We start from the raw sequence: 65,940 nt of genomic DNA, 5'->3' as shown, positions 1-65,940 counted from the left end.
CAAGTTATGTTCTACTGCTGGGACTCATCTTGGGATCGCTGTTTGTGGTGGTACTGACTCTTGTGGGCGTCTCGTTGTGGAAAAGGAAGAGGAGAGGGATGAGGAGGATGTAGGGCACCTTGCAGACACAGATTCCATCCCCCACCTGAGTACCCCTGCCCACCCCCCAACAGGGGGCTCATCCCCCAACTCAGTGCCTATTCTACCTTGACACACATTCCCTACCTGGGTTTCCACCCCCCATGTGGAATAGCCAGGCATCCACCCTCATCCTGAGCATCCAGCCCTGATTTGGTTGTCTGTTCCTCACATGTTAGTCCACTCCCAGGCTGCTGTCATTCACCAATCCCAAAGTGGCTTTTATCCCCAAGACTGTCCTGCAAGAGGGAGCTGGACTCTTTCTAAACCTATCCCCCACTAGAAGAGGCAGGGCACCTCTTTCTGTCTCAAGGATGCAATGCTTGGCTGGGGGTGGACAGTAGGGAGGCCCCAGATGAGGGGGGAGCTGGGAGTGGGCCCCCCTTCCCTTGCCAGCCTCTGCTATTAGAAATATTCCTCGTGGGAGGACCTGGAATGGCGGGGCTCCACAATCTCAGGAGAGCCATGATTCCATTCATTGATTTTTTTTTTAAATAAAGATGTTCCACAGACACCATTTTGAGTCTTTTCCTTCTATTTTTGTTTAGAATACAATTTGTTTGGTCATTCCCCAAATGATGGGCATCCCCTCAATTTCCAATTCTTTGTCACCAGAAAAGAGCTGCTATAAACCTTTTTGTACTGATAGGTTCTTTAACTTTTTGGTTTATACCTCTTCATTTTTAGGGAATTATTTTCTTCAGAGAGCTTTTGTGCCTCCTTTTCCATTTGGCCAATTCAGCTTTTCAAGGCATTCTTTTCCTCATTGGCTTTTTCTCCCTCTTTTACTATTTGGCCCAGTCTGGTTTTTAAAGTGTTATTTTCTTCAGTATTTGTCACCTCTACCAAGCTGACTTTTTTCCCAAGATTTTCTTGCATCACTCTCATTTCTCTTCCCATTTTCCCCTCTATTTTCAAAGTCTTTTTTGAGAGCTTTCGTGGGCTGAGACCAATTCATATTTTTATTGGAAGCTTTAGATGTTGGAGCTTTGACTTTGTTACCTTCTTAGGGTGTATTTTGATCTAGTCACCATAGTAACTTTATGGTCAGATTTTTTTTTTCTGTTTGCTCATTTCTGCAGCCTATTTCTTGACTTTTAACTCTGTTAAAGTGGGGTACTGCTTCCAGGGTGGAGTGTGTACTGTCCCAAGCTTCAGGTTTTTTTTTGTGCAGCTCTTTTCAGAGAGATACTTGTAGGGATTTTCAGTTCTTCTAAGACTGTATGATTTAAGGTTTACTCATCCTGGACTGTGCTCTGGTCTGCAAGCAACCACAAGCCTGCTTTTCTGCTCCACTGTGGATGCAATCTCCAGTATGTCAGTACTCAGGTGGCTTGTATTAGGTTTGTCAGAGGCTGTCGCCCAAGCTGTACAGTAGGTACTCTGTGCCTCCGCATGCCTGGCACAAGCACTGTGGGCACCTGCCGCTATTCTCTTTTCTAGCAGGCAGCTTTGTCTGCAACATGGGAATCATCTCTACTGTCAACACTTCGGTCACCAACAGAAGATTATGACCAAGAATGTTGTCAACAAACTATTAGTCCCATTGCCTCTTTTGCAGACTCTGTATCTGATAGCCCTCATCTATCTTCTGAGCATCTTCTCCCTTGATACCTGTGGTGATGCTATAGGTTTATCTTTTGTGAGAGCTGGCCCTCTAGGGAAGGAGGGCTCTAAAGGCCAGAGTGTATAAGGTAATGAGGTGCCTGTTCATGCCCCTTATTTGGCTTCCCAGCAGTTAGAACAAGGCAATGGGCTAGAAAATGTCAGTGCATCATGCTGGCCATGGGAGCGCCCTCCATCAAGGGCACCCCAACATCTTAATGTGAGCACCCCACTCTCCCACCCTGAACTGGGCACTCTGGTGACCATAAAGGAAGGAACATGTGGGTAAATCTCAAATCCACCCAAGGAAAGTGGAGTTTGGGAACCTCTGCTCTTCTTTGAATGTGACATAGGGCCTAGATCACTGATGGCCTGTGACCACGCACAAGGCTCTGCCCTCCATAGGTCTAGGTCTTCCCAGGTTCAGCTCAATGGCTTAGAAGCTTCCTTGCGGCTCTATCTACGATGCAATCACTTTTAAAATATTTGTACAAAGCCCGGCCAAGATTCCTCCAACCCTTTGCTTACAGAGCTTGTACCCACCAGCTTGATGTTTATTTATCCACATGCCTTCCCTCTGTGCTCCTTGGGCAGGCATGGAATTGGGATGTGTCTTTCTTTTGGGATCCTTAGCACCTAGCATAGAGCCTCACCCAGTGAGTAAATATTTATCAGATGGAATGAAATTATTTCCTACATACAATAGCCCTGGGTTCAAATGGGAACAATGTTTCACAATAGAAGATCACAAGAGCTGGAAGAGACTTTTAAGGGGGCCAACTAGTCTACCACCCTCATTTTATGAAGAAACTGGGGTCTTAGGTTAAGAGACTGGTCCAAGGTTACACAGATTGTAAGCCTCAGAGGGCTGATCTAGTCCCATCTAGAACCAGTCTACCATTCTCTTGAGATAGGATGTATTCCCATTTACCAGATGAAGAAGCCAACACGCAGAAAGGGCCTTATCCCAGCCAGTAAGTCACAGCACTGGGGCTCAATCATCTAACTCCAAACTGGGTCTCCATCCCCTGCTCTCTTGCATTCTCTAGTCGCTCTCTATTCTGGCACAATGAGCGAATAGCAAAACCACAGTACCCTGCTAGATGGGAGACTTCATTTGGTCCCCATTACTGAGTTGAGCTTCCTCTGGGGGTTCCTGAACCAAGCAGCACTTTGGTCTCCCATAGCAGTCTGGGAGCAGCCAGGGAAGTGTGACAGCAGCTAGAGGACTTCTGAAGGGCCAGAGGCCCAGGTGTCAGGAGCAGGGCCCAGGTGTCAGGAGTGGCCAGCTGTGGAATGCAGCAGCTGCCACATTCTCTTCTCTACTGCAGCCTACAGCCATTGTTTGTCCTGGCTCTGTGGAGGACTATGGATACCAATATCTATTTTTAAATGAAAAAAATGAAGACTTAGGCAGAGATGAGAGGTGCCAAGCTGGGGTATAATCTGAATCAAAACCCAGGGCAGTTAGGTGGCACAGATCATAGAGGTATGACCCCAAAACACCCCTTAGGAATATGGAGCTAATGAATAGATTTAAAGGGTTAGATCTGGTAGATGGGGGGGCCTAAGGACATTGTACAGGAGGTAGCAAAAGACATCCATCCCAAGGAAAAGGAAAATCAAGAAAGCAAAATGGCCCCTGATGAGGCTTTAGAAATAGCAGAAGAAAGAAGGAAAGGGAAAGGGATGGGGGAAAGGGCAAGACATGCAGCTGAAAGCAGAATGCCAGAGAATAGCAAGGAGAGATGAGGTTTTCTAAAAGGAGCAATGTTAATAAATAGAAAGGAATCTAATGGGAAAGATGGGAGCTCTTCAAGAAAATTAGAGAAATCAAGGGAACGTTCCACGCAAAAATGGCCACAAAAATGGGAACAGAAGCCGAAGAGACGAAGAAGAGGGAGCAAGCTCTTCACACAAATAAAGTCGGATTTAAGCAACTGAAAAAATATTCAATGCTTATGAGTAGGCTAAACCAACATCATCAAAATCTCAATGCTACCTAAATTCACCTATTTATTCAGTGCCATTCCAAACTATACATTTTGAATAGATCTGGAAAAAACTAACAAAATCCATCTGGAGAACAAAAGGGCAAGAATAGCAAAGGAATCAATGAAAATGTGAAGAAAGGTGGTCTAGTTACGGTTAGGATCTTCAACTATTTTATGAAGCAGTAAAAAACTGCTGGGAAAACTAGAAAACAGTATGGCAGAACTAGACCTCTCACATTGCATATCAAGATAAATGGGCACGTGATTTACACAAAGGGTGATACCATAATCAGCACGGAATAGTTACTTGTTAGATCTAAGGATAAGCAGCGAGTAAGTATCTCTGATAAAGCCCTCATTTCTCAAATATATAGAGAACAGAGTCAGATTTCCAAGAGTGCAAGTCATTCCCCAATTGATAAATGGTCAAAGGATATGAACAGGCAGTTTTCAGATTAATAAGTCAAAGCTATGTTCTTATGAAAAAAATGCTCTAAATATCTATGGATTTGAGAAATGCAAATTAAAACAATTCTGAGGTACCACCTCACACCTTTCAGATTGATTAATATTTCAAAAAAGGAAAACGATAATTGTTGGAGGGGACACTAATGCACTGTTGGTGGAGTTGTGACCTGATCCAACCATGCTGGAGAGCAATTTGGAACTATGCCTATAAAAGTTTGGGGAGACCCTCTGATCCAGCAATAACACTGCTAGGTCTGTATCCCAAAGAGATTACAAATAAAGGGCAGAAAGTATTTTTACAAAATATTAACAGCAGCTTTTTGTGGCGGCTAAGAATTGGAAATCAAGGATATCCCCATCAATTGGGGAATAGCTGAACAAGTTGTGTATCATTGTGATCGTATATTGTTGTGCTCTAAGAAATGACAAGCAGGATGACTTCAGAAAAACCTGGACTTACATGAATTGATGCAAAGTGCAGTGAGTAGAACCAAGAGAATAGTGTACACAGTAACAGCAACATTGTGTAAGGAACAATTGTGAATGGCTTAGCTATTTTAAGCAATACAATGATCCAAGACAATCCCAAAGGATTCATGATAAACATTCTGTCTGCCTCCAGAGAAAGAAGTAGTATTGTCTAAATATACTGAAGCATATTATCATACATAACTATTTCTCTCTGTGTGTCTCTCTCTGTTCCTCCCTCCCTCCCTCCCTTTCCTTTTTTTTCCTTTTCAAGAAGCTGCGTTTGAATGCATGAAAGTGAGCCTTCCTGACTCCAGGTCTGGAGCTCTACCCACTGCAGCGTCACCTGGCTGCCCTGCCCCTCTGTGCAGTCTCTTCACTAAATCCTTTCTATTTCTTATACGTGGTCGTTTGCATATTGTCTCCTCCATTAGACTCTTCCCAGGGTTTAGCCCAGCACCAGTTTCAGTTGTTCAGTTATGTCTGACTCTTCGTGACTGTATGGAAGAAGAAGAAGAAGAAGAAGAAGAAAGAAGAAAGAAGAAGAAAGACAGGCCCTCTGGCCAGGAGGTTCCCCATGGGGTGACACCTTAATAGCAACCACTATAACAACACTAGTTCTCATATAAGTAGCACCTCAGATTGGCCAATGCTGCGTGCATTTTGAGGGATGTGTTGGAGGGGAGCCAGGGCTGCTGCCAGGCACAGCCTCGAAAGCATGAGAGACACAGGGTCCCGGCTAGCTCTGCCCAGTCTGGGACAGTTCCCAAAGGCCCCTCCAGCATCTGACCCAGTGGGTGGGTAGGGAGGGCTTGGCATTGCCACTCTGCCCTCCCCTTGTCACCTGATCTGGCTGTGCTGTGGGGGTTGGGAAGTTGGCCAGGCTAATTGGGGGAACACAAAAGTGATAGAGAGGTGTCAGGTTTTAACCTTTCCATCTGAATCCAGGGTCTGTTCCCCTCCTCCCTGACACAGCCTAGGCAGGGCACTGCTGCCAGCATGCCTCCCACATAGATGCGTAGCTCCTGAGGCTCTCTGGCTCCCCGCCCTCATGTCCCCAGCAGGGTACCACTTGTGGGGGCTCAGAGACTTCCAGACTGAAGAGATGGGGCCTTTGTTATGTGTGAAAGCAGGAAATGATAGCACAATGGGCTGATTTAATGGCAACTTGAGTTGGCCCAAGACCTGACAAAGGAAACAGATGTGCTGTAAAATCCCCTTCCCTGAGCTCAGGGCCGGAGGTTTCCAGGAACAATAGCCCGGGAAAATTCAGGACAAACCCCAGAAGAGACAATGTAGGCCCCCGTTGGAGAAATGAAGAAACTGAGGCTCTCTGGAGGGGAAGGGCTCTTGCCTGGGGTTGCCCAGGGAGGACTGCTCTGGCATTATCTCTCTGGGTCTCTGGCCCAGGGCAAACTCTCCTTAGCCATCCCTGAGATCCAGAGTCAGGAGCAGCCTGACCTGTGACTCCTCTATGGAGGATGGGCTAGGGGGCAGCTAGATGGCCCAGTGGGTAAAGCACCAGCCCTGGATTCAGGGGGACCTGAGTTCAAAAAGCTGGCCTCAGACACTTGACACTAGCTGTGTGACCCTGGGCAAGTCACTTAACCCTCATTGCCCCACCCCCCCCCAAAAAAATTGGAGAATGGGCTATACTGATCTCCTTGCCCTGACTTGGGGGCTCATGGTCACACCCATGAGTAAGATGCCAAGGTCAGGGGGTAAGGGTCAGTCGGAGGCCCAGGAGTGAGGTCAGCGTGGGGCCTGTGTCACTCTTCCCACCCTACCCTCTTGGGTGCTAGAACCCCCAGTTTGTTCATCTGAAGAATAGAATTCTTGGTAGCCAAGTCCTGGCAGATGGTGGGCAGGCTCTGAGCAGCCCTGAATCAGCAGCTTAGGGCGGGGCCCCAGGGGGCATCAGGCTTGTCAAAGACAAGCACAGACTGGAACTGATGGATGGCGCTATCCAAAGAGAACCACAGGGAGGCATAGGGGGCTGATGGACAAGACCAGCTTTTAGGGGGATTCCCCTATTTAGAAGTCAGAAGCCAGCAAGATGACCATACCACTGTGGGAGGCACAGTTTTGTAAGCTCTGCATTTATATCGATGAGCCCAGGAGAAGAGGGGAGGCAGGAGGCGAAAGGAAGAGGAATTCAGAAACCTGCCTTCCTGGCAAAGGTGGGAGACTACGGCTCTGGAATGGTGACTACACAGCCAAACTTGATTGATGTGTTCATTTTCTAACCTGATTTGCTTTTCTCTCTCTTTTTTATTTTTTATTCCAGGTGCTGGCACTCCGGGTAGGGGAGGAGAGAAGGATATGTTCAGAAATGAACGTGTTGTGAACGAAAAATTAAAAATAAGAAAGTACTGAGTCAAGCAAGCGCTGGAGCTGAGAGAGCAAGCAAAGATCAGACAAGAAGGCAGGTTTAAAACAACCTCTATCAACACCTGTCCTGGGGGCCAGTGGAATGTTAAAGACCTGAGGACTGAACCCAGGGCCACATAGGGTGGGATCAGCGAGCAGCAATGGCCAGCCACGCTTAAATACCTGAGGTTTTGAGGACTCAGTCTGACTCCCTGATCCTCTTCTTTCAGTTTCCTGACTTCTGGTATGGGGGAACATCCTAGCAGCAGCTACATCTCCCATTGCAGGCTTGTCCTTCTTAGCCCAGATCTACCTCTTTGGTCTTAGGAAACTTATGTGGAGAGAAAAGAGGCCTGGAGCAGGTCTACCTTGGGCCAGGTGGGATGGGGAAGGATGGACAAGAGGAGTGGTGATTGCCGAGGACTGGGCCAATCAGACCCTTCCGTGTGGCTGGCTCTGCACAGGTGCTCATGATACAGAAGTCAAAGCGAGATAGCCTTGCCCTCAGGGAGCTTACCTGGGGACACAGAAATGCAAAGCTCTCTCAAGAACAGAGGCGCCAATAAGGGCAGGGCACAGGTTGGTGATGGCGCCAGAGCTGTGAGAAGGGGGGAATCCTGGACCTAGGAACCCCCACCTGTCGGTGAGGAGCTTCTAGGCTTGTAATGATGCACCCTCCCCACCCCCAACTGTCTGTTGAGACTCAGCAGAGGCACTGCTGGAGTTGGGACAGGCCTCAGAACCAAGTTGCTGAGTGGCCAGGCTGGGCTTGGCACAGGTCACACCTCACGAGACTCTACACTCTGGCAGACTCATCTTGCTCTGACCTTTACACACAGAGTCCCTATTCACAGTGTGAGGAGGGGGCGGGGCAGGGTTCTGGAGTTCTATGGGGGGAGGGGTGCTGGGTCCCTGGTAAAACGGGCTTCTTAGTAACAGGGCAATGGGCAATCACTGGGTAGGGATCCTGGACAGCCTTGCTTCAGACTTAGTCACTCCCTCACTCCCTGGTCTAAATTCCTCTGTGGCTGTCATGATAGGGAGAGAGGAAGGGAGGGAGGGAGGGAGGAAGGAAGGAAGGAAGGAAGGGAGGGAGGGAAGGAGGGAGGGGGAGGAAACATTGGAGTGCTGACTATGTACCAAGCACAGACTTCCTCTCTGGCTCCCAACTCTGAGGCCTCAGGCAGACTCATCCTTCACCTCTTGCGTCCTCCCTGAGTCTTCTCCCAGGGAAGCCCCCCTGCCCCCGGGTTTCTTCTGACCCCCCACTTCTCCCCTGTCCCCACTGGCTTTTGCCGCCTGGGCAGACACAGATTCAGGGCCCCCTCTCTGAGCACCCGGACAGGAGGTTGACACTGACCTAGTCAAGGGGCCCAGGGGACCACCTTGGACTTAGAATTTTAGGCCCCACTCCACAGGGCTCCCATCACCCTTCCTAGCCTTTGTTACCATGATGCACTTTCCCAGACTTCCATTGCAGCCCAGCTCCAAGGTGCTTCCCCAGCTTGGTGCTCATTGGCCACTTTGCACCCCCCCTCTGTGGAAGGGTTAGGGTGCAGGCCCCCATCACACACAATGCACTTTGAAGGCCCCCAAAGCTATAAAAAAGCAAGTCGAAGGTGTAAGGCAGGTGTGAACAGTCTTTACCCAATTTGGAATGAGGAAAGAGGTTTGATCATTGGATAAGAAGCATCTGATCAGTGGCAGAGAATGAGTCACTCCCCAGGCCAGTTCAGAAGCTTGCAGCCCAACCGCAAGGCAGTCAAGGCCCAGAGGATCCCAGGCACGCCGAGGAGGCTGCCCTAGGTGCCTTTCCTAGAGGCTGAGTGAGGGTTGGGAGGAGCAGTTCGGAGGGTCCAGCATCTGCCCCAGCTCAGCAGCCTGAGTCATCAGAGATCGTTGCCCCAGGTGGGAGCCAAGAGCCACCGTCGGGGACAAACCAGACACAGCAAGAAAGGCACTTGCAGGGACAGAGAGGTTCACCAACAGTCCCTGAAGGAGACAAGGGACAGCTCAGTGCGCAGGAGCTGTGGGACCAAGCCCCCATGCTGCACACACAGAAGACAGGCACCTCCGCACCACTGATCAACCTACCGACAATCTACAGTTATTAGGTGCCTACTGTGTGCTAGGCACCATACTAATGCCGGGGATGCCAAAAACAGTGTCCTTGAGCTTACAATCTAATGATGGGGGGAGGTGATATGCAAACAAATACACACAAGACATAAATACCAGGAGGAAGGCTCTGGAAGGCTTCCTGGAGGAGGGTAGCATTTTAGTTGGGGCTTACAGGTAGCTGGGAAAGTCAGTAGTCACAGTGAAGGAGAGTGTCCCAAGGCCTGGGGCACCACGCCTGCAGAGAAGGAGGGTCTTGTCTGTGGCACAGCCAAGGGGCTGGGAGTCACTAGGGGTGGGGGTCAGGGAGGACTAGTACTTTGGGAGTGAGGGCCTGCTCACCCACCTTTGGGGGCCACCTGGCCCTCGACTCTGGAGCATGTGCACCACACCCCACTAAACTGTCTGGGCAGATGGGGGAACTGATGGGCCTCAAACCCGCTGGTGAGACAGGAGGGTGTCTGCCCAAGGTGTGTGAAGAGTTCCTCTGGCAGAATGGGCAGATCGGGAACAGTTTTTTCCAACGGACATGAAGGTGGCAGAAGCAAGCACTATGAAGTGCTTAGGACTCGGTCAGACATCAGAGATGCCCAAGGCCACCCACTGCGGTCCCAGGCCACCACTATGCCACAATGACTCTGGAAGAGAGTGAGGCTGATGACTGTCCAATTCATGTGCAAGACCAGCCATCATCCTGGGATGTCACTGGTCCTCTTTGAAATGGAAAGGATGGGGGGCAGCTAGGTGGCCACAGTGATAGAGCACCGGCCCTGGAGTCAGGAGGACCTGAGTTCAAATCCAGCCTCAGACACTTGACACTTACTAGCTGTGTGACCCTGGGCAGGTCACTTAACCCTCATTGCCCCACAAAAAGGCAGGGTGATAATGAACTGTTTTGGACTCAATCAATTGAAGGCACCTACAGGACATCTAGTCTGAGATGTCTGAAAGGCACCTGGAGATGTGAGACTGGAGGCCAGTAGAGAGTTTGGAGCAGGAAAGGAAGATTTGAGAGTCATCAGAATAGATAGAGGTGGTCATCAAATCCATGGGAACTGATCAAATCTCCTGGTAAAAGAATAGAGAGAGGGGCAGCTAGGTGGTATAGTGGATAGAGGACCAGACCTGGATTCAGGAGCACCTGAGTTCAAATCCGGCCTCAGACACTTGGTGACCCTGGGCAAGTCACTTAATCCCAATTGCCTCCCACACACACACAAAAATGAAAACAAAAGAATAGAGAGAAGACCCAGCACAGAACCCTGAGGGATACCTATGATCAGAGAGTAGGGCCTACCTGAAGTTCTTTCCCCCTTAGTGAGTATCCTTTCCTAAAAGCTCACTGAGGCCACTGGCTGAACACCAATAGGGAGCCCCCCTGGATGGGGGCTCATCAGTGACATATTAGAAACCCCAGCCCTGCAGGGTCACCACCAACACCCTCTGGCTGTACGTGTGAATAGGGACAGTGAGCCTTTGTGAGGGGGTGGCGATGCTACCCTTGGAGTGCTCTCTCCTTGGCCTTTTGGAACCTACAATGTTCTTCAAGGCTCAGCTCAGGTCTCAATTTCCCATTAGCTCCCTGGTGCTGTCTCCTTTCTCAAATTGCCATGTATTTCTTTAACTGTGCACATGTTGTCTTCCCTCAGAAGGATCTAAGTTCACTCATGGCAGGAACTGTTCCTTTTTCTCCATCTACATAGACAGTGCTTGGTACATGTTGCATGACTGGATGACTGACCTCACAGGAGGGATGCTGGAGTGGACAGGGGAGACAGGGTCTCCCCTGCAGGGAGAGGGCTGTGGGCCAGATCTAAGGCCCGTCTTGGTCTCGGCTTTCTAGCTTTGAAAGCAGCAGCCCCCTTTGGTCACAAGGTCGGGGGGCCTTTGTCCTTAGACATAGGATTCCGGACTTTCTGTCATTTCTAAAGTGCTCTGGACCGCAGGCCAACCTGGCCAGCTCCTGGGCTGAGAAATCTGCCATGCTCTGCCTACTCCCCTTTCCTCCTGCAGCGGGGGTGAATTTTCCTTCTGGCCACTGAGGGCTCAGGACTGGGAGGTGGGATTTAAGGAATCCTTGGGTGAGAGAAAAACCCAAAGGAGGCTTCCTGGCCTGCTTCAAGGAGGGGTCCCAGGATATTCTTTGGGAAGCTGGATGGGCAAGGATGGCAATGCTGGACAACCAGAGGGATAATGGTGAATGAAATGAGGGTCCCCTGCCCGGCTCATCCCTTCCTCCCACCGCAAACAGGGGCTTTGCCCAGAGTGCTCGCCCGCCCTCATACAATGACCCGTGTCCCCATCCCATGTTCTGGCTTAAGTTTGTTTCTTCTCATGGTTATTAAACTAGAGCCAGTTACAGAATATCTGCAAATCTTCCAAATCCAGGAGCAGAGTCCTTCCATCATGTGTGTCTGATACCAGCCTCCTTCACTTGGGCTGATAGCAGGCAGAGCACAGTAAGTATCTATGGGCTGGAGTCCATGGGCCAGACCCCTTCCCTGTTAATATCTTCATCAAGGATACTTTTGATGCACATATAGCTTATTCTTAGAGAATTTTATATGAGTGGCTTTTCGATGCTTTATCGTGTCATTTTGCAGGAATTGATGTGGTCCAAGATCTCTTACATGCCTTGGTGTCTTCTCCTTAACAGCTATATCCTAAAGAAATTTGGTAAAAAAGAGCTGTATCCATGCTACCAACACCACCATGATTGTGACCATCATCCCATCTCCTGAACAGATACTTCAGTATCTTCTGCTTCCATCAGCTTTGTTCTTTTTCATTACATTTCTACATCCTCTATAAGCACACCTGTCACTATGATGTTTAAGTCCAGGCGTGGTTGCCCCTCTGTCCTCGACAGTAAAATAATATACACATTTTATGGAAATAAATTGGAGATATGCCGATAACAACAACAACAAAGCAAACACCACAACGAACTGTGCCCCAGACACATAGCTTCTCCGGTTTGGCTCTGCTTGAGCCCAGTGGTTCAGAATGTGGGCAGAGGAGCTGACCCAGGTCCTGGCTCTCGTGCCCTCCCTTGTGTAATGTGTCGTTTCTATGTGTTTGTGTCCTAATCCCACACGGTAACTGGAGGAGCAGGTGATTAAAGCTGGGCCCTGACTGAGCCTGGGGTTGCCGGCCCATGACCTGTGACCTATGGACCCCCCAGGAAGGTTTGCCTGCCTGACAGGGCAGAAAGCAGAGGATTTCTGCACCCAGCAGAGCAGGTGCTGCTCCCACCAAAGAGGCTGCTGAGCTCCCGGCCAGGGGGATGGAGATGGACTTAGCTCTTACGGGAGCCGCTTATGGAGGTGAGGGGAGCATCAGCCTATGCACACTGTTCCTTTTATAACTGGCAGGTCTTTGTTAAGGGTACCATTTTCAATAAGGGTTCTGAGAATTTCTAAGGCATAGGGAGAAAGGGGGCAGTGAGACTTGGGGAAGAGCAGGCTCATTCCCAGGAAGTTCTGGGGGTCAAGATTCTTGAGAACAGAGTGTTGGTGGGGGAAGGGGTGTGTGTGAAGGCACCATACTAAATGCCGGGGGAGCAGCTGGGACTGAAGGACTTAGAGGCAATGGGTGACAGTGTGATGAGAGTTCTGGGCCCTGGAGTCCAGCAGCAGACATTTCTTAGCTGTGTGACCCTGGGAAAGTCACTTCAGCCTGTGTGCCTCAGTTTCCTCATCTGTAAAATGAGCTGGGGAAGGACATGGTAAGCGGCTCCAGAAAACCCCAAAGGAGGCATGTTGTTGATAACACTGGAAATGGCTCAGCAACAACGAAAGCTGCTTAATGCTGATGACTGAGGAGAGGGGAAGTGTCCTCCCCCAGGCTGGGGGTTGGGCTGGGATGCTTCGGGTGGGCTGCCGGCCTGGCCTTCCATGCCAACTCTGTAGCCTCTCTGGCATGGCCCCAAGAGGGCGGGTGGTGATCTCGGAGAGTGTCAGCCACCTGAGCGGAAGCCTCCAGATTCAGCTCAGACCCAGGTCCTTCTGGAAGGCAGAGCTTGGACTTCATTGACCCATCTTTGAAAGTCTGAGGTCCCAGCTGCTCCCCAGGATACACAGGGACAGGTGGTCACCACCCCTCCATTTTTCTTATCTTTCTTTAAAAAACCAGCATAGGTATTGAGTGGTAATGAATGTCACGCCCACTAGGTCCGGGAGGGACAAGGAGGAAAAAGAAAACAGGAAGACGGTGGCCCCCCCAGCTGCCGCTGCTCTTGGGGAGCCCCACTGGTCACTGCTGAGCTGGTGGGATGGCAGACTGTGGGGGAGGGGGCCCATGGCTGGCCTCTCACTGCCCAGCCTCTGGGACAGCATCCTCGCCGACTCTGAGATGGAAGAGCTGGTGAGGTGGGTGTGGGGAGGGTCTGGCCCTGGCTCCAGTAGCCAGCTGCCTCCCCCCAGCTTCCTCTTGTCTGATTCGGCGTGGATGCAGCCCAGCCTGTCCCTGGCCACGGCCTGCACCACGTTCAGCCAGATCGGGGTTTCTTGATACTTGTGTCCACGATTAATGAGCCCATCCTTGACCTCCTGCAGTGGGCAGGAAAGATCTGGCGTGGGGGCTGCTAGATGCCTCCCTCCCTCCCCGGGCTGCTTCATACCATAACCCGTGAGCAGGTGCCCTTCTCTCCCTGGCATCCCCAGACACCTGAGAGGTGGCACACCGGGGAAACCCAAGGCCCAGGGAGGGGTCCCGGGGGGGTCTGGAGACTCACCTTGTCAAAGCCTGGCTCGAAGAGAACCTTGGTGTTGGGGAGCACATGGAGAATCTTGGCCTTGATGGCTTCATGGAGGTCCAGACCAAAACCATAGGTTATTCATGATGGCCTGGGGACAGGAGAGTGTGGCCGCAGTGATGGGCTAGCCTGGGCACTGGCCAGGCATCACCGGGTAAGGCAGACCTGTGCTGCCGGGGCTCCCACCGTTTAGAACTAGAGAGGCCCTTAGGTACGGCCAGGGGGTTCCGGGGCCCTTGGAGCACAGAGAAGGGCTCATGGCTGGGCCGCGGCAGCACCAGGACCCTACCCCAGCCACTCACTCATCCATCATCGGGTGCCAGGCCCTCATCAGTGGGCATCTAACACTGGGTACCAGGAATCTGGGCCAAGGAGAGCAGCATGCCTCGGGCAGGTGAGGCAAAGGCTGGGGCTGCTGGGGGGACAGACACATGGGGAGGAGCCCCAGCATGTGACCTGGCAGCCCCTCCAGGACCACCAGGTCACCTCTAGGTAGAGAGGTCAGCTGGCTGGGCCTGGGCATGGCCTGGGCTGTCAAGGAGGGCAGAGGAGACAAACACAGGAGGCTGACTCACCAAGGCCGTGGCTGGAAGTATCAGTTGCCCTCCGGAGCCCCCAATCACCAGCTCGGACTTCCGATCTTTGGAGAGCAAGATGGATGGTGCTGTGGAGGAGGGGGGCCTTTCCCCTGGAACTGAGACAGACTCGACCTCAGCACGCAGCGATCTCCCCTCGGCTGCACACAATCTCCCCTTGCCCAGGGAGAGGAGAAGTCCAGGGGGCTTCTCAGGGGCTTCCTCCCCTAAGGGGGAATTGCTGCCCCCACCCCTGGCTCTGATGACTCTGCTGGCACAAGCTGCCCTCTGCAGTCTGGGGCGGGGCAGAGCCCTGGGCACAGAGGCAAAGCCCTCCTGCTGACTGGGGGGGACAACCAGTGTTGTGGATTGTGGTCAGCCAGGGTGGCCGCTTCCCTCTGCTGAAAACAGGCTTGGCGCCACTGGTGGGGAGCACATCATTAGCTGGCATTCTATCTCTTTCTCCCTCCCTTCCCTCGATGCAAAGACTTGGAACAGTGCCAGGGACACGGGCACTTCTCTGGGCACTTAGGGGGGAGCTAAGGGACTCGCTGCTGATGCAGAAGAGCCTTCTTGAGCTGCTTTCGAGGCAGAAAGAAGGGAGGTGGGTGTCCCGGGTGAGGAAAGGAGACAAGGGTGGCTTGGCAGGATGGCAGACCCAAGGGCGGGGAAGAAGCCCCATCTCCCCACAGGGTTCTAGGGGCAGGCCTGAGAGGCTGCTATTGCTCATTGCCCCACCCACGTGTCTCCTCTTGATGCTCTGTCGATATCTGTGAGTGAGGCAGATTTACAGAGCTTTTAGAATTGGGATTTGCCAAGGAGGTAGATACAGCAAGGATTCACATACAGAACATCTCAGGCGTTTGGAGCATCCTCTCCCACAAGTCCATCCAGAATCCAGAGGGCTCATGAGGCAGAGGAAGTCATCCCAGCTCCCCCTTGGGGCCCCCTGAAGTTTTCCTTAGGTATAGCCTAGCTCAGGCTCTTTTTAAACTGAGGCAAACAGGGTGAAGTGACTTGCCCAGGGTCATACACTTAGTAAGTGTCTGAGGCCAGATTTGAACTCAGGAAGATGAGACTTCTTCACTCCAAGCCCAGTGCTCTGTGCACCTTGGTGCCCCTAGCCACCCTACACAGGGCATAGCCCTGCGCCATAGCCGATTTCAAAATTCAAGCAAATTTTCTGAGTCCTTGGGCCACAGGGATGAGGCGTCAAAGACGGAAGACTTTGGAGTCCTCACGGGCATCCTGGCAGTGTCCTAGGAGCGGCAATAACTATCGGCAGTTTATGCCAGGAGCCAAGCACACCCCCAATTCTCCCCAGGGGGCCTCTGCCACTGCATGGACAATCCCCACGGAGTTCCTGACTCACCCCTCAACAGGACAAGTGGCTTAGCTAAAGAGACTACTCAGAAGCGTCCTCAAAGAGGTGTGGGGGTCCCCAAAGTGGCTTAAGAACTTGGGGTTCACTCCTTGGGGTTCCTGGACCAGCAGGCAAACCTTAATCCTATGGATTGGTGGACCGTGGGGAACTCTAGCAAGCTGCCTTGACACATGTCATAATTGGGCAAACCTCCCGGTCTGTTTAAACAGTATAAAGACCAGACCGATGCTGGGTGTGAGGATTGTAGGGCTGCAATAATCCCTCCAGCTCCCAGCCTCAGCCCTCACCCTAGGCCACAGTGATCCGCAGATATTGCATAAGCACCCAAGGAGTCAACAGTCTGACTTGTAGAGAGACACGGGAAAACTGGCTGCTCTTCAGTTACAATTTAAAGGAAAAAGAGAAAAACTGCGCTATTTTTCCCTCTTGGACCCTGGAATCTAGGATTTCCATTAACTAGAATCGTGGGGGGAGAGTCTCCCTGGTGCATCTTGGCAGACTGCCTGTGTAGCACAGGGCCTGGGGCTGCAGAGGAGGGGCTCACAGCCCCACAGGCACGTGCAGAGTTCAGGGGAAAGGGGACTCGAGTCTAGGGCATGTGTGGGGGTGATGGGGCAGCTCATCTCTCCTGGTTAGGGGGGGGTCCTTTTGCTGCAATGCCCAAAGGAAGTCCAAACTCCTCTAACATTCTGAGGTTTCCAGCGTCACCTTCTGGTCTCGGCTGGTGAGGAGACAGAAGCTCCGTCTCCATGTCTCCCCAGAAGTGAGTCCTTTCCTTAGGCTCCTTCGGGATGGCTGGACTCCCCCTACTCCAAAGTGCAGGCGCAGAAGTGCCTCGCTGTCTTATCCAAGCCCCCGAGAGCATGACTGAGGCCCCAGTACCCTTCCTGCAGTCATTTCGGATTTCGCCCCTTTCACATTGGGTAAGCCCCTAGCTCAATGGCCCGTGTGACAGCAGTGTCCTCTCTCGGGAAAGGAAGTTACTTTTAGGGTTAGGTGGGCGATCGAATTGCAGGGTCTGGCATTTAAGAATAAGAGGGATTAGCACAAACAGCTAAAACCAAAGACAATTCCCCAGAGGATAAACCGACAATCTTCTCTCAAAAGGAGAATTTGCAAATTGTTGGCCAAGATAAGAGAGATCATGCCCAATCACTGATAAGAGAAACAACCCTGAGGGTTCACTTCACACTCAGCAAATTGGCAAAGAGGAGCCCGCAGTTGTCAGGAGGGGCTGTGGAAAGATGGACTTGGCATGGTGCTTTTTACTCTGTGCCAGCGGCCCCGGCTAGCCCTGTGCCCCAAGGTACAAAACGCCAAATGGTGCAGACTGGAAGACATTTCTCAGCATGTGAGCACACCTTTGGCTCGGACTCTGGCTCCTCTGGGCCCGTGAAGGGCTCTTGTCACAGTTCCCGCGCACACAGTAAGTGCTTCATAAATGCTTGATCTTACCTGCATCCGACAGCATGCTGGATCCCGGAGTGGTCCTCCAGCAGAGGTCTAACAGTTGGTTGTTGAGGATGAGCCCCGTCTGTGGGGAATACACCATGGAACCAAACCTGGGCAGACACAAGTAGGGGCCCGCTGGGCAGCGCCCCTCCCTCCCACGCCCTCAGACCCCACCCCGTCCCTCCCATCTGCCCCGGGCTCCTCCCACAGTGTCACTGATGGGAAGGACCCCAGATATCTTCTCGTCCAAGCCCCCTCATACTGAAGATGAGGAAATGTAGACTCAGGGGGAGAGCCAGGGGCAGACGTTGGGCTCCTGCGCCTCTGCCATCTTGGGTCGGTCATGCTGCGGTGGAGGCCAGTGTTCTGGGGTGAATCTTTGGATTCCCTGGCGCCCTCCCCAGCCCTCCTTGAATAGCCCTTTCAGGCAGGGCTCCGGAATCTCTGGGAGGACACTTACTCTTGCTAAGGACAGCAGTCTGCCTACTGGGCTCCCTCCCCACCTATGGGACACCTTTGTCTGCCCTGCCTCTGCTCCAGAGGGGGGGCAGAGAGGGGACTTGGGGGGCTGGTGGAGGAAGCCTTTCTTTCAGGGGCCCTGGCACTGGGTTCTCGCCTGTCTGATTGTCTCTTGTTTCACGCTGCCCACAGATGCCCGGACAGTGTTTGGGGCAGAAGGACATGGTGTGCCCAGAATGCTTCTCTTGGGAGACACTGCTGCGCCACAGATTCCGCCGATTTGTCCTCTAAGCCCCTCTGCCCGGCTGCTTCCTCCTCTACTGCCCAGCTCTAGGGCCACCTTCCCCGGGGAACCTTCTGGGGCCCCTGGGCCCGGCAACCACACCTGCCTTGCTGGAGCCCAGGCAGCCCCGTGGACAGCATTCTGGGGAGGGCCCCTCCTGCCCGCGTGCCTGACCCTCTTGTTCTTGCTTTTCCACTGGCCGTGCACATCAGACTCATCAACTGATGCTACCAACAACCCTGGACATGAGCCGTACCTTCATCTTCCTTCCATCTTTGTGACTGAAGTGTTGTGTTCAGACATCCAAGGCTCTGGATGCTGTGGCTCCCACCTACCTCCACACTCAGGATATGCAGGCATGTGTACATGTGATGCATGCGCATGAATGTGTGTGCACAATACATGGTGTATGCATACAGGCACGTGTGCAAAGTACATAGATGCGCATGCACACCTGTGTAGGTGTGCTACACGTGTCATGCATGTGTATGTGTGTGCCCCTACAAGGTGTGTGCATATACATGTGTGTGCATGCATGTGCGTGTGCTGGGAGGGAGGGTCCTTGCACAGGGAGGTGATTGGTAACGACTAGCCCAGTGCAGGGTCAGACCTGCCTCCTTGGCTCTGCTCCATCCCCCACCCTTCAAAGGATAAAAGCCCTCCCTCTGCTCGCTCCCACCAGCCCCCTCCTGCAGGGGGAGGTTGCCCCTTCCCCGCCGGGCCCTCTGTCCTCACGGGGTGTTGATGGTGCTGGTGGCAGACACAGCACTGCCGTCGCTGCCCAGGACAGCGACGTGGGAGGTGCCTGCCTCCTGCCCCCCCACGCTGGTTGAGCTGAGATTGTAGTAGCTGGCTGTGTGATTGCCCTGGGCGCCGATCAGGTTCCGGACCTTCTGGGCCAGGTCATCAGTCAGCAGGTCCCGGTACACCTCCTGCCGGGGGCCAGAGGGGCAGCTGAGCCGCCCTCCCCACTTTACAGAGCAGAAGACCGAGTCTGCCGCCAAGCCCAAAGTCACACTGGGAGGAAGCCTCAGAGGACAGAGGAACAGCCCGGCTAGGCTGAGTAGGTGGGAAAGCAGACTCCAGCCAGGCCCACCAAGCTAGGAATCTGAGTGGTCCAGCTCGAACCCAGCTCCACTGAACCCAGGGCTCCCTCCCCCCTCTCTGTCCCTCTGGGAGAATGACTGGGGTCGGGGGCCGTGGGCGGGGCTGACCATAGAGACAGTGTGGGGGTCCTGGGCCAAGCAGAGACATGCCCACGGGGGCCACTGTGACCTGTTGGGCCTTGTCCTCCAGCCTTGGGTCCTGGGCCCCAAGGGCAGAGCAGGGGGACCTCACTGTTCTTGTCTCTTCACAGGCCACAGGGAGTCAGCGGGGGAGCGCCAGGGCGGGGCGTCCACTCTCTGAGGAGCCTGGGGCCAGTCCCTGCCTGTCCCGAGCCTCAGTGTCCCCCCCCTGTGAAATGGGGGGGCACCGGGCTTGGGTCAAGGAGGCTGCCCTCCTGCCCCTGCTCCGGGTCCTCACCGGGGATTCTGGGTAGCTCCGAGGATCTCTCAGCTTCCACTTGAGTCCGTTGGCAAACTTGAGGGTCTCCACCACCTGGTGGTAAGTGCTGACCTTCCCCTCGAGCTGGGCTAGGGCGTCCTGGGGGAATCGAAAGCCTGGAGGCAGAGGGAGGGGAGTGTGGGGGTGGCAGCCGAATCCTCTGGGGAGCTGGGCTGGGGGTGCTGCAGGAGGCTCTAGGATGTGGAGCCCCCTCCCTGCTCTGGGACCTTGTGCCAGCTCCCCCCCACACCTTGTGGCCACTCCCGGAACTGCACCCATCCTGGGTGAGCTGCCTGGCCCTCTCCCTTGCCCCCCCCACCTCCCTTAGGAGAAGACAGTGAGGGGGGGGGCAGAGCCATGGAGCGCCCCGGTCCCGCTGTGTGAGCAGGACCTCGGGCAAATCACTTATTTCCACTTCAGCCACAAAAGGGGGACACGGATCTTCTCGCTCCCTCCCGAATTGCTGCTGAGGAACACTCCATGGGCTTTGGAAGGGAGAGTTCTTTTTATGGGCTCAAGCCTCGCCTGGGCATGTGTCCCTCGGTCAGAGCCTCGCTGAGACACCAGGGGACCGGCCGGACCAGCTCATCCTGAACAGGAATCTGTCCCCATGACAACAAGCCTCTTGAATACCTCCAGTGGAAGGGTGCTCACTCCCTTCCCTTCTCTTGATGGAGGAGGTAAAAGGGGTTTAACAGATAAACTGAGGCTTGAGCCCTAGTCAGTAGCACCTAAAAGGGTTAACAGAGAGCCGAGGTTTGTGTCCTTAGCAACAGAATGTAGCCAAGAGGGCTCAAGTGCCTATCAACGGTGACCATTAATAGCCGTGAATATTCCCAGATAACAGGACACCTAGAAACCAGATCTTAACTAAAGCGATATCAAAGACACCGAGACCCTCCAAGCCTGAGCACATCTTTAGGAAAAGGCACAGAAAAGGCCAAATGTGTCCTTAGGTTCACCTTCTGACGGTAAACCCCCAAACACCTCCAATGACAAAGGCCCCTGCTTGGGGGGTGGCTTAGGACCCCGGGAAGTCCAAATTAGGAGAAGCCTTCCCACGAACCTCCCACAAGGAGAGGACTGGGAGGATGAGGAGATAACCCGCTTTTTCTTACAACAAATAGAACTATTCTTCTTCCCATGGTGCTCTCCCTGTGGTCAGCAGTCTTTCAATAAAACTTGGGAAACTGAGTCACCGAGTCTTGTCATTCTGTGGGACACCTCACCATCAATTTGATCAATTAGTCCCCCACACACACATCACTGATGCAGCCCCCACCCTGGAGCAGATGCCTGGACTGGGGCAGCAGCTGCTACTGGGGGTAGAGGCCTGGGGAGAGCCGAGCTCGCCTGCCTGGTCTCTCCCCACCCCAGTCCCTCCTCCATTCACCCACCCAAGTGGGACCAAAGCCCAGGTCTGACCACATTACCCCCTCCTCAGGAGTCTGGTGGCTCCCTATGGCCTCCAGGAGCAAAGCTCTTCACAATCTGCCCCCCCTCCCTTTGCAGTCTTCAGACACTTGCCTCCTGTCTGTGTCCTCAGCGAGGACACCGGCCTGCGCATCTCTTGGCTCTGGGCATCATCTCGGACTCTCCCCTGCCTGGAAGGGTCTCTGTCTTCTGCTCTACTGAGTGACCTCCCTAGCTGCCTGCCAGAACCCGCCTCCTCCAGGAAGCCGCCCTGGCCCCTGCTAATTCCAGGGCTTTCCCTCTGTTCACTCTCTCGCCAGTGGTTTTCGCAGGGACTGGCTTGGGCTTTCTTTTGTGCCTGGCATACAGTAGGGGGTTAATAAGTGCTTGTCGACTTGGGTCCCTCCAGGACCTTCTGTGTCCTCTTCTTCCTCATTAAGGTTCCTTTCCTCCTCCCACATCTCTCACCACCTCAAGCTTCACTGAGGAAACTGAGGCTCCTTCTTCCTTATGGGTTGGGGGGTGGGGGGAGAAGGGAACAAGCATTTATTGAGCACCTGCGGTGTGCCAGGCACTGGGCTACGTGCTTTACAAATAAGGATCTCATTTGATCCTCACTGCTCTGTGAGGGAGGTGCTATGATTATCCCCATTTTATAGATGAGGAAATTGAGGCAGACAAGAAGTGTCGGAGACTGGATTGGAACTCAGGTCTTCCTGACTACAGGAGCAGCAGCGCGCCCCTTACCTGCCTTGCCCCCTGGAGGCCCTTCTTTTCCCCTTCTCAGGGGATCACAACCCCTAGACACCCGCCCTCCCTCTGCTCCTTGCCCAGGCCCATCCCCTCCCCCACGGCCAAAGAGTAACTTTCAGGCATCTGGGAGGATCTGACCTGGCCAAGCCTGGATTCTAGGAGGGAGTGGCAGAGTCGGCTCAGCCTGGGAGCTCTGCCTTCAGAGAGCTTACAGTCTCCTGGGGCAGGAGGAGCAGCCCGCGAGCCCCGCCCTCCCCCTCATTCCCCCCACCCCCCCTCACCTTGGAGCACGTTGAGGACAAAGCTGAGGATGGCTCCTCCTGCGGGGGGTGGGGGCGAGTACAGAGTGTAGTCCCCCAGGCTCAGGGCCAGGGGCTTGACCACCTGAGCCTGGAAGCTGGCCAGATCCTCCTTCGTCAGTGCGCTCCCTGCGTGTGGGGGGGGGGACAGGAGTCGGAAGGCTCACTTCCAGGGCCCCTCAGCAGCCGAGGGAGGGGACGGACCGGGCTAAGGCAGGCCCGGGCTCCTCCTCCGACCCTTCTGCAGCCCAGCCTGCCCCCAGCTGCCCTGGGGCCAGCCCCCTCCCCCTGTGACTGCGAATCACAGAACCCTGCTCCCCCGTCCTCCTCTACCAGGGCTAGCGTGGCTGGTAGCGGAGTCACAGCTCAGCCCCCAGGTCTCCAAAGTCCGGGCACGCACACCGTAAGCGCTTAATAAATGCTGGTTACCGACTAACCGACCTTCGGCCTTCCGGCTGGAACCCACAAACCAGGTCACAGCCTCAGCCTCCCTCTCCCCCTGGGGAGGAAGGGCCAGGAAGCAGGTGAGAGGGAGGAGAGCCCCCCGGGGGGCCTCCGGGCACAGCCCATCGCCTTGGGGAGCCTCGCGGCCTCGGATCTCCAAGCGTCCCCTCGCGCCCTCGCTAGAGGGAGCCCAGATGCTGGGGCAGACCACTGGCACGGTCAGCAGCAGGGCTGGGGAGGGAAGGGACGGTGCTCTGGGCTCACAGGAGGCGCCGAGACCTGGCAAGGGACCTACATTGCCTGTTTCCTCTTCTGTGAAATGGGACCGATTCTATTTGCCTTCCACCCTCCCCAGGATCGCTGGAGGAAAGCCCCCTGAAAGTCTTAGGGCCTGCGACCAAGGGCTGGGGCGTGGCCAGTGCTTTGAGATCCTAGGGCGAGATTTGCCCCCTGGCAGCAGAAGCAGCCTGGGAAGAGATAGGGAGCCCTGGGGCTGGGGAGCACCGGGGAGGCCCTGAGCCTGGCGCGAGGCGGGAAGCTCACCTTCCCTGGCAAGGTCAGTCAGAAGATCCTCGGCCAAAGATCCCTCGTAGAACTCATCCGCGCCCTTCTCGGCCACGATCTGCAGCGTTTGGGCCAGCGCCGGCCATGCCAGGGCCGCCCCTTCTGCCAACGGCTCCTTCCCATTGAAGAACAGCTGGCTAGGAAGGCAGAGGGCGACAGCCCCTGGCTGTTAGGGGGACTTGCCCAAGGTCACACAGCGGCAAAGCCTGGGCTGCCATTCAAAGCTCCTGACTGTCAGGGCCATATCACAGTCCCGAGCACAAGGGCTGAGCCTTGGCAGGACCATTCAGACAGGTTGGCCCCTCTAGCTGGGGGCCCCAAGCCACCTCCTCCTCCTCCTCCTCCTCCCCTTCCTCCTCCTCCTCCTCCCCTTCCTCCTCCTCCTCCTCCCCTTCCTCCTCCTCCTCCTCCCCTTCCTCCTCCTCCTCCTCCTCCCCTTCCTCCTCTTCCTCCTCTCCTTCCTCTTCCTCCTACCCTTCCCCCTCTTCCTCTTCCTCCTCCCCTCCTCCTCATTGTCCTGCTTTTCTTCCTTCTCTTCTCCCCTTCTTTCCCTTCCTATTCTTCCTCCTTCTCCTCTTCCTCCTCCTCCCCCTCCCCCCTTCAAAGGCTAGGATGCTGTGACCTGCCTTCTCCCCTTTGGTCCCTCTCCTCCCTCCATTTCCTCTCCTGAGCCTCCTCCTCCCTCTGCTGGCTTTTGTTTCCTAGGCAAGATCTCGATCTTCTCCTTGAACTCTTAGTGTGTGTCCCCAGGGCTCTTCCTGGTTCCTCTCCTTGCTAATTTCCCTTACTTCAGCCCCTTTGATGATGACTCCCGGGAGTCATATCTGCAGCCCTGACCTCTCTCCTTAGTTCACATCTGCTCACATCTGTCCTGGCTGCCAGATCTCCCCCCCCCCCCCCCCCGCAGCTTCTCGTCCTTGTCTCTGCTACCCCTCCCATCCCTTCTGTTCCCAGATCTTCCCTCCCCTGTCTCTGCAGCCTCCTTGCTCTGCCCGCCAACCTAGCTTTGGGTCCCTGGCAGGAGGATGCTTCTTACACACTGACGAGCTCCGGTCCCTGCTCTCACATCTATGCTGAAGACACCATTGACTCCATCTCTTGCCTGCCCTGGGGACCACAACTTCTCTACCTTTGGCTCTCTCTGCTCTGGCTCCTAGGCCGGGGTCCTGCACACGGAGGCTCCTGAGGCCTCCGTCCACGTCTCCTTGGGTCCAAGACAACCTCTCTGCCCGCTGTTTGGCACTGACGCTCAACAAGTGCCCCGCTCACCACATGCAAGGACGGGTCTAAACAGCAATCCCTGTGCTCCTTGTCCCCAGTTAGCTCAGGCCCCTCCTCAGGCTGCGCTCCCTGACAGGCCAGCTGAGCCCACCCTGCTCTCTCTCCCCAGAGTGTCTCCCCATGGCTCTCCCTGGCCACACCCACTGAACAGCTCAGCCCCGTGGGGCCAATGAGAGGGAGAATGCGGGGGCCCCAGTCTTGGCTCAGCCCTTTCTGTGTCTGGGAGGGGCCTGCTGTGGGGGATAGAGTCCTTACAGGTGTGAGAGTGGGAACCTTGAGAAACCCGAGAGGGTGAGCCTTGTGCAGGAGCATCAGGCTGGCCCTTGTCCCAGGCGGCTGCTAGGCTGTTCTTGCTGCACCCAGCCCACCTCTGGGCCTCAGCTTGGACCTTCTACGCCCTCAACCTGCCCTGCTCACCGTAGGCTGGAGCTATTTATGGCCTGGCTGAGCGGGCTGTTGAGGAACAAGCTCAGGACCTTGGGCACGTGGATGCCCTCTTGGAGCAGGCGCAGGGTGGGCTCAAAAAGCTGGGCCCACGGCAAGCGGCCGTGGCGCTGGTGCGCCAGCTGGTAACCTCGCAGCTCTCCCGGGACTCCGATCCAGTAGGCCCCTGTGTGGAGACCGGACAAGCAAGCCGGTCAGTGGGAGCCTTTTTTGGGGGGGCAGAGCCAGCAGGGCCGGACGCCCACAATCCAGGAAGGGACCACGCCAGAAGCCACGAGGCCAACCCAGACCTGAGAACGCTGCTTGCACATTGTCAGAGCCGGGGAGCTCCCTATCTGCCCCAGTCAGCCCGCTCCACTCTCTGGGGCCTGGCCTCAGTGAGCTTCTTTGCAGCTCCAGGCTGTGAGCCCTTCTCTGAAGGACTGATGTCACACCCCTCCCCTACCTCAGTCTTCTCTTCTCCAGGCTAAAGGAGCCCCCTTCCTTCAACCAAGGCTCTCCTCTGCATGTGGACTCCAGGCCCTTCCCTACCCTCTGCAGCTCATCCAGGCTCTTCTTGAGCTATAGCACTCAGAACTGAGCCAGGCCTTCTAGTGTGGACTGACAGGGCAGAGCTCAGGGACAGTCCCCTTCCTAGCCCTGGAAGTACTGCTCCTTCCCATGCAGCTCAAGACAGCAGCAGCAGCAGCTCTCTTGGCTGCCAAATGGCCCTGCTGATGCCTAGTGAGCTTGTGGTCCACTCAGACCCCCAGCTCTGTTTCAAGGGAGTTGCTGCCTAATGGGATGTCTCCCACCACATATTGGGAAGTTGGCTTTGTGTACCCAAAGGCAAGTCTTGGCATCTGATTAGATGCAGCTCAATGCTCTGGCCTGTAAGGATCTTTTAGTATCCTCACCGTGGCATTCCCCGAGTCAGCCATTCCTCCCAGATTTGCATCCCTCATCTGCAAAGGACAACCGTGTCATCCCTGCCTTTCAGCTGCCCAGCAGGGCCAAGCTCAGGTCTCTAAGGCACCCCACCAGAGACCTCCCACTGTACTGTCATAGAGCATCATTCCTGTTTGGCCACTGACTTTGCACCATCTTCTTCTCTAGCCCCCATGAGAACATCTGGGAGTCTTCATTGCAGAATCCCAGTGAGGAAATCACTGAGAACCCAGGGAGACGCTCTGAGACCCTCCCTGGAAAGGGAAAAGGCCCCCTGGTCTGGACAGAAGGCCCCACACCCTTGTGCTGATCTGAGGCCACAGGGTGGTCCAACAGGCCTGGCCTTAAATTCTATCCCGAGCCCTTAGCTGTGTGACCCTGGGCACCTCCCTGACTTAGTTTCCCTATTTGTAAAATGGGGATTATCATGGCTCCAGAATGCTTGAAGCATCCCCATCACCTGGATTGGCCCCTGCCCCCACTCTGGGGCCCCGTTGGAAGCCTGGGGAAGGGGCAAGGGACCTTTTGGGTGCCTGGCAAACCTCACCTTTTCCCAGCGGCTTATCTGTCTCACAGCGCTTCTGCAGACTCAGGGGGACGGTCTTGGGCACAGTTTCCCGAGCGTTGATCACTTCTACCTCTCCTGGGGACCCACAGACTGTCAGCCTTGCCCTGACCTCCCCTCCTTCACCCACTGTAGCCCCCACTGGGGCTAGACAGCCTTAGAGACGCCCTGCCACCCTCCAGGCCTGAGACTCCCTCTTCCCCAGCATCATGATCCTGTCAAGGGCTGTGACTCCCTCCTCCCCGACCAGCTCTGAGGGGATTGAGGGGGAGGTGGGATGAGACTGAAAGCCCCCCACCCTATATCTCCACTGGCTTTAATTTGGAGACCAGGGCTTTTCTGTAATTGGTGCATAGAGTTCCTAGACAGGAGAGTCCCTCTACCATTGCAGATAGCACCCCTTCTGCCCTGGAGGTTCAGGGCTTCATCCACAGCCTTCTACACTGGCTCTCCAGGCTCTTTGAAAGGGTTTAGGATCCAGGGCAGGTAAGGATCGACCAGTCTCTCCCTCCCCTTATATTACAGAAGAGGAACCTGAGCCCAGAGAAGGGAGAGGGGTGGCGGCCCCAGGTCAGCCCCAGGCTCCTTCTAGGCCCTCTCCCTGTCTGCCAGGGCCAGAGTGCCCAGAGGAGGAGGGAGCCCTGAGCCTCTGAGGGGGCTGGGCAGGGGCTCCCACAGCTCGGGGTGGGGAGGGGACCACGCCTACCTGTGCTGGCGTTGTAGATGGTGAAGATGACCCCACCTCCCAGGCCCATGCTCTGAGGGTTGATCACAGAGGTACAGATCAGGGCAGCAATGGCTGCGTCCACTGGGGAGCCATCTGACTTCAGGATATCCCTGGGGGAGGCCGAGAGAAGCCCTGTCAGCAGTGGCCAACATGGCACGGCTGGTCACAAGAGGCCAGGACGCAGGGCTCAGCTGGATGTATCGCTTCCACTAGTTTTATAGTTAGCCATGCCCCCTGCGGCCCACTAGACTTCATTCTCCAGGATGGCTCTGGGTAGCTCAGTGGGACTCAGGATGGCTCATTCTCATGAATTCAAAGCCCGCCTCAGACACTTCCTAGCTGTGTGGCCCTGGGCCAGTCACTTCACCCTGTTTGCCTCAGTTTCCTCATCTGTAAAATGAGCTGGAGAAGGAGATGACAGACCCCTTTGGGATCTCTGCCAAGAAGACCCCAAATGGGGTCACAGAGTCAGACACAGCCCTCTCCTGTGGGGGAGACATGCCCTTTGGCACTGGAAGGAGCCAGGCGTGTCTCACGCTCTGAGCCTGGCTTAGGGGTCCAGGTGTGAGGATTGCCCAGAGGGAGTGGGGGTGGTCAGCCCAGAGAAGAGAAAGCTCAGGGCTGGGTTCAAGTGTGGATAGGAGGGGTTGGTCCTGTTCCACTTGGCCCTGGGGTCAGAGCCGGGAATAATTGGGGGTGGGCAGGGAAGCTGGTTATATATTGATACAGAGCCTGGAGTTTCCAAAGTTCCTTATGTGTGTAATCTTATTGGTCCTCACACCAACCAACCCTGTGCCTTCAGAGCTAGCATCACTCCCATTTTACAGATGAGGAAACTGAGGCATAGCATGGAGGTGAAGTGACTTGCCCAGGGTCATACAGTGAGGAAGTATCCAAGGCAGGATTTGAACTCGGCTCTTCCTGTCTCCAAGTCCAGTGCTCTAAGCACCTACTGTGTGCTGGACTCTGCCCTCCAAGGGCCAACCTTCTCTGGGTGTGGCGGATACCACCCGGACAACATGTGACACTCTGAGGATGGAAAGAAGGTCCCCCTGGAGCCCAATGGGAGATGCAGTTGTAGCCAAATTCTGGAGACTCAAGTTGCCTGTGGAAATGGGGGGTTGGAAGAGGAAATGGGGGTGTCCAGCCCCCAAGGGTCCTCACTTATCTGGACCTCCCTTATCTGACCCTCAGCTCTCCTAGTACCTCCACTATCCAGAACTCAGCTGTCCTAGGACCTCCACTGTCCAGAACTCTGCTGTCCAAGGACCTCCACTATCTAGAACTCAGCTGACCTAGGACCTCCACTATCCAGAACTTAAAGGTCCTAGGACCTCCACTATCCAGAACTCAGCTGTCCTATGACCTCTACTATCTAGAACTCTGCTGACCTAGTACCTCCACTGTCCATAACTCTGCTGTCCAAGGACCTCCACTATCCAGAACTCAGCTGACCTAGGACTGCCACTGTCCAGAACTCTGCTGTCTGAGGACCTCTACTATCTAGAACTCTGCTGTCCAAGGACCTCTACTATCCAGAACTCAGCTGACCTAGGACCTCCACTGTCCAGAACTCTGCTGTCCCAGGACCTCCACTATCTAGAACTCAGCTGTCCTAGGACCTCCACTATCCAGAACTTAAAGGTCCTAGGACCTCCACTATCCAGAACTCAGCTGTCCTATGACTTCTATTATCTAGAACTCTCCTGTCCCAGGACCTCCACTGTCCAGAACTCTGCTGTCCCAGGACCTCCACCATCTAGAACTCAGCTGTCCTAGGACCTCCACTATCCAGAACTCAGAAGTCCAAGGACCTCCACTATCCAGGACTCTCAGCTGTCCTAGCACTTGCACCATGCAGAATTCTGTCTCCCCATTGCCTCCTCGATTAAGGGCTCAGCTTAGACCAGGGAAATAGCCACCTGTCAACAACTTCCTTGGGACGTCCTTGGGCCCTAGCCCACCTTACTCTAAGGTGGAGTTGGACCCAAGGTCCAAGGGCAGGGTGCTGCTCACAAGAGCCTCTGGGCTGGCCTCATCCCCTCTATGCCTCAGGGGAAGGAGAGGCCAGCCAGATGTCTGAGCCAGGAAGAGTGGCATCTCCACACCAGGTAGCACAGTGGAGCCCAGTGTTAGAGGGCGCTCCAAGCTGTCTGGTCCAACATCCATTTTACATCTGAAGAAACTGAGGCCAGAGAGGCTCAGACCTGTGTGACCTTGGGCGGGTCATTAAACCTCTGTAAGACCTAAGTCTCCTTCACTGTAAAATGAAGGCGTTAGAGCAGGTGACCCCCAGGGTCCCTCCCCTCTAGGGAGGTGGGGAGCAGAGCACCCCCAGAAGATGCTTCATCCAGCCCTTACCTGAGTCATCGTTTTATTACCATGACAGGCAGATTGGCAGAGCACTTTACAGACATGATCTCACTGTATCCCCACAACAGCCCTGGGAGGGAGGTGCACTTATTGTCCCCATTTTTCAGATAAAGAGACAGAGGCAGATGGAGGTGAAGTGACTTGCCCAGGGTCCCCCAGCTATTCCATGCATGAGACAGAACTCAAACTCAGGTCTTCCTGACCCCAAGTCTGGTCTTCTGTGCACTGTGTTGCCCCAAACACTAGCTCTATGACCCTGGATAAGTCACTTAACCTCAGCATTCTAATCTGTAAAATGGGGGAAATAATAGCACCTACCTCTGAGAGTTAATGTGAGGATGAAATGAGAGAATCATAAAATGCTTAGCCCAGTGCCTGGCATATGGTAGGTGTGCTGCGTGTCAGCTATTAGTGGAAAGGACCCGAAAGAGGAGGCGCAAAGAGGTGCGGCCTTGTGCTCTGCTCTGCTGCTGCGCCCTCAGGGCTGGGGGACCTTTCCAGGGAGGCCTCCGGAACCTCCCCCAGGCATCATCTCTAATGTGTGGCTCCTTCAAGGTGGGGGCTGCCTCAACTTCTCTTTGTATGCCTGGAGCTTGGCATGGCACGTGGAAGTGCTTGAGAAAGGCTTTTTCACTCACTCACTCATCCACTCATCCATTCATGTACTCATTCACTCACTTGTCCATGCACTCACTCATTCATTCATTCACTTACTTATTCATTCACTCAATCATTCTTTCATCCACTCATCCATCCAAGCACTCATTCACTCACTCCACAAAGGGATGGCTGCTTTCTTGAGGGAGTGACTTTGCTGTCGGTGGAGGGCCTGCTCCAACAGAGACAGGAGGATGAGATGAGGGCCACGGGGTTGGATGAGAGGCTGACTCTGCTCTCCTGTTCTTTGTGTAACCAGGGCCCCTGCCCTGGGGGTGGGTGATACTGAGATGATTCAGGGACGGGCTGGGCAGGGACATGATACAGCTTGTGGATAGTCCTCAGAGGGTGAGAGTTTCCTTTTCTTCCCCAGGGCTCCACTGAGGCTTCCAGACGGGTGAGGTCCCTGCCTGGGGTGACTGCGGGGGGCCACGGCCCAAGGCTCTCCCTGTAGACTGGGCTGGAGGGGGAGGAGGAGGACACTGAATCTGAAGCACCAGACTGGGGAGCCAGGGTCAGGGAGAGCCCCCGTCTGTGCTCCCCACTGCTCCATGTCCTTCCATGATGCTGGATGGCGGCAGAGGACTCCCTGGGGGAATGCTGCCCACTATGCTTAGTAAATGGCATGGCCCGTGGGTGCTGAGGCTGGTGGGGAGAAGTGGGCATTCAGACTGAGAAGAGAGCTGCCAGATGCGGTGCCCCTTTCATCATCTAGGGAAACATTCCATGTGCTCCCTACACGGGGCAGGTAGTAGGTGAGCAGTGCAGGTGTTAGAGACAAAGCCCCTCTTGGCGGCCCTGTGGAGGGGACCCTGACAGCTCTGCACGCACCTACCACTTGTAGTGGCTGGAGGAGCCTCTGAACTCCCTTGCTGGATACTTGATGTGGTATCACGCTGCCTGGACATAGATTTAAAGAACCCAGCTCGGGAGCCAGTTGGGCCACTGCAGGGCCTTCAGGGTGTTCTATGTCCACCTAAAGTGGTACAGAGCATAGGACAGAAAGGCTGAGGTTACGTTAGCCCAGGACACAAGAAAAGATATTTTAGGGGTGTGTGTGAGAGAGACAGCCAGCCAGAGACAGAAAGAGATAAAGGCAGACAGAGCTAGAGAGACACAGTGATGGTGAAACATGGGTGGGGGGTGGGGGGTCTTCGGAGAGGGTCATGAAACTCTCCGGGGAGCAGGGCAACACAGCCACTGACTGAATTTAATGTCAGGGTGCTGGGCATCCTAAAGTTATGTGAGGGGAATCAATGGGGTCACGGAGAGGGGACTGCGTTGAGCTGTCTCCAGGTACTTTACGGTCCCTGACTGCGGTCAATCCCAAATCAGGGCAGGGCTGGAAACTACCTTGAATGTCCAGGGATACCCTGATATTCCCAGGACCAGGGCCAGTGGGCGGGAAGCCAAGGGCACAGGAGGGGAAGGCGGGGCAGAGCCAGGAGCTCTGGCCCAGTCAGTCAGTTCCAGAGGGCTGCGAGGAGGAGATGGCATAAGGATGGGAGGGAGTCTGCCAGGCGCCTTGCCCTCCCTGAGGTCTCTGACCAACAGGAGATATTCTGTTTGGGTTTTTTTCGGCTGGACAATGGGGGTTAAGTGACTTGCCCAGGGTCACACAGCTAGTAAGTGTCAAGTGTCTGAGGCCAGATTTGAACTCAGGTCCTTTTGAATCCAGGGCCGGTGCTTTATCCACTGTGCCACCTAGCTGCCCTCAACAGGAGATATTCTGACCCAATAGCGGCTAGTCCTTGCATATACTACCACAAGCCCGGGCGGTGCCTGGCTGGGCCCATTTTATAGAAGAGCAGGGTCACCCAGCTAGGGGCTGGGTCTGCTTCTAGACTGCAGACCTGATGCTGCCTCTAACTCAGGACCACCCAGCTGCCTGTGAGCTGCACCGTGGTTTTCCTGAGAGTGTGCGAACTCCCAGAAGTGCCTGGCGTGGAGACGAGGGACACAAAACCACACCATCAAAAGCAGAAGAGATCGACCGTATGAAACTGGCGGGGGCCAGACCCCCCCCCCCCCCGACTGGTGGCGAGGCATCCTGGGTCCCAGGTCCAGCCTCCTGGCATCTGAGGAGAGCCTGGGCGGGGGGGGTGGGGAAAGCTAGAGGCCAGCTGCCCATCTGAGCCCAGTAATTTCTGCTGCCCCCTGGCCACAGCCAGCTCTGCTGGTGCGAGTCCCTGGGGGTGAAGCCGGGGTCAGAGCGGGATTGGAGATTACAGGCTGGAAGGCCCAACACCCTTGAAACCTAACTGAGGAAACCCAGACCCCAGGCTACACAATTAAGGGGGTGGGGAGCACATGTGCACACGTGCACACATGCATATGCATACACAAGCATGTGCTCACACAACGCATGCACGGTGCACACATGCACACACATGTACACTCATGCACACACCACATACTTGCACACATACATGTACAGTGTGCATGTGCACACACATGTACACTCATGCACACACCACATACTTGCACACATACATGTACAGTGTGCATGTGCACACGTGCACACTCAGAGAGCTGGTATGGCTTCTTGGTCTGTCTTTGTCCAAGCCATTTCCCAATCTAAACCTCATTTACTCAGCTGTAAAACGACGCTCTCCCAGAATCAGGCTGTCAAAGAGAGCAGGCCAGAGGTTCCCCAGGGCGCCTCTTCTGGGACCACCCAACCCACCATCTGGAGGACTCAGTCCCTGCCAAGGCCAGCAGGCAAACATCTGGAGAGTTCAGAGCTCACAATCAGCCACTTGACTCTCTTTGACAGCTAAGCGACCTGCCTCCTAGACCCGGCTCAGAAAAGAGGGAGGGAGCCGGGGTGGCTTCTGGCCAGGTGACCCCTGGTCCGCCCAAGGCATCTGACAGAACCCCTCCAGCTCCGCCATGAAAGCATGGGGAGGTGTGGGGGAGACAACAGGACAGAGAGGGCTTGGGAGCCTTATGAAGGGGTCTACGTCCTGATTGATAGGGCGCCACTGGCCCCAGCTAGGTCTGGAGGAGAGAGTGAGGCTGGCAACCTTGCATGCCCCCCTTTAAATCCAAATCACCCCCATGTTATGGTCGGTCCTTTTGGAGAAGGAAGGACAAGCAACCACCGCCACCTCGCTGGTGTGGAAGCCGTCTCTAGGGGAGGGCCTGTGACAGCCCTGTGCTGTTCAACACTTACATCAAGGACTCATGAAATGCACAGGGGCACAGGGTCAGGTTAGTGTAACAGTCAGGATCCACAAAGATCCTGACATGCTGAGCCTTGGGCTGAATCTCTAATAAGATACTTCAATAGGGAAAAATGTAGTCACCTCCACAAATCTGAGGTAAGAATGAATAGACAGCAGCTGTTCTGAAGAAGATCCTGGGGTCTGGGTTGAGCAGCAAAAACAGCCACCCCATTCTTGGGCTGCGTTAGGAGGGGAGAGTTCCCAGGAAGAAGGAGGAGATGTCCCTCTGTCCTTTCCCTGGTCAGACCTTTTCTGGAGGACTGGGGTCAGTTTGGGCCCCATGGCTGAGCCCAGAGGAAGCAAGGAGGATGCAGAGGGCCTGGCGTTCATGCCCGATGGGTGATTGGAGAGAACGGGCACGTTGGGCCCCAAGGAGAGAGGAGAGCTGTCTCCAGGCCACCCAGGGATGAGGGCAGGCAGTCTGCTTCTGCGTGGCCTGAGTACTGTCCCAGAGCAGACTGGGAGCTCCCCCGCCCAGGCGGTCTCCAGAGAGGGGCCCTCCGACCTCCATCTTGCCAAGATTTCCTCTGGGGCGAGGCTGCCCATGTTTTAGTCAGAGTCTGCATCCTGGTTAGATGGGGCAAAGGAAGCTGAGGACGGGGCCTGAAGCCCCCTGGGAATCGTGGTCAGACCCTCACCTACCCTCATTCCCTTGGGCTCCAGCGAGCCTCCCCAGCCCGGGGGCACAGTCCTTTTCACACACCGTTCCCAAGAACAGCACCCAAAGCCAGGCACGTGGGGCCACTGGGAAAGGTCAGCTGGATGCCCAGCTGAGGAGAGGCCGCGAGATCTATTGAGTGGAGGAGTGACCGGGTCAGGCCCATGCTTTAGGAGGATGACTTTGGCAGCTAGAGTCAGGGAGGCCACTTAGGGAGAGTCATTGCACTGGGCTAGGTAAGAGACCGCTGTGGGAGCAGAGGGAAACTCTGTCTGAAGAAGTGACTGCCCTTGGTGACTGCTTGGGCATAGGAAGGGGGGGTGACACCGAGGTCATGAGTCTGGGTGACCAGGGGGGTGAGACTGTGCTTGACAGAAAGAGGGAAAGGCGGAGGAAGAGGAGGAGGAGGAGGGGGGGGGAGGAGGAGGAGAGGGGAGGAGGAGAGGGACCTCAAAGCCTTCCTCTTCCTGGCATCTGAGTGTGATGGGCTCCGGGGCCATCCAGGTGGAAAGCACTTGGCACTGTGTGCCTGGAGCTCAGGCTCAGGCTGGGCACCCAGGTGGGGAGGCACGAGCTTGTCAAAATGAAGTGAAGTCAAGCAACCTGGGAGATGTTCCCAGGCCACTCCAGGCTGTCACCTCCTGGGACCCAGAGCCCAGAAGCAGCCTCTCTTTTCAGACAAATGATGCCAGGTCCTTTTGTCTCCCATGAGTCTTTGGCATTCCCTGCCCTGGACTCGGTGAGGGGGTCCTAGAGACCACTGCCCACCCCACTTGCCCACTGGCTGATAGCTGTGGCAAGTGGGAACATCTGTCCTGCACAGCTGGGCCGAGAAGAGCCAAGGCTCTGCTTGGGGGGGGGCATGGCTGGAGGGGCTGTTCCTGCCCTTAAATGAGCCCAAGCACAAATGTGGGTCCTGGTCCTGACTGAACCGGCCCCCAGCCCCGTGCAGACTTGGACATTGGTCCTGAGGGAGCCCGGACACCTGAGCCAGACAGCGAGGGGAGCAGCCTGTCCTGGGCAAGGTCCTCCCCCAGTCAGCCCCCACTCACCTGCCAATGTCTGAGCAGTTCTTGGCGTCAGCCGCTACAGCCGCGGTGGGGTAGCTTTTCGTGCATGGACGGCGTGGGGCCAGGATGCTGGCAGACACAATGATGGCCACCAGGATCCCCAAAGCTAGCAGGAGGAAGGAGGCTGTGCGAGCCCCAACCTTGGCCATCTCCAGGGTGGCCTGAGTCCCTGGAAGGAGAGAGCTGAGGTCAAAAGCAAGTTGGGACCCAAACTCCAACGGCCCCCCTCTACAGCCTCCTGCCTCCTCCTGGTCCTCCCTCTCTCCTCTTCTCCCTCTTCCTCCTCCTTGTCCTCCTTCTTCTCTCCTTCTTCCTCCTTGTTCTCCCTCTTTCCTTCCCCCTTGTCCTCCCTCTCTCTTTCCTCCTCTTAGTTCTCCCTCTCGCCTCCTCTCCTTCCTCCTGGTCCTCCCTCTCACCTCTCCCTCCTCCTCTTCGTCCTCCCTCTTCCTCTCTCCTGCCTTCTCGTTCTCCCTCTTTTCTTCCTCCTCATCCTCCCTCTCTCTCTCCTTTTCTTCTTCTCCCTCCTCCCCCTCCTCCTCATCTTCCTCATTCTCCCTCCTCCTTCCTGTCCTCCCTCTCCCCCTCCTTCTTGGCCTCTTCCTCCTCTCCCTCTCCCTCCTCATCCTCCCTCTCTCCCTGCTCCCCCCTCCACCTCTTTCTCAGGGCCCCCAGGAGCCGGCTGCCTTTCTTCGGTAGGATGGTAGAGGGGCTGTCCGGGACGGCAGCAGCAGTGCCCCGGCTGTCTGGGGAGGCTTGCAGCGGCTGTTTCCCCTTCTGCATCCTGCCTCCGGCTCCCCTAGGGTGCAGCCCCAGCTCTGGGCGGGCAGAGGGAAGGCTTTGGCAGCTGTCCCCCTCCCATACTCTGCTGGCCAGCAGCCACCCCCACCCCCGGGTGTTTTAACCACTTCCCCACTGCCTGACCGGGAGCTTCTCCCTGTCAGCCCCGCCCCCAGGCGGGGGCCTTCCGTGGCCACCCCCGTGGGTCTCTGGCTCAGCGCGACTCTGGGCAGGTCGGTCCGACAACCAGCAAACCCTGATCAAGCGCCTGTTGTGCGCTGGGCATGGCGCAAAGCCCCAGGGAGACAAGGCAGCCCCTGCCTTCAAGGAGCGCACAGTCTAAAGGGGGAGACAGTGATGCTGACCGGCTAAAGGCAGGCCAAGTGGGAAGGAAAAGGAGCGCTGCTCAGCGGGGAAAGGCTTGCCGGCGACTTGGGGGAAGGAAGCGGGCTGGGGGGCAGCCCCTCTCTGGGCCCCTGGGGTTTCCTCTGTACCGTCAGCTCGCTGACCCTGCGGAGCCCAGCTGCCCGCTCCAGCGGAGGGAGAGAGCTCCTGGCTTCTTTCCAAAGCCAGTGGAGGGGCCAATCACCGTCCTCCACCCTTAGTGCTCGTCTCCACGGCCGCCACCTGAATGGAGGGCGGTGAGGAACTGGCTCCCTTTGGTCTGTGCTAGCCCAGCTTCAGCCCCGCCCCGGGGCACACAAGGGCACCTGATTGTTGTCGTTGTCGCTGCTGTTGTTGTTTGTGGTGGCGGCGTTGTGCTTGCCGCTGCTCAGAGAGGGGCTGACACTTGCCCAAGGTCACACAGCCAGTAAGGGTCGGGTGCCCTGGCCCCGAGACCAGCAGCTCCTCACCACACCTGGAGACTCGGGAGAGAACGGGGGAGACACTGAGAAGGGAGACGTAAGAGCCAGGGAGGATGGTGACGGCCAGCCAGAAGGCTGTCGGGCATCAGGAAGGTCGACGCCCAGAGCGAGGCCAGCCACCCCACGCACAGTTACGGTTTTGACACGGTTAGGAACCCAGCAGGTGCAGGGAGTGTGGCGGCTCTTGGTTTAACGAGACCATAGTGTAGGTTTGATGAAGGATCTCCTGGTAGCAGGCGCGATGGATGGCTCATCCTGAAGGGTGAGCATTCGTTCCAATGAGTGAAGAGGTCTCCAGTGGAGTGCCCCAGGGATCAGCCCTGGGCTATTAACCTCTGTATCAATAGCTCGGACAAAGGCACAGAGGACCCCAGGCTGGGGGCGGATTGACAACCCCATGAGTGACAGGGTCACTATAGGATTGAAGATGAAGTTCATTCGGGAGAAATGTTCACTCTTGTACTTGGGCACAAAGCCTTAACCCACAAGTTGAGGAGATGGGGAAGGTATCCTTAGAAATCAGTTTGTCTGGAAAAGATTGGGGGGGTCTTAGTGGACCCCCACCTCCACTGAGTCAGCAGCAGGATGTGGCAGCTGCAGCAGCCCTCCGGACTTAGGGTTGTCTTGGGGAGGCAGGACTTTCAGAAGGAGGGAGGTGAAAGTCCATCCCACTGGCCTCTACTCTCCTGAGACCTCATCTCTGGTACCAGGGTCAGTTCTGAAGACCCTGGCATAAGAAGGTCCTTGGTAAATGGAGAGTGTCCAGAGTGGGGATGTGGGGGAGGGGAGTCAGGATGGGGAAGAGCCTGGAGCCTGGGCCAAATGAGGACCAGGAGGAAGGGAAGCTGATGGTTTAGGCTGCCTTGAGAGGTGGTGAGCTCCCCATCCTTGGCTGTCTCCAAGTAGAGCCAGCTTTGTGGCTCCTGGACCCTGAAGATGCTAGGCAGCAACCACTGGCCATGAGCCTGAGCATCTGTCCTGAGATGACCTGGAGGTCTTTCCCAGGGTCAGGAGCCCTGAAACAAAGGGACAGTCAGCTGTGGCCACCAGAGCCCCCAGGGCTCAGGCACTGCGGCGCCAAGTGCCATTACCACACACCACATTCCGGGAAAGGCATGATGTCCTCACATCCCTGTCCAGCCCAGGAAGGTCAGGGGACTGCCCTGCCTGTGTGTCTCCCTCCCTCAGCCCCAGACAAGCACGGCTCCCTGCAAAGGCTGGTGGGATCCTGGCCAATTGCTCCCCACGCTAGGCTCCAACCAGGTCTGTGAGGCGGGGCCTTTTCTGTCACAGGGCCAGTGGGGGCAGGGCAGGGGCTCCTGCTCAGAGCCTGCAGAGAGAGCTGAGGAAGAGGGGTAGCACTAGTGCACACTAGAGCTCGGGACGAGCAGCAGCCGGGTGCTCTCCTGGTGCGGCCCATTCCTACCTGCCCGGAACATCGAGGTCCTCTTCCTGGCAAACTCCTCTGGGAAATGGGGAGGGGGAGAGCAGCACTAGGGTCTCTGTGGGCATGCCCGTGTGCCCAGCACGCACGCAGCGCATCTCTAAAGCTACCCCAGACCTAGAACATCACAGCCCCCTCCGTGGAAGGGCCTGGAATCTTGGTGCCCTGGTGACACTGCCCGGACTTTCCCTTTTCTTAGCAATCTGAGAAGCTGCTCCGAGGTTGCAGAGGCCACTCTGCCCATTGGGTCGGAGGCTGAGGAAGATGAGCCCCGGTGTGCTGCTCAGGAGGTGCCCCTTGGCCAGGGGACCCCCACGTGGCTTGACCTCACGGAATCCTGACCCCCAGGAGCCTGGGCATTGGGTCCTGGGAAGTGTTCTAGGGCCCAGCTGTTAACAGGGTGGCCCTGGTGGCTTTGGACCGGAGGGGCCAGAGTAATTTTCTCATTCACTCAGCCAGGGGTGTTTGGCATTGGGCATGTGAAGGGGGTTGTGCCAACCATTGGGACAGAGAGGTGAGAACCTGACTGCCCCCCTGCCCCCCGCAGTTGTGGGGTAGTCACCATTGGGAAGGTTAGCCCTGGCCCACATAGCTGTCCCCACCCCCCCACCCCCACATTACCTGAAACTACAAGGAAGTGGGAGAGACAGGGCAAGCTTCTTAGAGGGAAGGGGTGGGGAAGACCATGAGATAGGAAGGAACTCCAGGCATTAGAAACAGCAAGAGCCTAGGGCCAACTGCAGAAGTCTCTGGGGTCCCGAGGACTGGAGGAGGCGGCTGGAAAGGGATGGTGGGGCCAGGGAGGGGAGTCTGAGGCGGAGTCTTGGGGTGAGCCCCTCAGAAGGGGTCTCTCAGTCACCTCTAGTACAGCCCTGACCTGCTAGAGAGGAATCCCCTCCTAGGACACCCCCGGTGGCCTGTTCAGGTTGGACCCCATCCCTCCCCTGGCCTAGAATTGACTGTAGCTCCCTATTGCCTCCTTATTGTTCATTGCGGCCTCAGTCTGTTCTAAGCATTAAAACTAGTGACTTCTGGGCAGCTAGGTGGTGCGGTGGATAAAGCACTGGCCTTGGATTCAGGAGTACCTGAGTTCAAATCCAGCCTCAGACACTTGACAGTTACTAGCTGTGTGACCCTGGGCAAGTCACTTAACCCTCATTGCCCCTCCCCCCAAAAAACCCAACCAAACAAACAAAAAACTAGTGACTTCTTTCTTTCAGAGCCACAGCAGAGAGAAGGCCATGGGCTGGATCTGATGCCTGAAGGATGAATGGAGCCCAGGCTCCTCATTCTTCAGGAGAGGAAACTGAGGCATGAAGAGGGTCGGTGACGTTCATTGACTACCCAGGGTTACCCTGGCTCTCCTCGGATCTTTACTGGCCCGGAAGCAGCAGGAGTCCCCATGCCCTGACTTTGGGTGCCCCTCCCCCTTTCCAGTTGCTTCTGGTGTGTGTCTGCCCCATTTAGATCGGGAGGCCTACGGGGCAGGGACTGTCTTAACCCTTCTTTGTATCCCATGCCTGGCATATAATAGGTGCTTAATAGGGGCAGCTAGGTGGCTCAGTGGATAGAGCACAGGCCCTGGAGTCAGGAGTACCTGAGTTCAAATCTGACCTCAGATACTTAACACTTACTAGCTGTGTGACCCTGGGCAAGTCACTTAATCCCAATTGCCTCACTAAAATAATAATAATAATAATAATAATAATAATAATAATAATAATAATAATAATAATAATTGCTTAATAAATGCTTCCTGACTCTGACTTTAAATGACTGACAATTTCCTTGGGCATCCTTGTCTGTCTTTTCTTCCTCAGCAAAGTTGTTTCCGTTTTCATTTTTAGGGTTTTGTTTTGTGCTGCCTGACTTCAGGATTGGGGATGCTCCCTAGACCTGCTATGAAATCTGTCTGACTGAAAGCCCAGGGTCCCGTGTCTCCCTGGCTGCTTTCCTCTCTGGGTCTGTGATGTCTCCTCAGAGAACTTGCTCCCCACCCCCTTGGTCAGAGCTGTGTTGCCCACATGACCTCCTCCACCTGCTGATGACTGAAGGTGATAGCTCCAGCAGGTGACTGTACCCTGCACAGCTGGTGACGTGTTTCTTTTGTCTGGTCTGTAGCATATCACCAGAGGGTGTTGGATGGAGGGCTGGAAGGGGTCTCCACAACCAAGGAGACCAGTCCCTCTCATTTTACATAGAAGTAGGTAAGACTTGGGGAGAGCAAGGGGCAGAAGTGAGATTTTAACCTGGGGCCTCTGACTGAAAGCCACACTACTTTCATCTCTTGTGTGTCCTTCCTTTGATCTTCACTCAAACACTTTGCCCCAAGCTTCCTGCCTCTTTCCTCACTTGAGGATCCTTCGTCATGTACTGTGTTCTTCTTGTGCCCCCCCCCCACCTCCCTGTGTTCCCAGTTCTGGGATAATGCCACTGTTTCTCGGCAATGACCTCTGGAGGGCCGGTTTGCCCTTTCATATTAAGATGTCTAAGTTGGAACACAAATTTAAAAAAAAATTGATGTTAAAATTTGTTTTTACATGTATTTTGGAAAATAAAATTCTATTCAATAAAAAAAGAAAGATAACAGTGTAGAGAGGTCAAGAAAAAAAAAAGATGTCTGGTCCACCCCACCTGTCTCCCAGACTTTGCAGGTTCCAACCTCTGGGTCTCCTCCTTTCTTGGATTTTCTTCTCATGAGCTCCTGGTCTTCCTTTCCTTCTCTGTAGTGCCCACTGCTCTCTGTGCCGCCCTCCAAGACCCCATCCAAGATCACTGGGTCCTCATTTTAAAGCCCTCTCCATAAAGTATTCCACACAAATGTCCTTGTACTGATCCCCATCAAGCAGGAGGCTCATTCCTATATTTTAAGCTGTGGTCTGGAAATCCAGCGGTCATTCCCAAGCACCAAGTTCACATGGATGTCCATTCACTCCATTTCTCTTCTCTCCTATGAGCAGCAGTGAGGATAACACCTTCTGGGCTCAAATGGCTCTCTTGGCTGCACTTACTGGTGTGCAGAGATTTTTTTCTAACTTCTTCTGGCATTATCACTGTGCCCACCCCACCCACCAGAAGTGGGTCACTAAGCTTGACAAGTCAGGATTCTCTCTTCCAAGTCCCAGATACATGCCCTGGGAAGATAGTAGCTCCCCTTGTCATCATGGCCTCAGGACTCTTCAGCAGGGAGTCATCAGCTACTAGCAGTCAGTCAATAGCCATTTATGAAGCACATGGTGTGGCCAGCTGGCGCCATAGTGAATAGAGCGCCAAGCCTGGGATCAGGAAGACTCATCTTGTTGAGTTTAAATCCAGCCTCAGACACTTAGTAGCTGGGTGACCCTGGGCAAGTTTTTTTTTTTTTTTTCCAGGGCATTGAGGGATAAGTGACTTGCCCAGGGTCACACAGCTAGTAAATGTCAAGTGTCTGAGGCCGGCTTTGAACTCAGGTCCTCCTGAATCCAGGGCCAGTGCTTTATTCACTGTGCCACCTAGCTGCCCCCACCCTGGGCAAGTCTTAACAATGTTTGCCTCAGTTTCCCTGTCTGTAAAATGAGCTGGAGAAGGATGGCAAACCATTCCAGTCTCTTTCCCCAAAAAACTCCAAATAGGATCGTGAAGAGTTGGGTACAACTGAAAAACAACTCAACAACCACAACCACTACTACAACAACAATGTGGGGTGCTCAGTGCTGAGAATACAAATACAATAGAAAGCCAGTCATTGCCAGGAGGATGCTGGGTAAACGTTTAGCGGCCAACTCTCCCAAACGTGTAGGACGGATTTCTAAGTTTAATCAGAATCGTTAACGTTCTATCCACTGTTGAGCTGACTCCCACACACTCCTGGTGGCTGTCCTCAGGAAGCTTCACATAAAAGGGAGCTGAAGGGAGTGCCCAAAGTGGAGGCATGGTGGAAGTCTGCAGTGCAGCCTGGGGAGGGATGAGGCATGGTCAGCCTCAGCATCCCCCTCAAGTGGGGGTTCTTCCAGTCAGAGGGAGTGACTGCAGGGGCCTTAGAGACTACCCCCAGCATGTGGGTTCCAGGGCTGGAGGGAGGCTTTAGGAGGCAGAGGTTCCTGGGGCATGGCAGAGGAAGTCAGGGTACAGCCTGGAGAGGGTGAGACTACTTGGTTCTTCTTCCTCTGGTCTTTCTGTAGATAAAGCACAAGCTACTCCCCTGAGACACCCCTGTGATACCCCTGCTCAGAAAATTCCAGTGGCTCATTCTCTCTTTGAAATGTCCAGTAGGTAATCGGTGGTATGGGAATGGAGCTCAGGAGAGAGGTTAGGGATGGATTGGAGAACCCTAAATCTTCTGTTCAGAAATGATAACCAAAGCTAAGATAGCTGATACAATCACCAGGAGGCAGTGGGTATAGTAGAAGAGAAGAGGGTTCCAGTCCACCCAGTCTTTCAAGGACACTCATAGTTAGTGGGTGTGACCTACAGGAGGATCCAGCAAAGAAGTCTGAGAAGGAGTGGTCAGACAGGTGGATGGTATTGCAATTGAAATTTTTTTTTTTTGCAGGGCAATGAGGGTTAAGTGACTTGCCCAGGGTCACACAGCTAGTAAGTGTCAAGTGTCTGAGGCCGGATTTGAACTCAGGTCCTTCTAAATCCAGGGCTAGTGCTTTATCCACTGCACCATCTAGCTGCCCCTGCAATTGAAATTTAACAAAAAGGCAAACTGAGGTAAAATTCTCTGAGCAAGATAACACTTATTAATGGGTCATGCTGCCTGTCAATAATATGGGTCAGTGTTTTGCCTCCATTTATGCTAAAGACCCTGAAAAAAAAGGACAGTTCCCCCTTTTATAGGTTTTGGTGAAGATGGAACAAAGAACAGAATAGGGTTGATGACATCATGGGATTGAAGACAACATGATTGGTTATAGAACTGAGGTGCAGGAAATAAGATGATTGGTTAAAAGTTGGGAATGAGACTTCCAGGAGTCAAGATGGTGGAACAAAGCAGGAATTCACCTGAACCCTCCTGAATTCACCTCCAAAATTCTTTTTTTTTTTCTTGGTGAGGCAATTGGGGTTAAGTGACTTGCCCAGGGTCACACAGCTAGTGTCAAGTGTCTGATGCTGGATTTGAAGTCAGGTCCTCCTGAATCCAGATCAGGTGCTTTACCAAATAGCTGCCCCTTTACCTCCAAAATTCTATGAAATAATGCCTCAAAACAAATTGTAGAGGCAGAATCAACAAAAAGATTGGGAGAAACAAATTTCCAGTCCTACACAACTTAGAAGTTTTGCAGGAAAGGTCTGTTTCATTTAGGTAAAAAGGGAGCATGGTCCAGTGCAGGCAATGTCTAGGCAAATCAGCAATAGGCCATGTCCCAACAAGCCAGCAGGAGGTCCTGAGCCCCAGCACAGGTCAGTGACTGTGTCCCTAGTGCAAGAAGCTTGAGACAATGCCCCCTCCATCCCAGGAACAGAGCTCAACTTTAAAAGTCACAAAATAAGTTGGAAAATGAGCAAAAACCAAAAAAGTATAACCTGACCATAGAAAGTTACAATGAGGGACAGCTAGGTGGCACAGTGGATAAAGGGCTAGCCCTGGATTCAGGAGAACCTGAGTTCAAATCTGGCCTCAGACACTTGACACTTACTAGCTGTGTGACCCTGGGCAAGTCACTTAACCCTCATTGCCCCACTGAAAAAAAAGAAAAGAAAGAAAGTTACTATGTTGACAGGGAAGATTAAAACAAACTCAGAAGAGGACAATGATGTCAAAATATTTACATGTGTAGACTCAGAGAAAAATGTGAATTGGTATCAGGCCCAAAAGAACTCCAGGAAGAGCTAAAAATTATTTTAAGAATCAAGAGAGGTAGAAGAAAACTTGGGAAAACAAATCAGAATTATGAAAGAGAATCATGAAAAAGGAGTCAACAACTTGCTAAAGGAAGCACAAAAAAATAGAAAAAAGTTGTACAAAAATTCACTGAACAAAACAACTCCTTAAAAAGTAAAATTGGTGGGGCAGCTCGGTGGCGCAGTGGATAAAGCACTGGCCCTGGATTCAGGAGGACCTGAGTTCAAATTTGGCCTCAGACATTTGACACTTACTAGCTGTGTGACACTGGGCAAGTCACTTAACCCTCATTGCTATGGTAAAAAAAACGGAAGTTTTAGCTGAATCATTTGAGACTTGAGCGCATGCTACTGAAGCAGCTTTTGAAGGACCTCCCTTTTGGGGTGGAGACTGTGACGAACTTCCGGGATGCCAACTTAAAACTGAGGGTGGAACGGAAGTTCGGTCTCTCTGGCTTTGCAGCTTAGCTGTGGCAGTGCGTTTTGGTGTTCGGTGCTGGTTCTCGGCCTGGCAGGCAGTTTGGGATTCGGTGAGTTTTATAAAGGAATATAGATTGGGGGCAGCTAGATGGCACAGTGGTAAAACACCAGCCCTGGATTCAGGAGTACCTGAGTTCAAATCCGGCCTCAGACACTGGACACTTACTAGCTGTGTGACCCTGGGCAAGTCACTTAATCCTCATTGCCTTGCAAAAAAAACAAAAACAAAAAAATAAAGGAATATAGACTAAGCTTAGATATAAGATTATTCATTTGTATTTCCACTTTCCTATTTCTCTTATTGGTATCACCTTTTGTTGTCTAATTAATTCCCAAACAATAAAAACTAATCCCTTACTGATTAAAGCTCAGAGGCTTCTTTTTCTTAGTGGTCTGGGAGATATATAAGGGAAAAGTTAAAGGGGGAGTTTAATGCTCATATATCCAATTTTAAATCTCACATTGCCCTGCAAAAAAAAAAAGTATAATTGGCCAAATGGAAAAGAAGGTATAAAAGCCAACTGAAGAAAATAGCTCTTTGAAAATTAGAATTGGACAACTGGAAGCTAATGACTCCATGAGACATCAATAATCAATCAAACAGGTAGTTAGGTGATGCAGTGGATAAAGCACCAGTCCTCAAGTCAAGAGGACCTGAGTTCAAACTTGTCCTCAGACACTTACTAGCTGTGTGACCCTAGGTAGATCACTTAATCCAATTGCCTCAAAAAAAAAATCAATTGAAATAGAAAAAATAGAAGAAAATCTGAAATATCTCATTGGAAAAACAACTGACCTGGAAAATAGATTCAGGAGACATAAACTCTCGGACTACCTAAATAAGTCATGATGAAAAAAAAAAAAAGCCTGGACAGGATACTTCAAGAAATTATCAGTGGGGCAGCTAAATGGCACAGTGGATAAAGCACTGGCCCTGGATTCAGGAGGACCTGAGTTCAAATCCAGCCTCAGACACTTGACACTTACTAACTGTGTGACCCTGGGCAAGTCACTTAACCCCAATTACCTCACCAAAAATTTTTTTTAAAAGACCTTATTAAAAAAATTAAAATAAATAAAAAAGAACTATTAGGGCAGTTACATAGTATATACATAGGGTGTACATAGACAGAGGACGCAGGTATAAGTTTACTTTGATAAGATGATATTTATCCCTCAAAAAATTAAGGGGTTAGAAAGAGGATTGCACTGGAAGAGGGAAGGAAGTAGAATGGGGTCACATGAAAGACCAATTACAGCAAAGGGAAAGATAGAGGGGTGTCAGGCACCACTTAAACCTTATTCTCATTTGGAATTGGCTCAGAGAGGGAGTAACATACCCACTCATTTGGATATAGAAATCTATTTTACCCTACAGAGGGAGGCAGTGGGAGAGACAGAGTAAAAGGGGAGATAGAGAGAGAGAGAGAGAAACAGGGAAAATAGGATGAAGGGAAATACACAATTAGTGATCTTAACTTTGAATGTGCATGAGATGAACTCACCCACAAAACAGTGGTTGAACTTTAGACTGAATGCAGATTAAAGTACACTATTTTTCATTTCTCTTTTTGTGTTTTTATTTCTTTTGGTCTGTTTCTTTATCCACAACATGACTGATGGGGAAATAAGTTTTACATGGTTGCATATATCAAATTGCTTACCATTTTAGGGATTGGAGAGACAAGAGAGGAAGGGCAAAAATTTGAAACTCAATTTTTTTTAGCATTTATTTATTTATTGAAAATAAACATTTTTATTTAAAGTTGTGAGTTCCTCACACAATGTTGCTGTTACTGTGTACAATGTTCTCCTGGTTCTGCTCACTTCACTCAGCATCAGTCCACTTAAGTCTTTCCAGGTTTTTCTGAAATCTGCCTGCTCATCGTTTCTTACAGCACAATAGTATTCCATTACATTCATATACCACAACTTATTCAGCCAATTGATAGGCTTTCCCTTGATTTCCAATTCTTTGCCATCACAAAGAAAGCTACTATAAATATTTTTGTACATTTGGGTCCTTTTCCCTTTTCTATGATTTCTCTGGGATTCAGACCTAGTAGCGGTATTGCTGGGTCAAAGGGTATGCATAGTCCCATAGCCCCTGGGCCATAGTTCTAAATTGCTCTCCAGAATGGTTGAATCGAAACTCAAAAAAAATTTTTTAAATGAATGTTAAAAATTGTCTTTAAATATAATTGGGGGAAAATACTATTTTTAAAAAAGTTTAGTAGTGTGTCAATTGGAATGGTGCCACCTGCTGGAGAGTTACTGTAGGAAAGCTCTGCCATGAGGAGAAGGCCTCTGAGGGCAAGGCCATGCAGCTTTTCTTTGGCATCAGGAAGTGACATTATCTTGTGGGAGGAAGAGGGGGCAAGGCTGGTGCTCTCGCTCTCTTTCACCAGGACTCTCACGGAGAGTGGAGCAGGAGAACTATAGCTTCCTGAAATAGATAGATAAATCTAGGCCTTTCCCTCTCTCTTCATCAAATTTTTATTCTCCTTAATAAATGCTTAAAAGTCTAAACTCTTGCTAAAGCTTATAATTTATTGGTGACCACTCATTAAATATTTTAGACAGACTAGCTAGAATTTTAGCCCCTTACAGTAGTGAGGGGTTAGTAATGACCCCTCCCTCCTTCTCTCCTGAGACTAAGAAATGCTCATTGTCTGAGTGCAGGTGTGAGATAGTGATCCAGACTTTTGGACAGCAAACCACCTTTCCTTGTAGGATAACTTGCTGGTGTAAAGATATTAGACCCAACTTTCTTGTGTTCTCATACATTCTCCAAGGTCAGCTAAATTCCTTAAGGCAAGAACAGATCAGTGATTATCAGGAGAGCTGATTTTTAAAAACTTAACCTGTTATGGGCCAGCTGAACCAAGTTCAGTGACAGAGAACCATGACTTAAGTAGTTATCCAAAAATTAAATTAATTGTAAATAGGATCAATAAATAAATGATACAGGACCAACCTTAATCTTCCCAGAAGGGAACTAAGAGAGAGCAGGGTCACAGACCTAGTTAAGAGTATACAAGTGATGCAACATGTCAATGGCTGTAGAGATGTCAATAAGAGTGAGAATTAAAGGAAGCCATGTGATCTGGCATTTCAGATATAGAAGGCATGCAAAATTTACGAGGATTTGCACAAACAAAACTAATGCAGCCAAAATGGAGGGAAGGGGGTTGTAGGAGGTTTTTCTAATAAAGATCTCATATGTCAGATGACTCACAGTACTGACTCAAATATGAGGCCAAGTGCTGTTCCCCAAGAGAGAAAAAGTCAAAGGGCACATGCAGGCAGTTTTCAAAAGGAGAAATGAAGCTCCCAACAGCCCTGGAAACAATATTCCAGATGAATAATAAAGGGTGCAAATGAAGGCAGCTTTAGGCTGATATGTGCTGGATAGGTGGGGGGTGGGGGGGTGTTGTTAGGGAGGCATAAGCAGGCTGCTGGAGCTGCAATTGGTCCAGTCCTCTGGGAAGCAACTTGGAGCTGTGCCTCAAATGTTGTTAAACTGTGCCTATCCTCTGATTCTGCCTTGCTCCAGAGAGATCACGGAAGAAGCAAAGGATCTATAGGGACCAAAATATTTAGAGCCTCTATAAGAAACCCTAAAAATAGGGAGAGGAGAGGAGGGGAGGGGAGGGGAGGGGAGGGGAGGGGAGCAAAGGGCACATACAAGCAGGGTTGTAGCGATCCAATCTCCTTGTTAAAATGAATGTATGAGTAAAAAACAACACCCAAGATGTACAGCCCAGAGGCTCACAGACTCACCCAGAGTCCTCTCCAGTATTTGTTTTTGGAAAAGTTTGTGTGGGGCTTATGGCTGTTAAGTTCATAACAAACAAACAAAAAAGAAGAAAGAAAGGAAATGCTTTTTTAAAAGAAAAAAACAAAAATACAAACTACTGGGGGGGGTAGGGGACAGAGTAGCATTTAACATGCATTTCCCCCCATGAGATTTAGTTCTGGTTCTCCCCCCACCCCATCTCACCCTTGCCACCAACACACACACACACACACACACACACACACACACAAACGCGCGCGCTCATCTCTTTCCAATGAGGTACAAATAAATCCTCAGTCAATGTGAGAAGACCAATGTAGACTTTGTCCCTGCTGGAAGAAAGAGAAACCACCCAGAAAAGCAGGGATCTGACACAGCTCTGGGCTGATGGAGAAAAGTCAGACCAACAGAGGAGTTCCAAGTTCTGTGGAGTAGTGAGTGGGCCACCAGGTGGAACATTGCTCTTGCCGGGAAGAGAGTCTCTGTCCCTCTCTGTCTCTGTCTCTATCTCCCCTCTTCCCCCTCCCTACTCACTGCGCTTTCAGCCTGGATCAGTAGGAAAGGGGCCTCCAAGGAACACAGCAAGGGCAAACCCAGATGTGGAGAAAGCAGGTTCTAGAGCCAGAGACTTCTAGCTTCGGACCTGAGCAGAACCTTCTAGTAACCAGGAGTTGTGAGTTACCCCTTTGCCACACGTTCCCTCCATGCCTATTTTGCTTCCAACACTTTGTATTTGTGTGTTAGTAGGAGGATGTGCCCCAGATTTGGAGGAGGACATTTTAACCAACTGCTTTTACTAAAACATCTCTGTTAGTACGTTTGCTAAAAGTTCACTGAAAGGTCTAGATCACTATTTATTTATGTTTTTGGTGGGGCAATGAGGGTTAAGTGACTTGCTCAGAGTCACACAGCTAGTGTCAAGTGTCTGAGGCCAGATTTGAACTCAGGTCTTCCTGAATCCAGGGCTGGTGCTTTATCCACTGTGCCACCTTGCTGCCCCTCTGGATCACTATTGATCAGAGAAATGCAAATTAAAACAACTCTGAGGTATCACCTCACATCTATCAGAGTGGCAAATATAACAAAAAGAGAAAATATTGAATGTGGAAGTGAATGTAGGGAAATTAGGATGATAATCCACTGTTGGTGGAGTTGTGAAAAGATCCAACCATTCTGGAGAGCAATTTGGAACTATGCCCAAAAGGCTATAGAACTATGCATACCCTTTGATCCAATAATACCACTGCTAGGTTTATATCCCCCCAAAAGAGAAAAAGACCTATTTGTACAAAAATATTTCTAGCAGCTCTTTTTGTGGTGGCTAAGAAGTGGAAATCAAAGGAATGCCTATCCATTGGGGAATGGCTAAACAAGCTGTGTTATATGATGGTGATGGAATATTATTGTGCTCAAAGAAATGACAAGCAGGATGATTTCAGAAAGGCCTGGAAAGACATGTATGAAATGATGTATCGTGAAGTGAGCAGAACCAAGAGAACATTGTGCACAGAGACAGCAGTATTGTTTGATATAGAACTGTGAATGACTTAACTATTGTCAACAATACAATGATCCAAGACAATCCCAAAGGACTAATGATGAAGCATACTCTCCACCTCCAAAGAAAGAACTGATATTGATGGAACACAGACTGAAGCGTGATATTTTTCACTTTCATTTTTTTCTTATATTCGAGTTTTCATGTACAAAATGACAAATATGGTAATGTTTTATATAATGGCACATATACAATACATCTGATTGCTTGCTACCTCAGGGAGAGGTGAGGGGAGGGAGGGAAGGAGGAATAAAATCTGGAAGTCAAAACTGTATATAAAAATGTTTATTATTATTATTTTTAAAAGTTCATTGAAACTGCTGGCAGGTCTCAGCAATACAATGATCCAAGACATTTCCAAAGGACTCATGATGGAAAATGCTCTCTACATCCAGAAAAAAGAACGGTAGAATCTGGGTGCAGATTGAACCGTACTCTTTCCACTTTCTTTGTGGTTTTTCCCCTTTTGTTCTGATTTTTCTTTCACAACATGACTGATGCAGAAATATGTTTAATATATATATAATAATACATATATAAGCTATATCAGATTGCTTGCTATCTTGTGGGGGAGGGAAGGGATGGAGGGAAAAAATTTGGAACTCAAAATCTTATGAAAAGAAATGTTGAGGGGCAGCTAGGTGGCACAGTGGATAGAGCACTGGCCCTGGAGTCAGGAGTACCTGAGTTCAAATCCGGCCTCAGACACTTAACACTTACTAGCTGTGTGACCCTGGGCAAGTCACTTAACCCTAATTGCCTCACCAAAAAAAAAAAAAAAAAGAAAAGAAAAGAAAAGAAATGTTGAAAAACTAGATTTACATGTAACTGGAAGATAATAACATGCTTTTATGATTCAAATCCCCCCCAAAAAAGAAACTCCTGGCAGATAATCAATGGGAAGCACAGCACTGGGGGTTTGGAAGTGACAGTACTAGAAGTCACAGTTACACCTAGAACCACCCTCTGGGGATCCCAAACCAGGAGTGCCAGAGCAGGCGAGGGGACTGGGACCACAGGAGGTGCTTTTATTCAGGTCACTAATCAAATGTTCAACATCACAGGGCCAAGCACAGACTCCTGGGCATAACCCTGTGCCACCTTTGATTCTTGGTTCTGTTTTTCCTGACTCAGTTTCCTCTTTTGTAAAATGGGGGTGATAATAATAGCATCTACTTCCTTGAGATAATATTTGTAAAGTGTCCTCCCTCCTCCTAGTTCATTTCTAAGGGTGGGTGGGGTTCTTGATCATGGGGGCAGGGAAGGTCAGCTTGGATCACTTCTGCTCCAGCTCCCTGTATGGAGGAGGGAAGCAGATGGACACACAGTAAGGGAGAGGCTGCATGTCTGTGTTGCAATGGGTGTCCCATTGAGGGATATGTTGGCCTCCATGATTTCTAAGGATCTTAAGTGTGTCCGGAAGGCCAGGGGTGTTTCTCTTCAGCTGTACACAGCTGGACCCCTGCTGCCAGCCCTGGACCTCAGGGAAAGTTTGTGTGACTCTGCTGCCTCCCTCCTTCCAGGGCCCATTCAAGAAGGGTTGAGTAAGGACCTACTATGTGCTAGACCCAACAGTCCCTGCCCAGAGGAGTTCCCATTCTTTTGGGGAAAAGGAGAGAAACAAACTCACTGCTGACTAGATGCAAAACCTAGTAAAGACCAAAAGTCATGAACAAACAGTTCTCAGAAGAAGAACTAATGATGATAGCTACTGTTTTTATATTGCCTACTATGTGCCAGGCTTTACGCACATTATCTCATTTGATCCTCACGACAATCCCAGGAGAGAGGGGGCTGTTCTTATTGCCTGCATTTTGCATTGAGGAAACTGAGGCAAACAGGGAAATGCCTTGCTTAAGATCACCCAGCTAGTACATGTCTGAAGTTAGATTTGAACTCTTGTCTTCCTGACTCCAGGACTCTTGCTTTGTGTCCTGTGGTGTGCCCTAGAGACCAATCTTGAGGTTTCACTTCACATCCCATGAATTGGCAAAAATGACAAAATGGGAATAGTCGGTGCTGGAGAGAAATGGTCAAAGGATATGAACAGGCAGTTTTCAGATGAAGAAATCAATGCTATCTATTGCCATATGAAAAAATGTTCTAAATCACTATTGATCAGAGAAATGCAAATTAAAACAACTCTGAGATACCACCTCATACCTATCAGATTGGCTAATAAGACAAAGAAGGAAAATAAATGTTGGAGAAGCTGTGGAAAAATTGGAACACTAATGCATTGTTGGTGGAGCTGTGAACTGATCCAACAATTCTGCAGAGTAATTTTGAACTGTACCCAAAGAGTTATGGGGCTGTGTATACCCTTTGACCCAGTGATATCATTACTAGGTCTGTATCCCAAAGAGATCATAGAAGAGGGAAAAGGACCCACATGTACAAAAATTTGTGGTGGCAAAGAATTGGAAATCGAGGGAATGCCCATTAACTGGGGAATGGCTGAACAAGTTGTGGTATGTGAATGTAATGGAATACTATTGGGTGTAAGAAATGATAAGCAGGGGGCGGCTAGGTGGCGCAGTGGATAAAGCACCGGCCCTGGATTCAGGAGTACCTGAGTTCAAATCCGGCCTCAGACACTTGACACTTACTAGCTGTGTGACCCTGGGCAAGTCACTTAACCCCCACTGTCCCGTTTAAAAAAAAAAAAAAAAGAAATGATAAGCAGGCAGATTTCAAAGAAACCTGGAAGGATTTACATGAACTGACGCTGAGTGAGATGAGCAGAACCAGGAGAACATTGTACACAGTAACAGCAACATTGTGTGATGAACAATGGGGATAGACTTGGCTCTTCTCAGCAGTGCAATGATCCAAGACAGTTCTAAAGGACTCATGATGGAAAATGTTCTCCACCTCCAGAAAAAAGAACTGTGGATTCTGAATGCAGATTGAGCCAGACTCTTTCTACTTTTGTTGTTTTTCTTTACTGAGGTTTTCCTTTTTGCTCCGATTCTTCTTTCACAGCACGACTAATGCAAAAATATGTTTAATGCGATTGCACATATATGACATATCAGATTGCTCTCTGTCTGGGGGAGGGAGAAGGAGGGGAGGGAGGGAGAAAAATTTGGAACTAAAAATCCTATGAAAACAAATGCTGAAAACTGTCCTTACATGTAACTGGAAAATAATAAAATACTTTTATGATTTTTAAAAAAAATAATATAAAAAAATTTTAAAGTAGGGGACGACCTTGGTGGTCTCAGAAGCCTATTCTAGTCTCGAGATTCTGTGATACCCTTGTTGAAAGAGAACAAACATTTCTGTGAAACACTGAGGGGCCCGAGCCCTGCTGGCTACGTGTTTCTGCATCAGTGTCATTAATCTAAAATTCAAGATAAAAATACACCCCCCCATACAGTAAATATAAGGTCATGTAAGTAGTTCTGAAGGTGGGGGTGAGGTGGGGGCAGGAATCAGAAAAGCTTTCAGGAGAAATGACATTTGACCTGAGTGCTAAAGGAAATGAGATGGTGGGAAGGAGGTTGAGCGCTCCAGGCAGGGGGGCAGCCAGTGCCAAGGCATGGAGGGGGGAAATGGAGTGCTGTGGGTAAAGGGAGAGTGAAAGGTTGGCTTTTCATTTGGATCCTGGAGGTCATAGGGAGTCACTGGAGCAATTTCCTCCAGTGGAGAGGCACGTACTTCTGGAAGATCCCTTTGAATACAGCAGATCCAATAGAAAGCTCTGAGGGTCCACTGGCACTAGGGTCTTGAATGTATGAACATAGAGAAGGAGGCCTATTTGAGAGATGCTGCGAAGGTAGAAAAGAGGAGATTTGGCAACAGACTAGATAAGGGGGTGGGGAGGGTGAGTGTGTGGAGGTGGTGAGCCTGAGGACTGGGAGGATTGGCGGGAGGGGGGTGGTGCCAAACAGTGATTGGGGGGTAGGAAGAAGGGAAGGTCCAGGAAGAAGATCAGGTGCATTGTTTTGGACACACTGAGCCTGAGATGACCAGGGGACATTGAGTTTGAAATTCCCAATAATCTTTTTTGGTCCCCAGTGTCACATGTAACTTTGAGCTTAACAAGGATTTGGACAGAAAAATCATCGCTGGAGAAAGAAGTGAAGACATTTAGAATTGGGTCCCAAGATACATAGAGAATTGGCCCAAACATGTAAGACCAAGAGTAGTCAAAGGGCATGAGGAAACAGGTCTCAAAAAAAGAATGACAAAGCATTTGCAACTTTGTGGAAGGCCACTCCAGACCACTAACAATACAGGAAAAGCAAGAAAACAAAACCCCAAACCCACCCCCACCAAATCCCCTGAAACCTCACCTCATGCCCAAGAAATGAGCAGAGATAGATAACCAGAGAGGAAAGAAAGGGCTTCAGGAAGACTGGAACACAAATGCATTGTTGGCAGAGCTGTACTTTTCCCAACTGGACTGGAAAGCTAATTGGAATGATGATAAAGAAAAAAAAGACTTTGGATACAAAGATCTACAGTTAGCAACATACACTAAGAAGGTCCTGGGCAAAAGGAAAGGTCTCACAGACACTAGAATATTCCTACAGCCCTTTTGTGGGAACAAAGAAAGGAGATGCTGATCATCCGGGAAATGACTCAATCCGTGGGGGGTGGAGGGGGTGGAGGTGGGAATTGGCCCCTCTGGTGTGAGGGCCCCTGAACCCTTTTCCAAGCCACTCATCCACTTTTGGTGTCCACCTGCCTACTCTTGCCCATGGCTCCCAGAAGTGGTACCATGGGCATTGGTCATACCCTGAAGGTAAACCATCTCAACAGACAGGCTAACCCTAGTGAGGGTAACCGATAGGCCTCAAACTCACTGCAAGTTGCTGGGCAGGGTCTACTCGTCCCAGCAGAATGGGTGGACAAGAACAGGCAGCTGAAGCAGGCTCTGTGGGGCGATTAGAGTCTGGTTGGGCAGCGAGGATGCCCAGGTCATACACTGCCTCCCAGGCTTTTGCCGGTCGTCCTGCCTGACAAGGTCCTGCCCCTGGACCTGGATGACCCCAGAAGGGAAAGAGAGGCTGCTGACTTTGGGCAGCTCTACCTCACTCAAATCCAATATATGCAGGAGTCCAGACAGTGCCTGGGGTGTCATTGGTCCTCTTTGAAAAGGAAGGATGGGGGGCAGCTAGGTGGCGCAGTGGATAAAGCACCAGCCTTGGATTCAGGAGGACCTGGGTTCAAATCTGGTCTCAAACACTTGACACTTACTAGCTGTGTGACTCTGGGCAAGTCCCAATTGCCTCACAAAAAAAGAAAGAAAGAAAGAAAGAAAGAAAGAAAGAAAGAAAGAAAGAAAGAAAGAAAGAAAGAAAGAAAGAAAGAAAGAAAGAAAGAAAGAAAGAAAGAAAGAAAGAAAGAAAAAAAAGAAAAAGAAAAGGAAAGATGAGCTGCAACAACAAATCCACTGGGGTGCTGAACAGAAGGGAATATTACAGAGACATAATGGAAGATGGCTGCAGACCAGCTCTTCTGAACCCACACATCACAACCACCATGCAAAGGGACAGGACAAATAGCCAAAGAGATTTCTAAATTGAGGACAAAACCATTGTCCCCTCCCATCCCTGTCCCCTCCCTCCCCCGGAGCCCTGGTATCTGCCTCAGGATCCAAAAGCAGGGACAGGAGGCTTAGCTTGGCAGAGGAATAGCCTGACCCTGGAGACAGAGGCCCCGGGCCCCTGCTCAGCCCTGCCGGGAGGGGTCTGTCCCAAGCTAAGCCTCAGCAGCAGGAGGAGACCTGCTCCCCAGGGCCCAACAAGAACCCCCGGATGTCCCCAAACAGAGGGCCCTGGAACCCTCAGAGAACCCCTGTCTCACCGGGGGTTCAGTGTGGATCACTCTGACCACCCGGTCCTGGGTTTGGGTTCTGAGGCAGACACTGGGGCCACACACAGAGGCACAAACAAGGATGGGGGAGGGGGAGGGGATTGTGGGACCATGTGGGAACATTTCTAAGAAATGAAGCTGAGTGAGGAAAGATGACTCAGGACGGCCCCCCGGAGAATGGGTCTGTGGGCGGCTCCTGGGAACAGTTACTTCCAGCAGCTGGAGCTCATGGGGGAGGGAGGGGACAGGACAGCAGTTTTGTCCTCAATTTAGAAATGGAGACACACGGCTAGTAGGGGATGGAGCTGGAAGAGGCCTGGTCCCCTGCCTCCAGGCTCAGCACCAGGTGGCCTCCATGGGATGGGCAGAGGGAGGGGGTTACCCATCCCTGTCTGCCTAATTATCTGTCTGCTTGTCTCTGTCTGCCTGCTTGTTTGTCTGCCTGTTTATCTGTTTGTCTTCCTGCCTGTCTGCCTGTCTGCCAGTCTGCTTACTTGTCTGCCTGTCAGTCTACTAGCCTGTGTACCTGTCTGCTGCTCTGTCTGCCTGCCTGTCTGGCCACCATAGGTGATCAGAAAGGGGCTATGGATTTGTGTCATCTCCTCTGCAGTATGGGTTGTATTAAATAAAGTGGTTTCAAAGGCTTGGCTAAATTTGTGGATGGCAAAGTGTGTAGGAGGAGAGAGGTCACATAAATCCATGGAAAGAGTCTTGAGTTCATTTCCTACCTGGCTGCATTCTTCATCTTTGTCTCTAGAAACTTGTCAGCCTGAAAGATGATATCACAGGGAAACTCTGAGGACTGCAGTCACCTTTGGAGAGGGTGGGGCAGGGTGGTGGTGGTGGTGGTGGGGATTGTGGAAAGAATGCTTGCCTCCTTTGTTCAAGGGGAAATGAATTATGTTGTATAAATGCCACTTGAGGTGATTAGAGGTTATTTGCTCCCAGAATGCCCCTGGCCCCAGTAACGCTCTCTGAATCCTGGAGATAACCACAAAGAATTTGGGCTCTCCCAGGTCCTGGATCCACCCTCCCCATTGTTGGTGGTTGTTCAGTCTTGTCAGAGTCTTCATCATCACCCCATAGCCCCCCCAGCCCCTTCTGTCCTCCACTATTGCTCAAAACCCGGCCAAGCTCATGTCTGTTGCTCCTATGACACTCTCCATCCACCTCAGCCTCTGCCAGCCCCTTCTCCTTCTACCTTCAACCTTTCCCATCATCAGGGGCTTTCCCAAGGAGTGCCCTCTTCTCATCATATGGACAAAGTATGTAAGCCTCAGCTTCAGTATTTGACCTTCCAGTGAAGAGCCCAAATTGATTTAAGTATTGACTGATTTGGTCTCCTTGCTGTCCAAGGGACTGTCAAAAGTCTTCTCAAGGGGGCAGCTAGGTGGCGCAGTGGATAAAGCACTGGCCCTGGATTCAGGAGGACCTGAGTTCAAATCCAGCCTCAGACACTTGACATTTAATTAGCTGTGTGACCTTGGGCAAGTCACTTAACCCTCATTGACCTGTAAAAACCAAAACCAAAACAAAACAAAAAAGTCTTCTCAAGTTTTGATTCTGTGGCACTCAACCTTCTTTATAATCCAACTCTCACAGCCATACGTTGCTACTGGAAAAAACAGAGCTTGGACGATATGGGCCTTTGTTGGCAAGGCGGTGTCTCTGCTTTTCAGTCTGCTGTCCAGATTTGCCGTAGCTTTCCTTCCGAGGAGCCAGCGTCTTCATTTTGTGGCTGCAGGCACCGTCTGCAGCGACCTTTGAGCCTAAGAATACAAAATCTGATCCTGCTTCCATTTCTTTTCCCTCTATTTGTCAAGAAGTGGTGGCATCAGCTGCCAGGACTTTAGTTGGTTTCTTTTCATGTTAGGCATTAAACCGGCTTACACACTCTTCTCCTGCATCTCATTGAGAGGCTTCTTACTTCCTCCCCACTTTCTGCCTTCAGAGTGCTATCACCTGCATATCTGACGTTGTTGCTATTTCTCCCATTCTGGCTTTTGATCCCTCTGGCCTGACATTTCACGTGATGTACTCTACATATAAATTAAATAAATAAGGTGACAATATACAGTCTTGTTCTACTCCTTTCCCAACCTTAAATCAACCAGTTGTTCCATGTTTAGTTCTGTGATGTTTAAAATATAAATTGTGGTTGCCTTAAATCAGAAGCTTCAGCACCAGTCTAGCCTAGAGTTCCAGTCTGGTTGGGTTCTTCCTGAAGTCCTCCTCCAAGAACCTGTTTTAATCAGGAACTCTCTAGCAAGCTGTTTGTGGAAGCTTTTTATAGATCTGGAACAGAGGTGGTCCTTACACACTGCTTCAAGGTGATTGGTTGACGTCATCCAAATCCATTGGCTTTGAAGGTGTTCTCAAGTTGAGTTCACAGTCTAGTTTCTGAGAACAATACCTTCTTAAGGGATAGCCAGGTGTGATTACAATCCAGTTAACTTGAAGTAGGCTAATCAGCAGTCAATCACTTTCACTTGATTCAATCAGTATAGATTAATCTCCAGGTGGGTCTTTGAGTATCTGCTAAATCCCATTATTTCATCACATTCCCCTCTTTGTTTCTTCTAGGAACAGGTGTTCCTAGATGAAACAGTAAAAAATAATTAAGTCTTTGGAAGTCTTTTCTCAGTTCTCTTGTCTTCTTGGAGTGGTAAGATGTCATCAGGAGGAAGCTGGATCTTCTTCTTTAACTGTTTGAATTGCTGGATTTTGTTACTAAACCTTAGCATAGCATTGTCAATGATCAAATTCAATACATTCCATTACATTCCCTCCTTTATATAATAGAGGGTTGAGGTAGTTATGCAATCTATAACACTTCTTACCACCATGTGTCTGGATCAAAGCCAAATTTAGTAACGTGTTCATGACACCTGAAAATGTTATGGAAAGGTTATCATACCACATCTCATGGTTTCGAGACATCCAGTAATTGTGCTAGGCCACAGGTGGATGGATTCTGACCATGCCATCAGACTTAGTGAAAGAAAAAGAAGACTTTTAGAAGGGAGAGAGGAAGAAACTGGACTGTGTCCAGCAATTGTGGTCTATATAGTTGCCATCATAAGCAAACCATAGACTTACATGTACCTGTCTCTCCTCCTGTTGTACATATATTCTCTACAGGGCATATATCAAACTCATTGTAAGAGCAGTTAGTCTCTGAGATGATAAGTTTCCATAATTCATAAATCTCATATTAATTTCACCAAAGACAGTATGATGGTAAAAATGCATGTTGTGCTGCATAACTGATGATGTACTTGTAATATATACAATAATTCCAAACCATACCCAGAGCATACATAGTCACAATGACATGTAAATGATAAATGAATGTAAATGACTGATAATATTAGACATTATTACATAATCTTCTTTTAGCAAGTAAACACTATCTTATACATGAATTCTCTATCTAGTATGACAGTAACAGATACTTAAAGTGATAAACAATTTATCAAAAAGAAATAAGACTCAATATTCAATATGTCTGATAAATCAAGCAATAGGTTTTAAACATAATACCATAAACAGACTCATTAAACTCATGGTTAAAAAAACCAAATAAACAAACAAGAGGTTTACCTGAAGAAGGAAAAGCTTGTTAAGGTTAAAGTATTTAAGCAGTCAGAATTTGGGGTATGCCACATTGTTTCAACTGGTTCCCCAATTCTCTGCATGTCAAAGTGGCAGGGGTTTCCGAATTGTCATTAATTTTCCTAATGCTGTCATAATGTTCTTTATGGTAGAAAATGTGGAGTTCTCTAGCATCAGTTTTGTCTGTGCCACTGATTTTCAATAGGGGCTGATTCAACTGATGAACTACCACGTTCAGCTGATGATATCTAGCAAATGCTACAATCATATCATTCCCTCCCCACTTTCCAAGTTGTTTCAATTCATTAACATATTCTTCAAAAGGAAAGTCATTCATTGTAAAAGACTCAAAATCAGTTCTATGGTTAAGCATATAAGAAGCAGATTCTTGTCTGTGTCTGAGATGATCCCTACAGTGACCTTGTAGCTGATCCCCTAAAGCCCTAAAAAGGCAATTTCCATCTCCCAAGACTGAGTCCCAAAGCATTTAACTGATCAGTTGGACTATCAAATGGGAACTGCCTGTTGTTGTTGGGCTCTCTTTGCTCTTTAACAGTTGCTATCATTAGGGTTTTTTGCTCTTTAGTGTCTACTTGAGTTTTATCTGAAATCTCTTTACCTATGAATGGTACAGGCTTTACATGAGAGCAATGAATCCATGAGTCTTTTTCACCAATTTTAATGGCAGTAGGAGTTGTCAATAATACCTGAAAAGGTCCCTCCCAAGTGGGCTGGGTTTCACTGGTTCTCTGAAAATTCTTTACATATATTTATGGATTTAAGTTATGCAATGAAAAGTCTAAGGGTCCTGCCTGGACCACAGCTCCTGCCTCATGGAGTTCACGTAGCCTAGTCTGTAATTCCTGTATATAGGAGGCAGCAGAAGTATCACCTCCCACCAGTGATGTATAAACTGGGGAAAAAATTTTAGCTTGGATAGGAGGGTGACCAAAAAGCATTTCATAAGGAGATATATGAAGTTCTCCTCTTGGTCTACTGCATAGATAGAATAATGCCAATGGTAGAACATCAGGTCATTTCAAATGGGTTTCAGTACATAATTTGCCAATCATACTCTTAAGCTCTTTATTCATACGTTCAACCTGGCCTGAACTTTGTGGGTGGTAGGGCGTGTGGAATTTTGGAGTTACTCCCAAGAAAGAGTAGATTTGGGATAAAATCGAATCAGTAAAATGTGTGCCTTTGTCAGAATCAATTCGGGCTGGTGGACCAAAACGAGGTACTATCTCTTTAAGAATTTTGGCAACAAAGGCAGCTGTGGCTCAGGGGCTGGGAAATGCCTCCACCCACTGAGTGAGTTGATCAACTATAACAAGGCAAAATTTATAATCTCCTGCTCTTGGCATTGTAATATAGTCAATTTGCAAGTGCTCAAAGGGTGTATGTGCTAGAGGATGACCTCCATAAGCTTTGGCCTTGAAAGCATGCTGATTATAAGACTGACATGTGGAGCAGCCAGAGCAGATTCGAGATGCTGTGTTAGTCACATCTGGTCCATTATTTCATCACAGTTCTAACTGTTGCTTCTTGTCCTACATACAGGCTCCTGGGGAGACAAGTAAGATGTTCTGTACTCCCATCTCTAGGAGGACTTGCCACATTTTGTTGTGATCCAAACAAAGGCTGTAGTGTAGTAATGAAACAGAAGTAGATATTTTTCTGGAACGCTCTTGCTTTCTCCATAATCCAATGAATATTGACAATTTGGTCTCTAGTTCCTCTGCTTTTTTGAAAACCAATCTGCATTTCTGGTAATTGCTGATTCACATATTGCTGAAAGCCTAGCTTGCAGAATCTTTTTCTTTTAATTAATAAAGTATTTTATTTTTTTCCCGTTACATGTAAATATAGTTCTCAACTTTTGTTATTTATACAAGCTTTACAATTTCAGATTTTTCTCCCTCCCTCCCCTCCCTCCCCCCTCCCCTAGACAGCAGGTAATCTGATATAGGTTATATATATATATATATATATATATATATATATATATATATATACACACACAATAACATTAAACATATTTCTGCATTAGTCATGTTATAAGAGAAAAAATCAGAGCAATGATGAAAAACCTCAAAATAGAAAAAAACAACAGCATCAAAAACAAAAGAAATAGTATGGTTCATTCAGCATCTATACTCCACAGTTCTTTTTTTTTTTCTTGGATTTGGAGATCCTCTTCCATCACGAGTTCCCTGGAACTCTTCTGTACCATTGCATTGGTGAGAAGAATATAGTCCATCACAGTAGATCAACACTCAATGTTGATGATACTGTGTACAGTGTTCTTCTGGTTCTGCTACTCTCACTCATCATCAGCTCACGCAAGACCCTCCAGGTTTCTCTGAACTCCTCCTGCTTATCATTTCTTACAGCACAATAGTATTCCATTGTATTCATATACCACAACTTGTCCAGCCATTTCCCAATTGATGGGCACCCCCTCAGCTTCCAATTCCTTGCCACGACGTAAAGAGCAGCTATAAATATTTTTGTACATGTGGGTCCCTTTCCCCTTTCCCCTTTCCATGATTTCTTTGGGAAAAAGACCCAAAAGTGGTATTGCTGGGTCAAAGGGTATTAGCTTGCAGAATCTTGCGCAGAAGTGAAGTGAAATGGGTGTGAAATGGGTGCAATTATTCAGTGATTTGAACATCCTCTGTAGGATTGGGACATAAATTGATCTTTTCCAATCCAGCAGCCACTGGTGAGCTTTCCAAATTTGCTGACATACTGAGTGCCACACTTTAACACAATCTTTTAGGGTTTTGAATAGCTCAGTTGAAATTCTATCACCTCCACTGGCCTGGTTGTTAGCAATGCTTCCGAGGCCCACTTAGGACTCTAGATCAGTAAACTCACCAGCTTGGATATCAGCATAACCCTTATATAATCCTTTTGTGTATTCTCGCTTCCTCTTTTTACTCTTTTCTGCTTCTGTTAAGTCCCTCTCATTTTTGCCTTTTATCATTCCCATTTTTCCATGAACCTTTCCCTCGATAGCTCTAATTCTCTCAATGAGATCTCTAATTTTTTCCATTCTATTGCTTTCTTCTATTTCTTTGCATTGCTCATCTAAGAAAACCTTATCTCTCCTTGACATTCTCACCCCAAATTCTATTGAATGTTGACAGCTACTCATATCTCTCTCCATCTACCTTGCTTCTAAGGTGCCCCCTGGGCCAACAGGCTTAGCTGTGGAGGGGTGGTGTGGGGCATGTCTCTGGGAGGGAGAGGGAAGGGACCCTTGTCTAAATTCTTTTTATGTACACCAGCCAGGGCCTGGATGCAAGGGAGCCACACTTCTCTCTTTTTCTACTTTCCTTTACCAAGTTTTGTGGATTTGTTTTCATAAGCAAGAGAGCTCCTCCCAGACCCCTCCCCTTTAGGGAGGGCACCCAGGGTAGCTGCCTCATCCTTGCCCATATCCCCAGTACTTAGAGGACCCAATACAACAAATGTTTATTGACTGACTTGATTGGGAGTCAAGGAAAGACTCAGGTGTGAAGCTCAGCCCCATCACTCCCAGTCTTGATGGTGGTGGTCCCCCTCTAGGCCTCAATTTCTTCCTCTGAATGATGGGGGTAGGAGTTTTAACCAGATGATCATTGAGTTCCCTTTCAGAAAAGGGGTTCTGTGATTCTTAGAGCCTAAAACCCCATCATTAGAGACATTTCTTTGGGATAAGAGTTCTCTACAGTGAAAAGTGTGCATGTGCATGTGTGCATGTGTGTGAGAGAGAGAAAGAGTGAATGGGTATAAATGAGTGTAAGTGTGAGTATGGGGGAGTGTGTTTATGTGAGTGTGTGTGTAAGTGGGTGAGTATGAGTGGGGCAGGGAGGGCACACTGAAGAGTTGGAAGTGGCCCAGAGGGAAGGCCTCAAGGTCCTTTCCTATGAAGATGGTCTCTGGCATGGTCAGCCTTGGCCCCACAGGCAGACCCTGGAACAATGGGGGAAGCTGTAGAGAGAGCCCCCAAAGCTGGATGAGAGCAGAAGGGGCTGCGTTAATACTGGCTTGGGCTCCCTGCCACCAGCAGTGGGTCCCCTCCAGGGTCTCAGGTCCTCTGAGCATAGGTTCTAGTCTCTGATTCTCTCCTTGAGCTGGAGGGAGTCACTGCCTCTCTCTGGGTCAGTGTCCCCATATGTCACAGAGAGATGTTAGACCAGTCGGTCCCTTAGGCCTTGACAGCTCTGACACTCTGGGATTCTCTAAATAGCATGAATAGGGGAGGTGAAAGGCCTTTGGAACAGGACCTGACCATCAGGGACAGGGCAGGGGGCGACCCAAAGACCCTTCCTGTTCTTCCTCCCCAGGAGCTGCCTTTAAGACTGCCATGGACTAGCTAGGTGACCTTATGTCTCTGGGCTGCCTTGGAGAAGGTCCCTGGGATCATCTGGGCCTGGCCAGGGATCCAGCCCCTCCTTTTCTGTAGTGCAGTGGGGAGGGGTGCCCCCTTCCTCTCCCAGCAACCTCTTCCCCTTCTTCCCTATGGCCTGGCCAATCCCCTCCCATCTGCCAAGAGCCTTTTCCTCTTGCCAAGGACACATTCTTCAAGGCTTCCTCATTTCACAGTGGGAGAACATTCCTGGCCCCATGACTCTGAGGGGGGAGCCAAGGGGAGGCCCTCTCCTTCTTGGGGATCACTGCAGGGTGGGGCGGGGGGACTCTGGGCTCACCTCCCTGTGGACGGGAAAGGAGGATACTGTGTGCCTGGGAAGAGTCCTTCACACACTGGGATTCCCCAGCTCCCTCTCTGGGAATTGGTCCTTGGGTTAAGGTAACCAGAACAACTGTATGAGGACTGGCTTTATTGGTTAACATACTAATAATCCTTTGCATGACTGTGACCGGGAACAAGCCCAGCTGGACACACAGAGAATCAATAACCCTGGAGCCAGTCAAAGGCTTGTCTGACTGCAGGATGTGCGCCTATGAAGACAGACTTTCTCTTCAGCTGTTCTCTAACCGTGGAAGCATCCTTTTCTTTTTGAAGAAATCTGCCTAATCAGGTTTTGAATCGAATGGCCTTTCACCAAGAACTGATTGTGTATCAAAGACCACATCCCGCAGCCCTGGAATTCCTCACATGCACACTACCCTCCCACTGGGCAGGGGCCTTTCTAAGCCCACCTTTCCTCCCAATTCCTTCCCTGTTTTTGTTTAAAGGGCATATAAACTCTTGCACTCTATTCTGCAACAGGCTGGAGGGCACCCATGATCTGGCTGGATTGTCTTCCTTCCCTGCTTAATAAAACCTTTTCATTTTCGCAGGCATTGTCTTTCTCTGGTTTTCCTTCCTTTTAGGATGAAGGAGATTTAAATCTCAAGAACTGTCCTTGGCGTTCTCTGGAGAACTAGCCTTTGCATTCTCCAGTCTTCCCCTTCGGGAAAAGAGAGATCTAAATTCCACTTAGGGGAACATTTGCCTCAGTTTACAGCATCATCCCCCCAGGGCCCAGATGACTTGCTGACACCACTTCTGACAGCTGGAGGGACCACGGAGATCCCACAGGCTGGTCTACCATGCACAGAGATGGAAGCGACTCCCTAAATGTCACACTAGAATCAAGGAAAGCACCAGGTGGGATGAAGGCACTGTTCCTTGGGGGAGGGGAGGTGGGATAGAGGTGCTGACCCTTGGACAGGGCAGGCACCCCACTCCCAGGGACTTCCCTGAGCTGGGTCATGGGCAGGGGCCCCAGGGCAAGCCCAGGCGAATGGGGGACCCCTCTAAGCTTGGGTTTGGGCATCAATACTCCACTCACTCTCTGCACGCCCTTGGGCAAGGCCCTTTCCTTGTGTCTCAGCTTCTACAAGAGGGCGGGGCCTCCCACTAGGGAAGGGCTGCAGGCCTGGACCTGGGCCTTGACTCTGACTGTGTCTTTGGTCATCTTGTGTGAGGTCCATGAAGCCAGGTGACCTTGTGAGCTCAAGAGGCCCTGGGATCTCAGGTCCACGAGTGGAGCTGACCCACAGCAAAGGAAGCTGCCGACCCACAGAGGGAGGAGTGAGGATGTCAAGGGAGACAGTGCTGAAATCCTGCCAAGTGCCTCCCATGGAGGTGGCTTCCCAGCTCTTGGAGCTCACCATCCCGGCTGGCTCAAACCTGACTGTCCATAAGCATCTTTGTGTTCTTTTTTTTTAGTGAGGCAATTGGGGTTAAGTGACTTGCCCAGGGTCACACAGCTAGTAAGTGTCAAGTGTCTGAGGCCAGATTTGAACTCAAGTCCTCCTGACTCCGGGGCCTGTGCTCTATCCACTGCGCCACCTAGCCGCCCCCCTACATCTTTGTGTTCTAACATTTCTCTTGATGCCTGCAGAGCCATGAATGCAGCGACAGCCACCTGTCAAAGCTGACCACTGGGACAGATCAATGCAAGGACCAACTGTGAGACTGCCCACCACCTGACCAAGAGGTGGTGGGCTCGGGGTGTGGAGTGAGATGTGGGTATTTTGGATGTGACCACTAAGAGAATTTGTTTTGCTCAACTATGCCCATTGGTTTTTCTTTTTCCTTTTTCAATGGTAGGGTGAAGTGTGTGTGAAATGGTATATATATATTTTTTTTTAGTGAGGCAATGGGGGTTAAGTGACTTGCCCAGGGTCACACAGCTAGTAAGTGTTAAGTGTCTGGGGCCAGATTTGAACCCAGGTACTCCTGACTCCAGGGCTGGTGCTCTATCCACTGCTCCATCTAGCTGCCCCTAA

The 65,940-nt window shown here is 51.1% G+C and overlaps 2 protein-coding genes across 2 annotated transcripts in view; one reads left to right on the top strand and one right to left on the bottom strand.

The window, feature by feature from the left end:
- The window catches only part of SUSD2 (sushi domain containing 2), a 14,016-nt gene extending 13,743 nt beyond the window's left edge, over positions 1-273 (top strand). Inside the window, 1 exon segment of the mRNA XM_043997113.1 lies at positions 1-273. This exon segment is cut by the window's left edge and continues 3 nt beyond it. Coding sequence (XP_043853048.1) covers positions 1-113 — 113 coding nt within the window. The 3' untranslated portion in view covers positions 114-273.
- Positions 274-11,942: 11,669 nt separating this feature from the next.
- Positions 11,943-36,253, bottom strand: GGT5 (gamma-glutamyltransferase 5). The gene is given in 15 exon segments (XM_043996753.1): positions 11,943-13,711; positions 13,897-13,986; positions 13,988-14,008; positions 14,493-14,611; positions 17,332-17,438; positions 18,806-19,002; positions 19,595-19,731; positions 22,063-22,209; positions 23,068-23,225; positions 24,787-24,979; positions 26,288-26,383; positions 27,012-27,142; positions 35,000-35,186; positions 35,670-35,832; positions 36,160-36,253. Coding segments are annotated over 13 exon segments (2,001 nt in total). The 5' UTR covers positions 35,167-35,186; positions 35,670-35,832; positions 36,160-36,253; the 3' UTR covers positions 11,943-13,273.
- Between the last annotated feature and the right edge of the window lie 29,687 nt (positions 36,254-65,940).

This window comes from Dromiciops gliroides, chromosome 3, assembly GCF_019393635.1.
Source record: "Dromiciops gliroides isolate mDroGli1 chromosome 3, mDroGli1.pri, whole genome shotgun sequence".
NCBI lineage: Eukaryota > Metazoa > Chordata > Mammalia > Microbiotheria > Microbiotheriidae > Dromiciops > Dromiciops gliroides.
Note: the sequence above shows the minus strand (reverse complement) of the source record. Positions and strands in the feature narration are given on the sequence as shown.